Below are 72,089 nucleotides of genomic sequence, written 5' to 3'. Positions count from 1 at the left end.
GTGGAGAAGATCTTGAGGTCATTGACAAACGACTTCGAGAATGTGGTGTGCGTGATTGAGGAGTCCAAGGACCGATCAAAGCTCACGGTTGAAGAGCTTGCAGGATCTCTTGAAAATGTCAATTACTCCAAACGAAGATGTCATTTGAAGATGAGAAAGCTCAGAAAACTCAAGGTAGAGGACGATATCGAGGAGGTATAAGAAGCAGTCCTGGTGGTAGAAGCCGAGGACAAGAAGAGAAAGAACAATCCGATCAATAAAATTGGCACGGAAGAGGACGAGGTCCATGGAGAAGAGGTCAATCAAGCAACTCAAATGTTGAGTGCTTCAAGTGTGGCAAGTATTGTCACTATGCAAAGGAGTGCTACTCGGGCAAGTGTTTCAGTTGTGGTAAGTCTGGACATTTTGCCAAAAATTGTAGATCTGAAAGTGGAAAGGAAGAGACGATCAACCATACAAAAGATGTTGTAGAAGAAGCGACATTGTTGATGATGGCGCATAGCTCAGGAGCCGAGCATAAGCAAGTGGAGAACTCGGCAAGAAGACCGCGTAGCATGGAGAATTCAGCAAGAAGGCTCAGTATCGTTGTTAACACGACAAGACAGTCGAGTAGCACGGATAGGTTAGCAAGACAATCGAGTAGGTTGCATAGGCTGGTGAGACATGTAGATAGCCCGAACAGTGTGGTGGAGCGTACAGATACCCTAGACAACATGGTGGAGCGTACAGATACCCTAGACAACATGGTGGAGCATGAGGCCAACTCGGTTAACTTGGTGGAATCGGATAAGTTGGTTGAACAAGTGGATTACTCAGATAGCTCGCTGGAGCATGTAATCCAAAGGTTAGATATTGCAAAAAGAGATTTGCAACATAGAAATGAAAATGAGGTTAGAGACAATTCAATTCTACAAGCAAGCATAGAGAGAAAGAAGTAGGCTTTGCAAAAGCGTTGCTTGGAACTTAAACAAGATGTTTCAAGTTTGCAAGAACAGTCACAAGTAGAGATGAATCTAAGAGTTGAATTGGAGGTGCAAGATGAGGGGTGGCGACTTGCAATAGATGAGGAGATAAATGCGATCGAATGCAACAATACATGGGAATTGTCTTATCCCTTTATAGGAGGTCAGCCTATTAACAAGAATATGGTTAAGAACAAGTTGTCTACTAAGATAGCAAGGAACCCAGTGAATAACAAGTCAGCCAAAGAGAAAAACAAGTTAGTCAAAGAGAGGAACAGGATGACCAAAGAGAAGATCAAGTTGACTATGGAGAGAGTAGAGAACAAGCAGACTATAGTGAAAGAGGAGTCGTCCATGAAGAAAATGAAGAACTTGACTATTCATGAAAGGGAAAAGCACAATGTGAGAAGAGTTATTGCACGTGGACAGCGGGGATGAAGAATAAAGGAACGAAGATTAAGAATAAAAGAAGCATTTAAGTTTATGGGGGAGTTTTGTTGGGTTTTTAATAAACTTAAATGTATTAACCATTATGGGTAACTAGCCGTTGTAAGAAACTAGTTTTTGTGAGTGGTTAATGCCCTAACTGTTGGAGTCTAGGTAGTTAATGAGTTAGCCGTTTATAGTTGTTTTTAGTACAACGGTCAGAAAATGTGAGTCTATAAATTGTATTGTGTATTGTATGAATAAACAACAACACAAGAGGTGAATAAAGTTTTTTTCACAAGAACTAGTATAGAGTTGTTGTCTACAAAGTGCTAACATTGTCTAATGGTAAGTTTCGCTTGTTTTAACTAGTTACAATTTATGACAAACCTTTCATAATAATTCAATACTCAACAAACAAGTCACGTTAAGGGAATGAAATTTGCTATGGTTCCTGATAGGTTTGGTACCCTTGGTGAGTTGTCGACAATTACCTCGAGTTTATAATAAACATTTGATTTTATATTGGATACTATCAGAAACTAACTATAATAAACATTTGATTTTATATTGGATACTATCAGAAACTAACTAACCGCATTGCAAATGCAGTATCCATAAGAAAAGAATGGATACTGGAGTAATGTCTTGTGATGGTTATTATTATTGTTGTTGTTATTTTTATTTGCAAGAGATGTTTTGAACACTTTCCTGAACAAATGCCATCATTGACTACATACTCCACTTGTTGTGTTCAGCTCAGTGAACTTGATGTTGCCCCAGTATTTTAATTAATTGATAGTTTGTGTTTAACATTGTAGGTTAATGCAGTAAAATGTGGAAGGATTCAAGTAGATGGTGAGATGGTATCAATTTCATACGTAGTTAAACCATCTCAAAAGATAAGCCATTTCTTACACAGGTTGGGTTTTAAACTTTATGCTTTCATTCTATAAATTTAGTAAACCTTGCAACTGATGCCACCGAGCTTTCAGGCATGAACCACCTGTGATGGCTTGTGATGTTCTTATTCTTCAAAAAGAACCAGATGTGCTAACTATTTGTAAGCCAGCATCTGTTCCTGTAAGTATGCATTAACAAATGGGTTAGTGAAGTGCCTATGTTGTAAAACTGTGATAACTCATGTGAAGTAAAATAATTATGCAGAGAATAAGTTCTGTCATGAATTAATTTTTCGTGAAGTTCAAGGTGTTAGGTGAAGAAACATTAAGGATTTTATATATATTTCTAACACCTATTTATATAGAGCTATTTGTGATTGAAGCGTAGATCATAATTCTAATGGTATGTTAAACGCAATGAAAAAGAACTGATTCCTTTATATCATTTAAATTATTTCCTCTGGTTCTAACAAAGGAAGTCAGGAATTATAGTGAATTCTTAATTAGATACCCATGTAATGGTGATATACTTATTGATGGTAGTTTGCTCTAAATTTCGTATATGCAAAAGCTGTGAATTTTAGCTGTTACGTAGGTACATCCATGCGGTCAATATCGTAAGAACACTGTTGTTGGCATTCTTCAAGCTGAGCATGGGCTGACACCTCTATTTCGTATCCAAAAATGCATTTTGGAGAAGAGATAAATGTCATTTGTTGATATGGTTTAACATTTCCAATTGGCATAAATGTAGCTTCTTTCTTGCCCTTAATATTTTTTCACACCTTATCCAGCCACGGTGTCTCCTTTCTCCATTTTGTACTTGCATTTTCCCTTTATTTTTCAAACTTTATCCATTTGTATTTGCAATTTTACCTTGACATGATCATCTCAGCTGTTCATCGTCTGGATCGCCTTGTCTCAGGACTTCTTATTTTGGCGAGAAATGCTGCAAAAGCTGACATCTTTAGGCAACAGGTGACTGTAGGAAGTGATGTTGTTTTGCTATTAACAATATTTTCTTATAGAATATTTAGTTTCTAATACTAAATAAAAGGTTAAACTATTTGATTTTAATATTTACATGACATCCGATGGACAACTATGTTCCTTTAGATAAGTCTTTGAGCCCAGGCAGTCAAATTTACATTATAATTAGAATCGTAGGGGACTCTCTAAATCGTAAATTGTAGTATCATAATACGTATTGTAGATCCTACTCCTACATAGATATGAGATATGTACTCTATAGACAAAATAAATAATTAAAAAATATTTAGTCACAAGGTCGCACTTTAAAATATTGAATTGAACTTAAGCTCATCATAAGCCATAAAAAAGAAAGCATGTCAATTAAGTCATAACTCATGACAGACAAAAAAACAACCTAAATACCTAATTAGGTAAGTCTAAGTAGCCTAAACAACATACAAAATCATCAAATACCAACTACCAAGTCCAAGACAAAGAATACCTAGATAGCTATAGCATAAACAATAGCTATCTAGTATGAATCTTTCAAATTAAAATAAAAGTTGAAGGGATCTTCATTAGGTGCATCTCCTTCTTGAAGCACATCAATAAAAACATCCTCCTCCTTTAGAGGTGGGATGGCAAGAACATTGTCCTCTTGCCCATTTCTTTGGGCTTGACCTTCAACCAAGTGTTCATTATTTCTATTTGAATTTGGGGCATAATTCAAAAGAGTAGAAAAACCAAACGAAAGGTATTCTTTAGCATTATCTCTCCTTAAGATTTTGGTCACTTGGTCAAATTCTTAATTTCATCTAGGAAAGGCTCAAAATATATTTGAAAGTTCAGACCTATATTTCATTAAGTAAATCCTAGTACAATGAGAATATTTATCAATAAAAGTGACCAAATAACGAAACCCAAAGGATGTGACTTGACTTGAACCCCAAATGTTAGAATGAATTATAGACAAGACATTATTGCATCTTGTTTCTGTTCTGTTTAGAAAATGATGAGTCCATCTTCATGCTCAAAACCGTAAGAAGGAATGGAGGAGAATCCATGGATGCTAGGAAGGAGGCTAGAGGAATCCAGTAAGAGGAGCTCTAGCATAAGTTGATTCACAAAAGGAGAGGTGTGTGGAGTCATCTTAACAAAGTTTCTCTACTATATTCATAAATGATTTTTACAAGGTCCTAAGCTCTATTTATCGGAGAAAAGGAGAGCTAGGTGGTCTAGAAAAATGTAGGGAGAAAGGATCTAGAATGTGGTAATTGGAGCCATAAAGAGAGCATGAGGAAGGTGTGACCTTCCAACTAAGCAAGTCACATGGAGCTTGCCCCTAGGAGCATAAGGAGTAGCTTGGTGGACAAGCTTAGCTCGTGAAGGATCTAAAATCTTTTGAAAGTTTGCGCACTTCTCCAAGGCCCAACAAAGAGGATTTTACTATTTTGTTTATTCACTAAAGCAATACATCAACTTCTTTATTTATAGAGATCTCAAACCTTAAAGTAATAATTACAAGAGATCTATAGAATCTTTTAAGAGCTTATAATAACTTCTAATAATACATTTAATATACTACCAACAACTTTTAATATTGCATTTAATATTCAACTTACAACACTCCCCCTCAAGGTGGTGAATGGATATCTATCATTCCCAGCTTGCATGTGAGATTATGAAATCGCTCCATGGGAAGACCATTCGTGAACAGATCAGCTAACTAAGGTCTAGATGGGATGTGGGAAGTAGTGATAAGACCACTATCCAGTTTCTCTTTAATAAAGTGTCGATCTATCTCTATATGTTTAGTCCTATCATGCTGAACTGGGTTATGAGCAATGCTAATGGCTGACTTATTATCACAATAAAGGATCATAGGTTCTTCACATGCCACTTTAAGATCATTTAGGATAATTCTCATCCATAGCAATTCACACAATCCTTGTACCATAGCTCGGAATTCAGCTTCTGCACTAGACCTTGCAACAACATTTTGTTTCTTACTTCTCCAAGTCACCAAATTTCCACCCAAGAACATGCAGTATCCTGAAGTGGATTTTCTATCTATGATAGACACTGCATAATCTGCATCAATATACACTTCCATTAATAATTTTTCATTTCTCTTAAACAGTAATCCCCTTCCTGGACTTTTCTTCAAATATTTGATATGTAAATGTGGATTGAACGAAGAAGCTACTCTTCCATATGTGGTGGAGGTAGGAGTGGGCACAAGGTAAGTTGCCAAGGGAAAGTGTCAAGGATTCATCTTGGAATTAAAAGGTCTACAAATACAACAAGAATTTTTCGTGTTCCAATTGGGAAGGGCTGGCATCTTTTTGGGGTTAGAATGGTTAGCAAGTCTCAGAGAAGTGAGGGTTGATTTTGGGCAGTTAAAATTGACAATAGGCAAGGGCGAAACAGAGCTGGTTCTATCAAGTGAACCCACCATATCTAAATTTGATTCTTCCTTGAAGAAAATGATGCAAGAATTAAAGCAAGAAGAATTATTTTCAAGCCCCAAAAGGACTGCCACCTCACCGCCATTATGACCATGCTATTCATCTCCAAGAGAGAGTTTCTATTCCTAATATCAAACCGTACAAATACTCTCACTAGAAGAAGAATGAGATAGAGAGATTAATCCAAGAGATGTTGCAAGCTGGAATTATTAGGCCTAGCATCAGTCCCTATTCAAGTCCAATTATTTTAGTCAAGAAAAAAGATGGAGGATGGAAGTTCTGTGTGGACTATCATGCCCTCAACAAAAATCACCATACCCAACAAGTTTCCTATTCTAGTAATAGAAGAATTGTTGGATGAATTGGCAGGGGCAACTATATTTTCAAAGTTGGATTTAAAATTCACGTATCATCATATCCAAATGAGAGAAAAAGACATTGAGAATATTGCCTTTCGAACTCATGATGGTCATTTTGAGTTTTTAGTCATGCCATTTGGGCTGACTAATGCACCCGCCACTTTTCAGTCATTAATGAATGAGATTCTTAAGCCCTTTCATACAAAAGTTTGCGTTAGTCTTCTTCGACGACATTTTGGTATATAGTCCAACTATAGACATGCTTGTTCAACTGTTGACGGAAGTGTTAGAAGTGGACTTTAAGCTTAATATAACATGGTATCAAAGCCATTGTTTAAAAAAAAACCTATTCTAATATAAATACCTTGATGTGAGGGAGGTGTATTGGAAGTCCCACATTGGTCAGGAATAAGGTGATTTCAAAATATATGTGGTAGCAAATCTCACCTTACAAGCCAGATTTGAGGGGTTGAGTTAGGCTTAAAATTCATTTCTTAACATGGTTTTAGAGCCATGGGTTATTGTGCCACCTGCTATAAGGAAGTTTGTTGTTTGTTGGGCATGTTGTTCCACCTGCTATCGGGTCGCTATTGGACCACCCATTAATATCTATTTCTACGCTCGAGATGTATATACCTCGGCATGAGGGGGGTGTATTGGAAGTCCCACATTGGCTAGGGATAAGGTGATTTCAAAGTTTATAAGTGGGTGCAAACCTTACCTACAAGCCGGTTTTGTGGGGTTGAATTAGGCTTAAAGTTCACTTAAGAGGAAGTGTTGAAAGTGTTGCAGGAAAATCAATTGAAACTCAATAGAAAAAAATGCAGTTTCAGGCAACTGAGTCTGGAGTATTTGGGACACACAATTTCTAAAATGGGGTGGCTGCTGATCCAAAAAAAGTAGAAGCCTGTTCCTAAGGATGCTAAAGCTTTGAGAAGATTTTTAGGAATAACAGGGTGTTATAGAAGATTTGTGCAAGGGTATGGCAGGATTACTAAGCCTCTTACACAATTATTAACAAAGGAAGGATTTAATTGGTCAGATGAGGCTCAACAGTCTTTGGAAGCTTTTAAAAGTGTTGTTTCTCAATTGTCCATGCTAGCAGTTCTAGACTTCACAAAGCCATTCACCTTACAAACTGATGCATCTAGTAGAGGACCAGGGGCTGTGTTGTTACAAAACTCCTTCCTTTTGGGGTAAAGCTTTATCAGAAAGAGCCCAAAAGAAATCGGTGTATGAGCAGGATTAATGGCAATAGTACATGCAATTCAAAAATGGAAGCACTATCTTATGGTAGACATTTTATTATACTAATAGACCAAAAGAGCTTAAAATTCCTCAATGAGCAGCATATGTTGACTGAAGAACAATTTAAATGGGTTTCCAAGCTCCTGGGGTATGACTTTGAGATTCAATTCAGACCAAAAAAGGAAAACCAAGTGGCAGATGCCTTATCACGTCGTGAATATTTTATGGCTGTATCCTTGTTCCAAAAAGACGAATGGGAGACATGGGAAACCGAAGTCCAACAAGATGAGAAGTTGAACTCTTCAGGCGTGACTTATTGGTCAACGATGACACTCATGAAGGCTATGAATTGAAGAAGGGTATGTTATTTTATCAAGGAAAATTGGTTTTACCCAAGAAGTTTTCCCGCATCCCTTTTATCAGTAAGGAGTTGCATGAGTCTCATTTAGGAGGTCACAATTAGGACAGTTGTGTGACAATGGTCATTTAGGAGGACATATGTCTTTTGTATCTTAGTTTTGGAAGGAAAGGTTGTGGAGAGAGAGGTCTCTCGAATTACCTGAGTTGTATTAGAATTTTGTTCTCATTCCCTACTTCATTGGTAAGGAACTAGACAATATTGGAATAAAGAGTGTCTTTCTGTACAATTCGTTATTCAGGGTCTATCAGAAATATACAAAAGGTAGAGAATGAATTTGAGAGCTTATTACCCTCTCTTGGGTTCTCAAATTTATAATGATATTGGAAGTTTAGATATAATGAATGAAAGGAAGAGAAAATAAGGTCTCATCTTGAAACTAGATACATCACAAAGTACACTGCAACTTCTCTATAAAGTCTATTTAAGATGACCTATTCTAACGTACACTAAAGTTCAATTTCTTCTTTTGTGATATCAATATCTTGACATGCTTGTAACACATAATTTATTTTGTTTTGTGTGAAATTTTTTATACATTATCACTATAGAGTTTAATTGTTACAGATAGAAGCTGGTTTAGTCCACAAACAATATATAGCAAAAGTAGTTGGAGAATTTCCTGAGGATGAGGTATCTTTTATATGATATGGATAAGATGTGTTACATATACTGTACATGGTATTTATTACTTTCTGCATGCTATTTTGATGGACCTTGAAGGTCTTGGCATTGGAATTACTAAATGCTATTGCTATATTATAATATTGTAAATCTTATTATGTTATTTCCGAACGCATTCCCTTTCTTGCATATTGATTAGGTTCTCATCTTATTTTTTCCTTTTCTCACATCATAATAATGGTTAAGGATCTAATTAAGAATAAATAATATCTAATTCTTAATTGAAAGAATGATTGTCAAATTGGAAAGTTATGTTTTGCTAAAATATCCAATAAATGAAACATTATGTTGAAGAAAAGCCCTACAACTTTTTCATATATGCTAAAGATATAATTTCCTTCTTCCTTTGGTTAACATAGTTTGGTATAATTAGAGGGTGAACTTTGTGATTTCTGTCTCATGATCCTAAAAATAGTCTCTATGTATGTGGGAGAAGTCACATTCATCATTCCTAAAACTCCCACCTAGTTAGGGCCTTGTGCACTTGGGCTTCCTAAAGAATTAGATTGACATTTTCAGAACATGATGGGAAGCATTCTCCTTTTAGTCGTTAGTTAACGTTTGGAATATTAGATTCACAGTCAAAAACTCATGGAAAAGTAACTAAAAGCTAGAGTCTAGTTTATCTACATAAGTGTTAACAAAATATGCACATTTTCTACCATGTACTTCATTTGATTTCGAGATATTGGGGGCATGATAGTTTTTGTTCCTGCTTCTTGGGTTTTTGATAGTTTTGCAAATTGCAATTATATAACAATTATAAATAAGGCAACTGATGAAATTGTAGAAGCAGTTGATCTTTTATGTATATCTTTTTCTTAAAGAAGGCAACTGATCACATATGGGATTGTGTATATCCATGGGTCTAAATTGAAAAGCTCTCTTTGAGAGGCATTGATGAGAAGCTTTGGCCATGGGCATGAAAGTTTTAGATGACGATTGTCGCTAAATAAGTGAATGCATGTAGTAACATGCGGTTAGGAAATGGAATGTTTATGTAAGAAGGAAGAAATTAAAAATTAGTTAGTTGGTTAGGAGGGTACAATCTTCTTAAAAGCAAGACTTTATGGAGGTTGGCTTTTGTTTGCTTGGGGTTACGTTTTTCGTTTGTTGAGAGTGTAGACAGGATCCTTGGTGTCTTGTGGGAAGGGAAACATTATCTCTATACAATGTACAAATTGTATGACTAGTTCAAATCAAATAAATGAGGTATATTCAATGTTTTGTGCGTGTGGATTACGTTTCTGTATGCATGTGAACCTTGTTAACCAGGTTTCTTCTATGAAGAAGCCTATCAATTGGTCCAACCTTCCAGATCCAAGGAGGAGGAGTCATGGAAGGCCGAATAGGTGCTTTGGAGAGGTGGGCCAGCAAATAGAAGGTGAATGAAAAAGTAAGAGATAACATTCAAGAAATCAAAGAAACACTATGACCAAGAAATGAGAAAGAAGTTCAGATAAAACTGAGAATTCTATCCGTGGAGGAAGAAGGGGAGAAAGAGTGGAATGTAGTGATGATTCTGAGGAGGAAGAGGAAGAGGTACAAAGGCATTGAATGAAAAGGGTGAAATTACCCACTGTTAGAATGTAATAAGCTATTAAAAATTTGTAGGAAATTAATAGTTACATATTCTAGCAATTAGGATAATTGATTCCTATTTATTAGGTGGAAATTATGTGCTTTATATTCTTCAGTGTCATTTTAATTTAATCTCCATATGGAAGCTCACTTGCTCCTAAAATTACTCTGATCTTTTTACAAATAATTGTGTTAATGTTCAGGATCGGTGTATCGGTTGGAGCAGGACATGAGTATCGAGGATTATACTATCTGTCACAATCGGTTACGTGTATCTCAACTGCATCTCAAGATCTTGAACATCAACACTTAGGTCATCCTAGTCCTACCAAAATGTGTCTAATGCTTCCAAGTTTTTCTCACAGTTCGTTTTTTCAATGAGAGTCTTGTTAGTTAGGAAAACATACTCATAATATCTATGGTACTCAAGTTAATAAAAGTGTTTCGTCACCTCAATGGCCATTACAACCCTTTATACCTAATGCGGTGTGGGAGGATATTAGTCTGGACTTCATAGTCATTCTTCCCAAATCCAATGGATATGATGTCATCCTAGTGGTCGTGGATAGGTTAAGTAAGTGTGGGCATCAATTGTCAATGATTGAGATCCCACTTTCCCGAGTCTCTTCTGGAAAGAGTTGTTTCGGTTGCAAGGTACCCAGCTCGACATGAGCACAACTTACCATCCAAAGTCAAATGGCCAAATTGAAGTTTTAAATAAGACTTTGGAAACATATTTAAGATGTTTTGGTTTTGAACAACTAAAGACGTAGTTTGTGTTTATTCCATGGGCATAATATTGGTATAATACCAACTTCCAAGGACCAGCTATGAGTTTGTACCAGATGTAAACAGACCTTCACCCTCCTTCAACAGATTTGTACAAGTTGAGACAACGACGGAAGCGGTGGCATAAGATTTATTGACTAGGGATGAAGCCCTTAAACAACTCAAGTTTCATTTAACTAGAAGCGGTGGCATAATATTTATTGACTAGGGATGAAGCCCTTAAATAACTCAAGTTTCATTTAACTAGGGCAGAACGACAAATGACTAAATTTGCTAATAGACATAGAAAACCATCACCAATTAATATGGGGGATTGGGTGTTTTTCAAGAATCGCCCTTATAGGAAAGTTTCAATGCCAACAAGGTTACATCCTAAGCTATCAACTAAATACTTTGGGCTCTTTTTCATGTTGAGACAAGTAATGACAGTGGCTTTTTGTCTGCAACTTCTTGAGATAGCACGTATCCATCTCGTTTTCTGTGTTTTGTAGTTGAAGCGGGTTGTGGGAGCACACCATGTGGAGAAGGAGCTCCCAGAGGAGTTACAAGGAAGATCTTCAATTTGTCTTCCCAGAAAAATGCTAGAGAAGAGGATTATTCAATAGCTAGAGCAAGGAGAACCAGTTCAACAGGTTTTGATTCATGGAAAGATGGAGGACCTGAGGCAGCTACATGGGAGGATATAGCCACTATTAAATTCCAATTTCCAGACTTCTACCTTGAGGACAAGGTTGCTTGTACAAGGGAGGTAATGTTAGGAAATGGAATGTTTATGTAGTTCGATAGGAGGGTAGTTTTCCTTAGGAAGAAAATATATAGGTTGGCTTTTGTTTGCTTGGGGTTACGTTTTTGGTTTGTTGAGAGTGTAGACAGGATCCTTAGTGTCCCGTGGGAAGGGAAACATTATCTCTGGACAATATACAAATTGTGTGATCGGTTTGAATAAAATAAACAAGGTATATCAAGTGTTTTGTGAGTGTGGATTACATTTCTATGTGTGTGTGTGAACATCGTTAACTAGGTTTCTTCCATCAAGAAACCTATCGCATCGAGTGTAGCATGTGAAGAAGAAACGGTTTGGGCAAAACAATTGTTTATTGTGAAATTGAGAAAATCGGTGCATATTGCTCTTGGTAAGATTAAAACAGGTTGAAATTGTTAATTCCAATTTTATCCACCATAGGATTGCCTATGCTTGAAATATTTTTGAAAAGTATGAAATAGACTTGGTTTGAGTTTAGAATTGTTAAGTTATTTTTGTTAATCTGAAAACATAAGCAACAATTGTGTACCAACTCCATAATTTTCGTTATGTTTAGTTCCTTCGTGGGAGTGGTTTTTTGTTTCTGAGCATGAGTTTGGTTTGTCCCTCGTGTTTTTGTAATTACTTTTCTCTTCCTTTATATGTAGCTTTTCATATGGTGACATATGATTGTTGCACTTTGTAGTGGCAACCTAGGTGGGATGTTGAGATTCATAGTGATCCCTTACATTTGAATTTAAAAAATAAAAGCAATTCCAAATGCGTCATGGTTAACTAAAACTTCAGTCTGAGATGTCTTGTCATTTTTGTATGGACTGAACTTTAATTTGCCTAATATATAGATTTTAGATATAGATTATTAATTTTTAAATTCTGAGTTAAAATTTCATAATTTTCTAATTTGACCAAGTTTGTACTTTTCAGCTAATTGTTGATGCCAATATTGACTATAATGCACGTGAAGGAAGGAGCACAGCGGAGGTGAGGCCTGGGGGGATCCTACATTATTTTTTGTTATTGAATGTCTGGATGCATTTAGATTGTTTTTTGTTTTCATTTTCAGTTGATATGTTTTCACTAATAATTATAAAAATGTCACTTTGTTTGTGATCAACATGTTTCATATTTGAACGAATTTGCAAAGGGAAAACAACGATTCCTTATAGGGAAAAAGTGCTATATTTATAATTATAATATTAATGCATTGAAGGAAAAACACTTTTATGATGTAGGTATTTTAGTTATTAATAGCTTCTGTGATAAATGCTAAAGCAACATTTCTTTTGTATGGTTAGCCATTTCTTTCTTTTTCTAGAATATAGTCTATTGTTATGAAACTTTTTGGGCATACTTTTAATACCATTTTGTCTATATAACCTTCATCTAGTTGATTAACTTCTATTTAGGACTGATATAGAGGCTTTCCTTCGAGTTCTTAAGTACAACTTTAAGCCAAAAAAAGAGCCATGAAATCAGTCAACATTTGTGACTATTTAACTAATGTTGAGCAACTAACTTTGAAAAATATGCTATTCAACTTTAAATATGGCATTTATAGCTAAAGTTCAGCTGAATAAGTTGCAGCTGCCTTGTAATATCTTTTAAGAGCCTCACTTACCTTTTGGTGGCAAGCCCTAACGTAATGGTAAAATTTCACCTTGCTAATTGGTTGGTCATGGTCTCAAATCTGGAACAAGTCTCTTTGCATATGCAAGGGGAAGGCATTTTACAATGACCTTCTGTCATATCTTTTTTGTAGAAAGGAGCCTTTTCGTGCTGGTACTTTTAGCTTCTTTTTATTAACAGAATTGCTTTTGTCATAGTTCAAATTATATATATCAGAATTAGAGCAATGCGTTACAGAATCGGAGTCCAAGGTAATAGATTGTTGAACTCAACAAGGTTAACATCGTAAGAGATGCAAATAGAACAAACAACATGGATTCCTTTGTCTTTTCTAAATGATCTGATGTGTAAAACTTGGACGCATATGACAGCTAAAACAAAATGTTGGTGATTATATTGGGTATTCTTATTTTATTATGTTTCAATAGTAGCTAACATTGTCCAAGGAAAAGTAGGCATTTGTTCTTGATAAGTGGAAAGACAAGTATCTTATGGAATATCTGAATGAAAATATTTTTTTTAATGAAGGTCAGAGACTCCGCAAAGGGGAAGCCTGCGTCCACAAAATTTACTCGGATTAGTACTAATGGAACTCAAAGTATTGTTTTATGTGAACCTATCACTGGCCGTACTCATCAGGTAGGAAAATGTTGGTTGATTTAGATTTCCTTTTTCTTTTTATCCGAGATTAAGCTGCATATTTAATATCTTCATATCATGCTCTCTATGTCTGTTATTTAGTTTAAACATTGCTATCTTGTGTAAACCTCCCATAGAAATAATAAAAAAAAGTTCTATTATCAATCTATATTGGACATCTACGTGCATACGACCTTATGGTGAAGTGTCCAATTTGATATACAGTTTTTGTCTTTGACGTACTTTTGACATGGTTCAAACATAAAGTTAAAATAGGGACAAATATAATGATTTTCTAAATGCATGAACTTGTAAACTTATTGCATAAGTTTCTATTATGACTATAGAAATATGAAAAAAATATATTTGATCACTACTTTTTAATTTTAAGATATTTTAAGATATTAGATAGATGGATTTGATTCATTTTTGTATTAGGTAACAATATGATTATATTATTATATTTGACTAATCTTATTTATAGATGATTGAGTGTATAAATATTGATTGTTAAATTAAATAATTCATAATGATGTAATATATAAATTTGTGTTCTTGTGTCGTATATCTTGAAGACTACACATGTCGAAATGTCCGAATCCGTGTTTTGTTTCCGTGTTAGTATCCATGCTACATAGTCAATGAGAACATATTGTATAGCAGGCTTCTTACACGCAAATGTATGATTGTCGTTGTTCTGTACAACTTACGAAATACAAGAGATGAGATTAACACGACATATGTAGTTGGAAATATTAATTCAACTATGACCAAAAACATCCTACATTTAGTTTTGTTCAATTTATTATAATTTATATATGGTGCTTAACATACACCTCTGGTGTAGATACGTGTTCATTTGAAGTATTCAGGGCACCCAATAGCCAATGACATGTTGTACATCTCAGAACAAACTGTTGATCGATCTGTCAAAGGGTCGAGTGCTGATAGATCAGCTCGTATATCTGATGTTTCTCTGACATCAGATCTTGATGAAGTCCCCAATGCATGCAGAGAAAATTCCAGTGAAGATTTTAGCATCGACCCTATGTGTACAAATTGTCCAAATTTGGCACCCAAAGGGTAAGAAACCCATTATCTTAGAAAACAATATTTGTTGTCTAAACTCCAAAGTGCAAAGGGCAGACCATAATAATTTGGTTGAGCATAGATTTTCTCGTAGTCAAGCATTTTCAGTAGTATTACATCATATTTGAGCATAATTAGAGAAAAATAGAATATGCCACTACAGATTTTACAATTACTCTGCTTATATCAGGACATGGGGATATTGGAATTTGGTTAAATATTTATTGGAACGAAGTAGGAGCTTTACGTTGCTTATTGTTGTTGATCTAGGCTTTGTGTTTTCATAGCAAAAAGCTCTTTTAGTGAATATGACATTGTAGATTCCATTGTTGATCTAAATAAGTATTATTGTCTTTTTGGTGCAAAATCATGTCTTAATTTTCAATATTTATACTTTTTTTTGCTATTTTGTGATTGTTTTATGAATTAATATATGGAAACATATCATTTTTTTATTTGTTCTATTAGCAAGACTTGAAACTTGTAATTCTGAAGATTCTTTTTTGCCTATCCTTGTTGTAAATCTCAGATAGCTTGACCATTAAGTTTTCTTGTCGAGCTTATAATTGCAGATATGATGGTGATGAAGAAGGTCTATGGCTACATTGTTTTCGTTACACGGGGCCTGGATGGACGTATGAGTGTCCACATCCTGATTGGGCGAAACTTATCTAGACAATTTGATATATTTTTCATCGTAAATTTCAAACAAATATGCAACGACTTTTTGAGTTTTCATCTGAGTATTGTTGGTTACTGAAAAACTGTTTAATCTTTTGCTATTATTCAGGGACACTAGATTGGAATGATCAATTATTGTTACTATTGATTTTTTTTTCGCGTTGGAAAATCATTAGATTATTTTATTTTAAAATGATTAAATGTTTTCTATAGTGCATACATACTTTTACCTTTTTGGACGAGACATTTGTAACTTGTTATACCATAATGCTTTGCATTCAGAAACTTGTGTTTTAGTTCCTGTTAAAATAGTTTTTGTTTGATTAATTGCATGTATTAATACTTTTAAGATCTGTCTGAAGATTAAATTGATGAAACTTTTTGATGCAAGTTGAGATGTTTAAAATTATTGGTTGAACTATTATGATGAAATGAACAACCGACGATGAGTGAACTATCATTGGATAAGGATTTTAGCAGTAGTTAAATCTCTAAGTCCATTTTAGCTCAATTAGTTTGGGTCAAGTATGTTTTAGTCCTTGAATTTTAACTCCAAAATTGAAAATTGTTTATATTTGAAATTTTGATATATTTTGGTTTCTAAACTTTAAAAATGAATAAATATAATTTTTTTAATCTAATTTACGTCAACTTCTCTTGACTTTATGAATGTGTTTCATGTTATTACTCGAGAAAGTTATTTATATTGTTTAACACATTTGCAATTTAATATTTAATAGGAAATGTGTTTGACAAGTTAAAAAAATTAATGTAATTGGGTTAAAAGGATTATATTTATTCATTTTTTAAGTTTAGAGATCAAAATGTATCAAAATTTTAGACTTGTGACTGTTTATAATGAGATGTTTCGACCAGGTGATGAAAGTTTATAATGCTTGTGATACAATACCAACCTCTAATGTCGGTATAAGAACTGCAGCATCACCATAACCTTTACCAAATGAGAGAGGAGACAATCACCATGTAACATGGTGGAACCTTCAAAGCACTTGACTACAAAAAATCTTATTAAATACGACAGTTATTTGTGGTATACAATGGCGTTTATGACTGCCATATTTTGTGCATGTGGCGGATGTAGGTACCACCATATATTCTATTGTCACAAAGTATAATGTGGCGGTCTTATGTGAAACGCTGCAACACCCGCCATTTAATGCAGTACACAAATAATGGCAGTTCAAACTGTCAGATTCGTTATGCAAAGTGTGACAGTTAAAACTATCATAATTTGTTTATTTTTAAAATAATTCTAATACAAAAAAAAACACCTAAAAGTGCCATTATTTTCATTGTACTCAAATGAAATACGACGTTTCAAACTGTTGTAATTTGAATACAAAATTATTTGTATGATTTCATTATTTATTTAACTTGCTTTAAAAAATTAAAAAAAAAACGTAAAATTATCAAAAAACTTTGATCACAAATATTTTCATTCATAATCCATATTAAAAATGTTCATATTTATCCTAGATCATCCAATTTGCATGTTGGAAACAAAAACCAAAAAATAAAAATGTTACATCATTATAATACATTTTCCTAAACATCTACAAGTATGCTCCTAACTAACTAGCCTTCCCTCCTTCGATTGATCTTCTTGCACCACTTCATATAATGATTGACTATTGTCTCTTAACAATGGATCTCTGTATTGCCTTCATTTAATCTCTTCTCTAACCTATAATATTAAAAAATATAGAAGAGAATGAGGAATCAACTTCCTGGATTTTCACTAGAATCATAAACATTTTTTATTTGAAGTTAAACAAAAAGCGATGAATTAACGGCACAGAAAAATTGTGTGCAAAGAGAACTCAAATATGTAACAATTATGATTGGTCCATGCCATTAAACATCGCTATTTTGTTATTACTTCATAAAGTTGCATAAAAACCCTAAAATTTGGACACAAAACGAAAAGCAATTAAATCAATTTAAGAAAATGAACCAAAACAACAAAAAAACCCTAAGATTCAAAGTTATTGATGGGAGAACCTCAAAACCTCATGCATTGTTGGTCGCAATCTATGTTGCGCACGACTTGCAACGACGAGTTTTGGTAGAGTCTTAAGGTCAATCGGTGGAGCTCTGAACTGCGTCGCGAGGAAGACGATTTGTGTGGGCGTCGTGCAGTTGTTGTGATAGAGAAGTGTGATCTTCAATGTGTATTACTCTGGCAACCGCAATGGTTCTGGTGAGCTTCACAAAGATTTGTCGTTGGCTGACGGCGACGTGTTGTGGTGGGAGACGGCAAGGTGCGAGGTTTAGTGAGCTAAAAAATAAGCGCAAGGGTTAAACTTAGGTTAAACATGAGGGGTTCATTAGTTTTTGTTTTAATAAAAGAATAAATATACAAGGGGATTTTATAAAAAAAAGTGAGAAGGAAAGATCAGTGTAGGGGAAAGATGGGCAGGATAAGAACAAAAATAGTATAATATAAAATAATGGCAGTGGTAAATGTCATAATTTGCATACAAAATATGGTAGTTATAAAACTATCGTACTGTAAAGTAAATTATGGCAATTTTTTTGAACTATCATATTAAAACCGTCGTATTTACTTTAATTTTTTGTAGTGCTTCCCGTGGGTCAGCAACTTAGGGTGTGTGTGTGTGTGTTGAGGGGGGGAGGGGGTTTGAGATACATAATAAAGCAATGTGTACAACTCACATTGGCAACCGAAGCTAATGTCACCCCTCGTTTCAGCTATAGGTGAACGACTCCCTTTAGTGTTGACTCTAACACTGGGAGAAACATCAAGCTTTAGTACAGAGGGGAGCTTTTATGAGAGTAGTAAGATCTCTAGCCACTTGTCAAAGGCTTCCATCATCACTTGCTGCTCTTGTCTAATCTCTTACCGCTTTTATCAGATCTTCTCTCGTTCTTCTCTCATCTCCTCCCGTAGTTGCTCTGCCAAGTCAACTTTCATTTTTTGCAAGGCTTTCTCCATAGGAACATTACAGGATGTATGAGAATGGCATTATGATGACCCTCCAAATTAACCTCAAATCCCTACAGTATATCCAACAATACGAGCATGTCCAGGGTGTTTCAGTTCGTCCAAGAGTAGTATTAAGAATATCCTCTCAACCATGAGGATTGAAATCAGCTTAGGTCTGCTGCTCAACTAGAGAATGGTACAACATGGAAACATATATAATTAGAACACTTTATATGGAATAAAAGTTTTAAATTACAATATTGAAAAACATTTATGTACAATATGTTTAGCAACCTGTTGTGATTCTATACAAAAGTCCATGTTTCAGACTTTTTTAGACACGCGTGCTTCCATTTCTCATGCTAGAATGGTGGGGATGGGGTTCAATTGAATCTGCACTACCATCGTCATCACTAGAAGCAAAATGTGCTTTAATATTTTCTCAAATCATCTTCTACTCTAGCTTTTAATAACCACTACGAGAAAGTAAGTGAGGAGTCTCATTATGTGTTTGGATGTCTTGTGCTTTTTTCCAAACACCCTATAAACATTTAAATGAATTTACTAAATATTTAACATTATATATAATAAAATATTAATAAAAAAAATGTAAGTGATGATGCTAACATCCCATTTCTCACTTTCTCGAGTCTATACAAATCGTTGCCAAGTTTCTTCATCAATGCAACTATACTTTGTGCAAGGACCACACACACACACACACACACACACACACCACACACACACACACACACACACACACCACACACACACACACACCACACACACACACACACACACACACACACACACACACACACACACACACACACACACACACACACACACACACACACACACACACACACCACACACACACACACACACACACACACACACACACACACACACACACACACACACACACACACACACACACACACACACACACACACACACACACACACACCACACACACACACACACACACACACACACACAACACACACACACACACACACACACCACACACACACACACACACACACACACACACACACACACACACACACACATTCATGATATCGTCAACATACAAAAACTCTATGACACTCAAGTTAGTAAGAGATTTTTTACTCACACACCAATCCATGATATCATCAACATACAAAAACTCTATGACACTCAGGTTAGTAAGAGATTTTTTACTCACACACCAATCCATGATATAATCAACATACAAAAACTTTATGACACTCAAGTTAGTAAGAGATTTTTTACTCACACACCAATCCATGATATCATCAACAATACAAAAACTCTATGACACTCAAGTTAGTAAGAGATTTTTTAATGAGTATTTGTAAATAAAAGTGATTATGAGATGATTATACATCATGTGATTGACATATATTTATAGTCTTTTTAGGCCTATGAATGTTTTGTGTATATTAATAATTAAATATTATCAATAAATTTTATTTTTACATATATCAAACAATATCATATATCTCATAAATGTTATTTTTTCTTTATTTCAAAATGATTCATATATCATATATTCAGATCTTTAGTTTATTGGACCTGTTAATATATACAATTATATTATAATTATGTACTTATATATGGGCCAGGTACACTAACCAATGCTGTTAATAAAATATTCTTTTTGATAAATTAATAATCAATGCTAACATGATGTTAATAATTCATCTTTTTTTTCTTAATTAATAGTAACATTCTCTAGAAGCGATACCAGATTGAAAAAGTAAAAGCATTAACGAAAATCAAAGTTTAGCGTTGATGTTTAACACTAATTTGTCTTTTCATCTATTAAATATCAAATTAATTTTAGGGTTCATATTACCAAATTCTCAAAGGAAGCTATCAAAATACAATGTCTTGTGTCTAGATTTATCAGATAATAATACTGTGAAAATATAAAAACGAAAGAAGGATTTCAAAATTAAAATGAAGGAAACAAGAAAGAAAGAAAAAAAAAAAAAAAGGCGAGAGACACGCTTTGTTTCTATATTTGTAAAGGATATGCCCTCTAATGTCTAGTTGGCAACACATAATATACATGAGTTGAAATTGTGACCGCAACATATAATTAAGTAAGTAGTAATAATAATTGTAATAATAACAATCATCATCATCCTCGTAAGGTTTTTATAACAGTTTTCCTTTTGATGAATAGAATGTTTAACGACTCCCAATTGGCATGTTACAATCGAAGTGTGGGTTCTTTTTGCCAATGATTGTTCCTTAGCTTCCGTCACAAAGATATAAGTTTTTTTACTTTTAGGTCATCTTTTTATCTGTCTCCTTCACCATAGATTTCATAACCCGTAAAATAATAAATTCCCATAACATGAACATAGATGACGCGTACAAAGGAAAGAGAGAATTTGAGGAGTTGGAGTGAGGTACACACCGAAAGAAGACAACACATTTTACTACAGTGAGAGTGATGGAAGAAGAGGCCAAAGAGACGTTTATGCTAGCTAACATAATTCACCACCTAACAAAAGAAGAACCCTAAACACCAAACTACACGTACTGTTGTTCTTGCGTTCAGATGAGACCTCAGTTTCTTTTCCTTCTCTTTGGACTTGTTCATTGCATGGTTCATCACACGTACACACACAGCACCACTTTTTGTGACATGATTCGGCTCTCAGGGTGTCATTGTGCCCAACTTCACCACGTCAACAATATGGCCATTTAGTTCCTGTAACTTGGTTGGCTCCTCCAATGTCTTTGGCTTTGCGTTTCTATAAACCAAATACAGCACCATCTGAATTATCCCAAACACAAATCCAAGCGTATTTGGGAGCTGCATCATTCAAATGCAGATCTTCTTTTAGGTACGTCAAATCAATTTTTTTAAGGAATAAAATTTAAATTTTCTTGCATTTAAACATTTATCCCGTTTCTAATTAAATATATATAATATATTACAGGGGCCCATGTTTCCGTTTGAATATTTTTATTTTCATGTGAACTCAACTCTATTGGAGTGAGCACACGTTTAATTAATTGCTCTAGTTAAATTGGCTTTTCACTAAATTATAGAGGCATAACAAAAAGTTAGGAGATCTAGCTGCAAATATATATATGACAAAAATAGTGATAAAGGAAAAGCGTTGTTAAGATAGACAAAGATTTAAAGGTCCAACGCTAACGTAGTAGTATTGAATTGTACTTACAGCGATGTAGTAGTCCTTGAGAAGAAGGCCATAGAAGAACCACATGACAGCATTTACGGTCAAAAAGAAGGACAAACTGAAAGGCATGAATTCCACGCTCTTGGTCTTTATCACACGTTTCTGCATGTATCAATTATGAGAATTTGATTTCTCTTCGAAAAAAAATGTTGAAGATGAAGAAGTAATAGTTATGAAAGTAAGTGAAATGTGTATTGAAAAATAAAAGAAGTAATATAGTAATAGACGAAAAGTGAAAAATCTTGGAAAAAGAAGCTCCATTAAATCATTACCATAATGCAGAGAGGAGCAGCAAACACACTTATGTTAAAAACAAGGCAAATCCATCCAATCACAGAAAGACGTTTGGTTCCTGTGGTAAAGTAGAGGGTTGAAAGAAGCATGGCTCCGAACCCAAAAACATTCAACAAGAGAAGAAGCTTGATGGTCGAAAGCTGTAACATTTGACAGAAGGAAAACCAATTTATCATTTATTCTTGAGAAGAAGGAGAAGAAGGAATCGGTATATAAAAGTTATTAGAAGGAATACCCTGGTTTTACTTGGAGCATAAATTAGGAAGATGAGAAGGTACATTGACTCAATCACACAGCCAAAGGAGTTAATGGTAATAAGAAGGAGGCTAGCATCCTTCTTCACCATTGCGTAATAAATCCAGAGCATTGAACTAAACAGTGCAACAACATAAGGCAGTGATTGAAATCCTTCTGCAGTTTTTTTCTTGTAGATTTGGTAAAATGTTGGTCTGCAATCGAATATAATTTATATCTAGTTAGAAGAAAACCTCAACGTCCCGTAATTTTGTAAAGTAGTAAAAATCACTTACAATGGAGCAAGGAACACCATGAAGGAGATGGCGTTGCCTATAAGAACACAACAAAAATACAAATACAAGAAACACCCATTAGCCTGTGGTGAAATTAATCTGCATGGCACATGTAGTTCCGATTTTGTTCACTTCAAAAGCTATATATTAAAAATGAAAAATATTTGTGCACTTCAAAATAGTGAGGGTAAAAGATGGTGAAACATTTGAGGTTTTTGGTAATGGAGAAAAGAAATAAAGTGTACCTAGAAGGCCGAAAACAAAAGCCCAAGTTTCATGGTGAATGGCCATTTTGGTGTGGTGTGTGGAATCTAATATCTCTTCTCTATCACTCACTGAGTGGTGACTGTGAAAGTGAGAAGCCTCAGTTGAGGTTATCTCTTTCTCTCTTTCGATTGCACGAGTCGTTAAGGGAAGAATGGAAAGGTATTTATAGTGGGAAAAGAGAAGCTAGAGAAGTCGCATGCAATATGCAAGTGGCTAATTAAAGAGGAAGGTGGAGTAAGGTGGTATTGTGTGGTAATATTATTGTAGCTTTCCAGTTGTTCCACCACCCAACCACTGTTTACTTTAACCCAAATCAAATCTAAAACACCACTTCTCTTATTACCCTATAATCACCCATTTTGGTTTAAGTCTCTTCCTCATCCTCTTACCTCCACAATATTGGTGTGGGGTTCACACACAATCTTTATTCTTTATGACGTATCACCCACCATGTGACTTTAAGCCTTACAACTCATTCCAGTTTCTGGGGAAGCGGGGTGAAACTTGCCACACAAAAATTATGAATTACTTTACCTAAAATCTAACATGCCTTTCTATTTTAATCCCTCTCCGTATCTGTCTAGCACATTTACAAATGACAAATACATGAGGATGTAAAGTGTTATAGATTCTTTTTTTTTTTGGCAAAAAGTCTACACGTATATACAAATAAGGATAACAAATAAATCTGTCTATAATATACGAATTCGTTCATATTTTTGACAAGTAATCTTCTCATTGATGACATACGAACAAGCATAATATCCAATACTTTTAATTCGATATCGAAACAAGAATGAGTATATACATATATTATCTTAGTATTTGGTTTTATAATCCTTTTTATTCTTTTGCGACATTTTTTTTCTCTTATCTTATAATTGTGTGGCTCATTCTATATCTATGAAATCCACTTAAATCTCTAGGGTATAGTCTCTCTTATAACAATCTTTTGTGTTATGTTCAAATAGTGTACTATCACACTATTACAAAAAAGACTTTTAACGTTTGTTATTTTCAGTTTTATGACGTTTGCCCGCACTCCGATATCGTATCGGGTGACGTTAAAATTGATGTCTGACTTTTAATAGCCGACGTCCCTTGTTGTTCAACCAGATTGTGTCATGTCACCATCTTCTTCTCCCAAATCAGAAATCCTAGAGGAACCAAAACACCATGGCAACACCTTTGAGTCATCATTCATGCACCATTGACGAAGGAGCCGTCGCGCATCAACCACCTACAATCTGCCATTGGAATCAAACCCTCAACATGTGAAAACATATCAACCACCGCATCACACTAAAACAGCAGATCGCGCAGAATCACGTCGTCGTCAACCATCCACAGTGTAGTACATCTCGAACGCACATGCATAGCACCCAACACGAGGCAAAAAACTACAAGAACGCACCACTATGAAACGTAGATCGGGACTGCATCTCCACCACGAGCGTTGCTTCGCATGTCGCCACCTCGCACGTTGCTGCAACACAAAAAGGGAAAACCAATCCATCAAAAATCAAATAAAACTCATGAGAGTTCAACCGCAAACGTGTATTTGAGTTTCATAGGAAAAACTAACCTTCGTTCATCCTCTTAATCATCGTTAACAAAAGCTCTGATTCGCCCAGAAATGAGAGCACGTAAGAAAAATGTGGTTGGCGCAGTCCCTATACTATATTTTATTGCGATGACGTCAGGGCAACCAGAAACTAACGTCCTTTGACGTAGGGGGAAGCATAATTCGACGTTTTTTACGTCGCGGTAGATGAGTCTGGCGTTTTTTGACGTCAGGGTGAGAGAAATTGACGTTCCTTGACGTTAGGTATGTATAAAGTCGTCGTCAAATTCAATAAAGACTTCAATTCCTTAAGGGGCCGACATGAATCTTCTCATTTTAATTACAAAAATGTCACCGATCATTTTTGATATCTACCTTTCAATTGACTAACGTTAAAACGATGGTGTTATAAGTTCTTTTTGTGTTAGTGTCAATTACACTGAATAAAATAGTTTTGATGTCTCACATTTAAAATATTTCTACACCTTTTTAACATTTTTATTTATTATTTCTATTTTTCACAAGAGAATGTTTGATTATCAATTTGAAGTGTTCAATGACATAAACTCTTTATTAACTAGGTAGTCTAAAAGATAATCTTTATTTTCTTTTATCCTTAATTTTTGTTTCATTTAAAGAACTTTTGTTTTACTAAATTAATTTTCATTATCTATCAATAATTCGACTACATTGATATCTAAAAGGCTTTTTCGATCTCCAAGCTACTTTCCATATCATATTTTTAATTATACATTTATTTGTTATATGCAATTTCACTCAATGATGTTTGAAATTGTTTTTAAGATACGCATTAGGTCAATTTTTACATAATTATTTTTTTCTAACTCATTATCATAAGTCTAATTTTTTTTATCACAATTGTATAAAAGCATTTCATTTACTATAATATAATAAATTAATGTCATTGTCATAAATTTTGTTTGTTACCATCAAACATAGATTGAAGTACAAAAGATGAAAGATCTATGCTAAATTCCAATTATTATTAATTTAAATTTTGCTCTTCTTGCGAAATTATTCAGGTGGTGAATTATAACTTTTATAACTAAAGATACATTTAACATATTTTTTTATGTCTAAACTATTTTTTTAGATCTCCAAGCAACTTTCCTTACCATATCTTTAATTATAGATTTGTTTTTCTATATCTTTAATTATAGATTTGTTTTTCTATGTGAAATTTTTTTCAATGATGTATGAAATTATTTTTAAGACACACATTCAATCATTTTTATATAATTATTTTTTAATTTCTAACTCATTATCATACACTACAAGAAAAATGGTCATTATTTACGAAAATTTATCTACAAAATGTGGTTCATACATAATTTCATTTTATCTACGAAAATAAAATACATTATCTATGAAAGTTTCCTAGGTAACGATAAAATACATTATCTACGACATTTTCATAGGTAACCATAACATAAACTTTTCATACGAAATTTAGCATAGAAAATAAATATCAATAAAAAAATATAAAAATTATGTAAAATAATGTTATCTACGAGATAGTTTCGTATGTAATATTATATAATTTATTTATTTTTATTAAAAATATAATGTATTTAGATTATTAAGTTGGATCCCGAAACAATTCAAGGTCGCTCACTCATCCTCTCACACAGATACTCTTTCATCTCGTTTATTCCTCTTATTGTTCAAGTTCATCTCATTCAAAATTAACTCAAGCTCGTTAACCTTGCTCATTGCTCACGTTCATCCTAACAGCTCACCCAACACCTATTCATCTGAGGCCACCCAAAAGTTATTCATCAAAGGCTCTATGCCTGAACATTCACGACTCTCGACATTCATTATGATGAGGTTCGGCTGAGGAACGAATGTGCGAATTTTTTTCTACCTAAGACCATCAAATTCATCTTCTCTGCTTAATCTTCTCAAATTAAATTGTTTTAAATGATCTTCTACTCAAAATTTAATATTCAAAGCAAAACAAATTTCACATAAAAAAAATATCATTTTTCCTTCAACTCATAATCTTGTATCATGTAAAATCCCCTAAATTATCTTACTTTTTTAGATGATTAATGGCAGTTTTAGTCTCCTAGTTACAATACCAAGACTTGGACGAGCAACATTACAATTAAGCCCTTTTTTCCTAAATTTATGCCTTTAAAAATATTATTCCCTAACTAAAATCGACCATAACTTTCTAAATATTAGGCCATCATAACTAAGAGACCAAAGGCTTACACATCCCAAACTTAATGGGCCAAAAGTTAAGGTACAGAAATAGTTATAAGTGGTGTTTGTTATTGTATGGTAAACCATATAACAATTTCATTTTTTGGATAGCCTCAAAGAATGCAAGGAACATAATTGTTCCTGCAGAGAACAAATAAGATAAGTTAGGCACAAGCGTCACCTTACCATGTAGTCCGCTATCTCTTCAGTTGGCCTCTTCCCAGTCGATACATGTCAGCTTGAACCCAGGAGGGGTTACCTGTAGAAGAGTCTCTGAAGCTCAAGTAAGTCAAAGCTCTCAGAGAGTCAAATCAGTGATTAATGAATGCGTCCCTTTAATTGCTGGGGTCCACGTATATTTATAGAGCATTAATGATGTCTGACCATCTCATGGGCTGGCCTTTGACTTAGGCTCTAGCTTGGGCTGTGAGTGGGCCTGGGCCCTAACCCAGGCCCTTAAGGTTTATTGAACGCAGGGGCTTCTATCATACTGAGTTCATTGGAGTGGTCGGCCTAGGCTCTAATCTTACCGGATATGCTGGCGTAGTCGGTCTAGGCCGGCTACTTGTCTTGATGGCTTATGTTGGTGGTATGAGATGCAGATTGTTCCTTTAGATGTTTAGTTTAGGTTAAAACCGGTACAAGTTTAGGCTAACTCGGCCAAGGCTGGAAACTTGGCTGCCTTGATATACACATTGTTTACTTATTTGGTCGAGTTTGGCTAGGTGTGGTACACCAGTCCCCCAGCCTTGTCCGATATGAGTTGTCGGTCAAGGGTGATATGTGTTGGTATGCTAGCGGAACCGGCTAGGTGTGATACACCAGTCCCCCAGCCTTTAAGTGTGGTGAACAGTGTTAAGGCTAAAAAGTGGTAACCGTCAGTGGGTGAAGGGGCGTCAGTGGTCAAATCGAAAAAGTTTTGGCGCCGTCGTTTTGAAGTGTCATATCCTTCGCAATGATGGTGTCGATTGGTCTAGGGTATTATTTTGGCGGGAAGAGTTTCGTCGTTTGGGATCGTGGACTATAAATATGGGTTTGAAAACAGAAGAGGGGTTACTTGTTTCATTTGCGAGAGTTCTGAATTCAGAGATCTTGTGCGCGTAATACTATCCGATTAGTCCTCAATTTCGACCGACATCTTCTCATAAGAAACAAAACCAGGTATGTCTAGTAGTGGTAGCGTGTCTACGTCTAGTAGTAGTGAAAGTACGGAGTCAGATAGAAGTAAGGATAGGCAACTTGGCAGAGAGGGTACGAGTTCTGGAGTTGTTACGAGCGGGATGCCAATGGAGGTTGTGAGGGAGGTTCGAGAGGATCCCCCCCGAAGAGTTGGAGGAGAGCAACTGGCCGGCGAAAGGCGGCTATGGGTGGGCTGCTGCTGACGTTCGTGACCAATCATCTTTATTCAGATCGTCCCGTCTGCTGAACTCTTGGCCAAACTGCACGCCCGTCATCTCCAAGGGTGTCAGTGGGGACATTGTTTCGCTAGAAAGGGTGAGTGCTATTGACCGGGTATGCCATGGGCAGGAGGGGGCTACCGAGAAGTTCTTCTACATGTATATGTGCCACTTTTCTCAGCTTCATGTGCGATTGCCTTTAGACGATTTCACTATGGGTGTGTTGCGGGCGTTGAATGTGGCACCTACCCAACTACATCCGAATAGTTGGGCCTACTTGCAGGCCTTCCGCATTTTGTGCCAGTCCTTATATTTGGAGCCCACTCCCTATGTTTTCTTGTATTTTTACGACACCAGACCTCGGCAGCCGGCTACTTGGCTCTCTTTGATTAGTCGCCCCAGCATCAGCAGATTGGATGCTTTCTCCCAATCTTTCAAGCATTTCAAGGATGGGTACTTCAAGGTCATCATCAAGGAAGGAGGAAAAGCTTATTTTTTGAACGCAGACGGAAGTCCCAAGTTCCCTTTGAGTTGGACAAACAATCCTTCTCAGTATAAGGACATGGGGATGGATGAATTATCGGTTGGTGATAAGGAGGTTGTGGAGACCTTGTTGAAGTTTGTCGATAAGTTGCCCACTAAGGGCCTAGTTAGGGTTTATAATTCGGTGTACCCGATAATAGATATCGAAGGTATCCGTTTATTACTTAAGCTGTGTTAATAATACTAAGTTGTTTTGATCCGAGTTGTGATGTATCATTGTAGGGCATATGACGCAGTCTGGAAAGAAGAATCTGGCGCTCTTTCAAACGTTGAGGAAGGAAATGGCCGCTAAGGCCAAGGCGGCTGGGAAGGCTGATGTTCCCAACTTACACGAATCGGTGGTGGAGGTGCACGTGCACGGTAGGACGAAAAGGAAGGCTGAGCTTTCGCCTCGACCCGAGAAGGGAAAAGATGTGAAGAAGATAAGGGCGGCTCTGCTTGGAACGGCTAGCGGGGCGGGGTCAGCTAGTGGGGAGAAGGGGCCGGAAGCTGGGTTGATCGAGTTGCCGGAGATATCCGTGAGGAAGGATATTTCAATCACCCTCCCGGATACCGTTGTAAATTCTATTGACAACATGGACGCGAAGCACATTGTGAGAACAATGGTCGAATTTGGGAGTAAGGCGTTAGTTTTGAGCCGGCGTGTGGGGTCGCTTTATAGGAAGGAAGTGAAGGAGGGTGGCCGGGAAAAGGTGGAGGAGTTGCAGGGTAAGGTGGATAAACTGGAGGAGGAGAAGACTGCATTGGAGAAGGCAAAGGAGAGTTGGGAAGCAGAGAGGAAAAGGTTGGCAACATGGAGGGTTCGTTGCTTGGACTCTGAAGAAAAGTTGAATAAACGGATAGCGGAATTGGAGGAGGACTACGATGACTTGAAGAACAAGTATGATGGAGCTGTTGGTGAGCTTGATGATCTGAAGAATAGCATCATTCAGGAGCACATCAATGGCTTTGAGAAGGGATTGCGGCAGGCAGCCTTCTTCCATCAGGATGTGGACATTACAGATTCAAAGTTTGATGTGAATAAGGACGTTGTTGACGGCAAGCTGGTCAGGGAGGACGAGAGCAGTGCAGATGAGGGGGCGGAGGAGAAGGCAGTAGAGGAGGATAAAGGAGCGGGCGATGCCGAGGAGGTGGCACCTAATGTAGCAGAATAGGATCTCAGTTTTAATTGATTTGAGAATATTATTTGAGCCTATGTCTGTAATATTTGGTACATTACGTTACATTGGTACATTCTTGCACTTATGTTTAAATGTGATTAAGGTTGTGTATGTTATTGTGTATGTCGGGTTTTGATGATAAGTGGTGTATGTGTGATGCAATCGATTGTATGTTAAGGGTGTTCGACCCAGGCCGTTTACTTATGGTAAAAGTGGAGAATTTAAACGAATTAATCATGAGTTAAGGGTGTTCGACCCAGGCCGTTTACTTGTGGTAAGGGTGGAGAACTTTAACGAATTAATACTGAGTTAAGGGTGTTCAACCCAGGCCGCTTACTTGTGGTAAGGGTGGAGAACTTTAACGAATTAATCATGAGTTAGGGTGTTCGACCTAGGCCGCTTACTTATGGTAAGGGTGGGGAACTTAAACGAATTAATCATGAGTTAAGGGTGTTCGACCCAGGCCGCTTACTTGTGGTAAGGGTGGGGAACTTAAACGAATTAATCATGAGTTAAGGGCGTTTGACCCAGGCCGCTTACTTGTGGTAAGGGTGGGGAACTTTAACGAATTAATCATGAGTTAAGGGTGTTCGACCCAGGCCGCTTACTTGTGGTAAGGGTGGGGAACTTAAACGAATTAATCATGAGTTAAGGGCGTTTGACCCAGGCCGCTTACTTGTGGTAAGGGTGGGGAACTTTAACGAATTAATCATGAGTTAAGGGTGTTCGACCCAGGCTGCTTACTTGTGGTAAGGGTGGGGAACTTTAACGAATTAATCATGAGTTAAGGGTGTTCGACCCAGGTCGCTTACTTATGGTAAATGTGGGGAACTTAAACGAATTAATCATGAGTTAAGGGTGTTCGATCCAGGCCGCTTACTTGTGGTAAGGGTGGAAAACTTTAACGAATTAATCATGAGTTAAGGGTGTTCGACCCAGGCCGCTTACTTGTGGTAAGGGTGAGGAACTTTAACGAATTAAGCATGAGTTAAGGGTGTTCGACCCAGGCCGCTTACTTGGGATAAGGGTGGGGAACTTTAACGAATTAAGCATGAGATAAGGGTGTTCGACGCAGGCCGCTTACTTGGGGTAAGGGTGGGGAACTGTAACGAATTAAGCAAGAGTTAAAAACACATAGAGTCGTAAAGTAGGGAACCCTTCTTTTTATTTATCGAATAGGGGTGCCTTGTTAAAACCTCTTTGGCCAAAACCCTCCTTAGGGAAAAAAGACCAAGTGAGGAAAAAGAGTACACCCGGGATTACAAGTATTGGTTCGATTACAATACACATTCAGCTGAAGTAGAACTTGAGGTGGGATACATTCCATGTGTTGGGAATCTCTTCCCCAGACAATTGTTCTAGGCGATAAGCTCCCCCTTCTGCATCTTCTCGTATGGGGTATGGGCCGTCCCAATTGGCGGAGAACTTGCCATCCTTCTTTCTAGCACTGTTGGCCATTCTCCATACTAGGTCCCCGACGACAAATGATCGTGGGTGTAGATTTGCATTATATTTCCTGGCAGCTCGTTGTTTGGCACCTAGATTGCGTATATGGGCTTTTTCTCTGAGTTTGGGTAGGAGGTCGAGATGTAAGGCCATGTTTTGGTGGTTATGGGTTGGGTCGTACAGTTCTCGGCGCAGGGATGGTTTGCCAATTTCTACTGGTATCATGGCGTCTGCGCCGTAGACTAAGCTGAATGGGGATTCGTTTGTTGATGATTGCGGGGTGCATCTGTAAGCCCATAGTACTTCTATTAACTCTTCAGGCCATCGGCCTTTGGCAGTATCCAACCTCTTGCGCAGCTCTACGAGGATGAATTTATTTGCTACCTCTGCTTGCCCATTGGTTTGTGGATGTTCTACAGAGCTTGTGATGTGCTTGATGCCTAGGCCGGTGTAGAATTTGGCTAACTCCTTGTCAATAAATTGTCGGCCATTGTCTGTGATGATGGTATGTGGTACACCATATCTGCATATAATGTCCTTCCACACGAATTGCTGGACTTACTGGGCCGTGATGGTGGTTAGCGGCTTGGCTTCGATCCATTTGGTAAAATAATCGACGGCTACAATTAGGAATTTTACCTGCCCCTTGCCGGGTGAGAAAGGATCGAGGATGTCCATTACCCATTTAGCGAATGGCCATGGGGATAGTATGTGATATATTTGTTCCTGTTTCTGATGAATAAGGTTGCCATGTTTCTAACATGGCTTGCATTTCCTGACATGATCCTGACAGTCTGCTTCTATAGTGGGCCAGAAGTATCTGGCTCTGAGAACTCTTGTAGCCATGGTGCGTACACCGGAATGATAACCACAAATTCCTTCGTGTAGCTCTTGCATGATATATTGGGCTTGCTCTGCCGTGACACACTTAAGTAGGGGTTGGCCGTACCCGCGTTTGTAGAGGTCATCGCCTATCATGGTGTACCTGGCGGCCTTAGCCAACCAAGTTTTGTCTGCGTCGAGGGGGGTTGCCGGTTTTGAGGTATTGAATGTAGGGGGTGGTCCAATTTTGGCTTTGGGAGGGAGTGACGCTGTTAGTTGGGGTGTGGGTTAAGTTTTGGTAAGTGTGTATGATGGAAGGTATGGACAGTGTTTGTTGTAGTAAGGATCGGTGGCGGCTTTTGAGCTTGGTGCTGGCCAATTTGGAAAGGATGTCGGCCCTGACGTTGTCGGTTCTTGGGATATGTTCGATGCGGACTTGTTCGAAGGCGGATTGAATGACTGCACGGACCAGATGGTAATATTGTAGAAGGATGGGGTTTTTGATCTGAAACTCGTCGTTTAGATGACCTACAGTGAGTTTGGAGTCGGTTTTGCACGTTAACTTTTTGACGCCTACTTCGCGAGCTAGGGAAAGGCCAGCGAGGATGGCTTCATATTCGGCTTGGTTATTGGACGTTTTGAAAGCAAAATGAAGGGATTTTTCGATGAGGATGTCGTTGGGCCCTTCTAAGACGATGTCGGCGCCGGCACCCCTTGGATTTGAGGAACCATCTACATGAAGTGTCCACTGGTTCTCTATGGACGTTTGTTGTAGGTCGTTGACGAAGTCCAAAAGACATTGGGCTTTGATGGGGTCGTGGGGTTCGTAGCGGATGCTGAATTCTGATAGTTCCACGGCCCATGACGACATGCGTCCGGCTAGATCTAGTTTTTGTAATATTTTTTGGATTGGGTAGTCTGTCTTAACAGTTATGGTGTGGTTCTGGAAATATGGGCGGAGACGGCGTGCCGTGTGGACCAAAGATAGGGCCAGTTTTTCTACCATTTGGTATCCGGTTTCGGGGTCTTGCAATGTTCTGCTCACAAAATACACAGGATGTTGTGTGCCTTCTATTTCTTGAACAAGCGCGGCGCTGACGGTGAAGTCGGTGGCTGTGATGTATACTAACAGGGGTTGGCTGGTGTCCGGTTTGTGGAGGATAGGTGGTGAGGTTAAGGTTGTTTTGAGTTTTTGGAAGATTTGTTCACAATCATCAGTCCACGTGAACCGGATGGATTTCCTTAGGAGTTGGATTATGGGTTGGGTTTGTTCAGCGAGTTTGGGTAAGAAGCAAGAGATGGCTGTGAGACGGCCAATGAGACGTTGGACCTCCTTGACAGTAGTGGGACTGTGCATTTCGATGATTACCTTGCATTTTTCAGGGTTAGCCTCTATGCCGCGTTGGGTTAACATGAAACCAAGGAATTTGCCCCGGTCAACGCCGAATACGCATTTATCGGGATTGAGGCGGAGGTTATATTGGCGCAGCGCGGAGAACACTGCTGACAGGTCTTCAGCGTGTTGGTGATGACTTGGGGACTTGACAACCATGTCGTTGACGTATACTTCGACATAGTGCCCCGTTAGGTGACTGAACACCTTGTCCATTAGTCGTTGGTAAGTTGCCCCGGCGTTTTTGAGGCCAAAGGGCATGACCCTATAGAAGTAGTTGGCATCGTCCGTGATGAAGGCGGTTTTGTGCATATCTGCTGTGGCCATGAGGATTTGGTTATACCCTGAATACGCATCCAAAAAGCTAAGCACCTTGTTTCCTGCCGCACCGTCTACGAGTCGATCAATGTTGGGTAAGGGGTAGGCGTCGCGAGGACAAGCCTTGTTCAAGTCCGTGTAGTCTACGCACATCCGCCATTTGCCATTGGCTTTCTTCACCAAGACAACGTTAGAAAGCCAAGTGGTGTATTGAGCTTCTTCTATAAATCCTGCGCGCAGTAATTTGTCAGCTTTGACCTTGGCTGCTTGTCGACGCTCTTCACCAAGCTTGTGTTTTTTCTGGGATACGTAGTGGGCTTCTTTATATATGGACAGCTTGTGGGATGCCACCTGGGGGTCTACTCCAAGAGGTCGGCGGCCGACCAGGCGAAAAGATCTGTGTTGTTGATGAGGATAGGTGTGATGGTGGCACGCTCGTTAGAGTTTAAACCGGTGCCTAAGTTAATAGAGTGACCATTGGGAAGCTCTAAAGGAGTGGTGTCCTCAACTAGTTCGAGGCGGACATCCCGGCCTATTCTAGGGTCAAGGTCTTCGCCGGATAGGGCTATGCTGGAACCAGGGGTCGTTCGATATGGTTGGTTTGTTGGATTGGGAGTTGAGGTCGCAAGCTTGCCATGTAGCATTCGCGTGCTAAGCGCTAGTCGCAGTGTATGGTCAGGATGTCGCCGGATGGGGCAGGAAATTTCATGGCCAAGTGAGGGGTGGAGACGACTGCACCAAGGGTATTGAGGGAAGGACGGCCCAGGAGGATGTTTTAAGATGTTGGCACATCGACAATAAGGAAGCGGATGGGGATGGTTTTGGTTTGGGTTCCATCCCGGAAGACGATGTGGAGGTCTATGTAGCCCCGGGTGGATACATGTTTGCTGGAAAAGCCATATATTGGCTCGTCATATGGGACCATGGCAGTTTCAGGGAGTTGGAGTTTTTGGTAAGTGGTCCAGTAGAGGATATCAACAGAGCTGCCTTGATCAACAAGGACTTTCTTAACAGCATAATTCTCGATTTCAACAGTGATGACCATGGGGTCATCTTGTTGGTGGTCGAGGCCGTGGAAGTCATCATCTGTGAATACAATAGGAGGCACACGGCGTCTGTGGTGGGAATGGGTGATGTAGTTGATGGATTATATATGGCGGAGGTGTCTTTTTCTGGCAGAAGAGGTGGAGCCTCCGCTTGCGAAGCCACCAGAGATGGTGTTAATGGTGCCTCGTAAGGGGGGGTCGGTAGGGGTGATGTCGGTGCGGGCAGGCTTTGGTTGTTGATTGTTGGGTTGGGTGGGGTGGGTGTTGTGATGAGAGTCATTTGGTGGACGTCTGTGGTCAGGTCGCGGGGGGTGACGGGATCGAGAGGAGGAGGAATGGTCGTCTCTACGGATGAAGCAGCGAAAGTGGCCAGCACGGACCAGTTCTTCTATTTTATCCTGGAGTGCTTTGCATTCTTCTGTAGTGTGGCCATGGTTGCGGTGGTAACGACAATATTTGGTCATGTCGGCGTTGGGGGGTGTGGTTGTCTTTCGTGGTGGAGGGATTAGATCGGCTTGGAGGGCTTCGTCCAGAATGCGGGAACGAGCTACTTTAAGGGGGGCGTATCTGGTGAAGCGAGGTTGGCGGGGTTCGCGTGGGCGGGTATCAGGGCGTGGGTTAGGCTGTGTGGTGGGGTTGGCGGTGGTGGCTGCGTAATCGTTGCAGAATTTGGTGTGAAGTGTTTGCATTTCCTCCATGCGGACGTAGTCGGCTGCACGCAACTTGAGTTCGTGCATGGAGGCAGGTGGGTGGAGATAGACGTTGTTGGCGAAGGGGCTGGGTTGTAGGGTAAGAGTCATGCACTGGAGAATCATCTCCTGGTTGAGGTGCGGTGTACGAAGGGCGACTTTACTAAAGCGATCGATGAACGCTCTGAGTGGTTCGTTAGGTTCTTGTCTGATGCCCAGTAGGGATATGGTGGTTGTTTGATGGGGACGGCTTCCGGCGAAGTGGGTGGAAAACATGTGGGAGAGGATGTCGAAACTGTCGATTGAGTAGGGCGGAAGAGTTGTGAACCATTCTAGGGTAGGGCCTTTGAGGGTGGTGGGGAAAGCTTTGCAAAATACTGCGTCTTGGGATGTGTACAAGGCGACATGGGTGATGTAGACTTTGAGGTGCTCGTCAGGGTCGGTTTCGCCAGTATAGCGATCCAGGGTAAAAGGTTCCCACTGGGCTGGGAGAGGTGTGTTAGCGATAAAGTCCGTGAATGGGTGACGGCGTCTAGGCTGGTGAGGAGGGAGCATGTGAGGTGGAACGGGATGGTTGATCATAGCGAGGAAGGTGGAGGTGATGTTGTGAGGGGGAATGTGGGTTGTGGGAAGATATTGTGGGTTATAGGGTGGAATATGTGTGGTGTGGAGGGTGGTGGGTATGTTGTAGGGGATCTGGGTGGTAGGAAGGGTGGCGGCGGGGGTTGGGGGTGCGGTAAGCCCCGATTGACCGGATGGAAGGTGATGGGGATGGGTAGAGGTAACGGGTGTCTGTTGGGTGGTGGTGAAGGTGTGGGGGGTAGGATTGTATTCACTTTCTTCCTCTATAGGCTGGAAAGCCGGAGACTTCACGGCTTCAAAGGTTTCTTTGGCTTTTCCCTTCAGGTTGGGATCAGCCTCGATCCTTCGCCTGAGGCGGGAGTTTTCTTGTCTCAACGCCTCCATCTCTTCAGCACTGCGTTTCTTCAGATCTGCGAGTTCCTGTTGCATCTTTGCTTGGCCGTCTAGGATGGCGGCCAAATCAGGGGTGATGCTAGGAGGTCCAGAGGGACCAGCATCCGCTTGCTTGTTCGCTCCAGCTCTGCTGCGGGTGGAAACCATCTTCAGAGAAAAACGGGTACTAAAGGTGTTCGTCTCGGGCCCCACGGTGGGCGCCAATTGTTCCTGCAGAGAACAAATAAGATAAGTTAGGCACAAGCGTCACCTTACCATGTAGTCCGCTATCTCTTCAGTTGGCCTCTTCCCGGTCGATACATGTCAGCTTGAACCCAGGAGAGGTTACCTGCAGAAGAGTCTCCGAAGCTCAAGTAAGTCAAAGCTCTCAAAGAGTCAAATCAGTGATTAATGAATGCGTCCCTTTAATTGTTGGGGTCCACGTATATTTATAGAGCATTAATGATGTCTGACCATCTCATGGGCTGGCCTTTGACTTGGGCTCTAGCTTGGGCTGTGAGTGGGCCTGGGCCCTAACCCAGGCCCTTAAGGTTTATTGAACGCGGGGGCTTCTATCATATGAGTTCATTGGAGTGGTCGGCCTAGGCTCTAATCTTACTGGATATGCTGGCGTAGTCGGTCTAGGCCGGCTACTTGTCTTGATGGCTTATGTTGGTGGTATGAGATGCAGGTTGTTCCTTTATATGTTTAGTTTAGGTTAAAACTGGTACAAGTTTAGGCTAACTCGGCCAAGGCTGGAAACTTGGCTGCCTTGATATACACATTGTTTACTTATTTGGTCGAGTTTGGATAGGTGTGGTACAATAATAATTCCAAGACAATAAAGAAAAGATTCATGAGCATATGTAATTCAATATTTCAATCCACATGGGATTTGTAAGAAAAAAAAAGAATAATTTAGGAGATTTATAAGTCAAAAAAAGTATAATTTATACCAGCTTCCTCAGCCTAGACCTTCTTTGAGTGTGGATCTACAAAATAAACTGAATCAAACATGCAATTAATAAGTTCAGACTAATGTGATTACAATATTGAGATGAAAAACAGTCAGGAAAAGTTCTTGCTTTGCCAGCCGAGTTATACTCACTCGTCGCAACGTTATGTTGAAGCGCCGCCTGCTTGCCCAACTTAGCCTAGTTGACCTTAGAATCCTTCTTTTGGGTTGCTAATTCCTTTTGCACTGGATCACGTGTTGTCATTCTTTCTGCCTAGTTATAGCACAAACACATTTATAATGTGATAGTAGTATTAATATAATGGTTGAAAAATAAATGATTGATACCTTCTCTTGAATAGTGGCCTTGGTCTTCTCCATGCCAGCTTTGGCAGAAGCACTAATGTTTGACTTAAGAGCACCTACTCCACCACTAGCAGCGATGCCAGGTCACGGAACTGGGCAGCCCATGGGCCACGTGACTGAGGGAGTGGTGGGCTCGCATCCCGTTGGGACCAATCGAGGCCCGGGAAGGACAACTATGATATGTTTCTAGGTATTTATTTTCATATTCAGCCAACCTACACCCTTATTTTAATCAGAAAAGGTTTTCTTCTCTTACCACTGCTGCCATAGAACCACGGTCTCTCCACCATCATTGCTCACGAAGGGAACCACCACTGGTCATTGTCGTCGTTTTCCTTTTTTTGAAATGTGCAAACGTAGCAAACTCATGTCGCAACCAATAAAACTATTTCTGAAACAGGATAATAGAAAATAAGCACAAAAGAAAAAAATGAAACTTAGGCACCCAAGAGGATAAAAATCCAAACGCACAAATAAAAAATAAATAAAGAACACCATCAAGAAGAACAAATAAAACTTAACCTTTTGACTTTCAAATACTACTAACCCATGACGATACACTATTCAACACATTAGAAGTACAAAAAATACAAACTTTCATGAAGAAGAAGTAGAACTAACCTTCAACAGGAAGGCTTTTCTTCTGCTCTTCAAAATGCCCTTTGGTGAAAGAATGAAGAACGAAAATAGCTTGACTTCCTGGAGAAGAAGACTGGTAATCTTCTCTTGGCCAACGTCAATCACGCATTAAATGCACAATCACGTTCAAATTTTATCAGCCTTGTAGCGGGAAACTTCAAAGAATAGCATAAAGACCAAAAGCTCTTTATTTAAGACACGTGTCAATAAAGTTTGGCAGGAAAATGTAAAGGAAACTGAATAGAAAGGGTAAAACAGTCAAATGCACAAGTAATTAACGAAGGGTACACAGAAAGCTTATTCGGTACACAAAAAGCTTCTTCAGTACACAGTAATTGACCAAAAAACCTCTAAAATGGACATGTGTTAACGAATAAAGTTGGGTTATTTCAGTAATATCCAGATGTGCTTTTACAAAAAAACCTGTAAAATGGACAGGTGTCAACGAACAAAGTTGGGGTATTTGGATAATTTCCTTGTTTTCATATATTTTAGATATTGTGTTATTCTCTTATTATTTTTATGTTTCTTTTTCTGCGTTTCTTGGACATGCACATAGCTCGAGCTTTATAGCACGACGGTGCCCTTTTCTTTTCAACAGTCGACGGTGAAGGTAGGGAATCAAATTAAATTCAAGGAATCCAGGTATAAAAAACAGTATATGTTGGTGGATATGTTGGCAAAAAAGTATTCTAATTAACTACAATATGAGTAATAAAGTTCAGTTTATAAAAATTACTTATTTCGTTAACTTATTAGTAAATTATGGTTTAGAAGAGTTTATAACAATTTTAGACAAAATTAAGCAGAGGATGAATTTTGTTTAGAGGAAAACAATATATTCTACTTAATATATTAATTTTTCTAATAAAATTAACACCACTGATGAGTTTAGTTTGTTTTTGAAAATTAAGCAGAGGATGATTTTTTTTTTGAGGGAACAAATAAAACTATCTCCTATTAATTAATTTTAAGTGCATCCTTTTGACAAAAAAAAAAAGAGTAAGATTTTCAGTGAAGTAACAGTAATACCAAGCATTAAAGTTAAAAAAAAAATGAAATTAAAAAATGAAACTAGATAGCTTGCTTGCTTTGCTTTGATTGAAATAATTATCACTAAAAGTGAAATTTGGTGTGTTGTTACTCTTAAGGGCTAAGTGTATATAGCTATTATGCCTCCCAAAACATAGTGTCACAATATTTTATTAATTTAATTTGTTTAGTCAATAATTCAAGTTCACTTTGAACTCTTGTTGGTCGCCTTTCATCCACAGTATTTCATGGCAAATGATTTGCATTGCTCTTAATAATAGGTCGTTACTCCTCAAATTATTTGAGAAACTTTTAACTTGATTCCTGAACCTTTAAATCATGTTTAACTAAGTCCCTAGCTAGACTTTTGATAGGACTCTATAAAAGTATAACTACATAGTTTAAAAAAATGCAAATAGTCTAAATTAAGAGCATACATGTTTATAAAAAAATTTAAATAGTAAAGTTCTAAATTATTTGAAAATTTTCAAATGAATTCTTTCTTTAAATAACACTCTAATAATAAAAAGTAATAAATTCAAAATTAAAAATTTTATGTTATTCCTAATCCATTCTAGTATGACAGGTGAGAAATAAAATTTGTTCTTGTGAGATATTGAACCTGTTTTTACTTTAACTGATCATTTTCACATGGACCAGCTACTTATGGTAAAATTTCCTTTTGTTTATCTTCCTACACACTTTTTTTCTTTTCTTTTTTCAATTGTTTGATTTATTCTATCTCCACAAAGTTTACTCATATCTCGGGTATACTTTCACTTGTATAACAACTTTTATTACATATTATTTTCATGGTGTCATTTTATTTAAGTGATGTATTCTCAATATTTAATTGAATCAAATAAGTTATAGGCATTTGACTATTTCTACTCCTTTTTAATATTTTATTTTTAACATAAAAATATTTGACTCTCAATTTTAAATGTTCAATTGTATAAATCCTTAATTGTCTAGGTAACATAAAAAACTTATGTTATCAATTCTTTTTCATCTTTTTTTTTTTTTTGCTTAAAGATCAAATATGTGTGTCTAAATTTGAATTATTATTAGTTTAATTATTTTGTTTACATGATTTCATTCAAGTGGTGTATTATTATATTTATTATTATAAGAGAAAACCTCATTAAAATTTAGAGAAAAGAAATAAAAAGATGTTTGAAACATTTTTAAACATAATTACTTGTTTCCTTTTTATAATTTTTTAAAAAAAAATTTTAACTTCATATTTTTTTTTATATTTTATTTGTCCTTTCTTCTTTTATCAATTAGATATGCAGATGATAATGATGATTGTACTATACCTAGGCGACCATGGGTAATTGCTTTGCCTAAACCGTTTACGCCTAACTCAAATATAAGATGGTTAACTAAACGAGACAACACACATGGCGACCCGGACCGCCTACTCCAAAGAATATCGCATAAGGAAGAACCGTTAACTGCAAACTTAGAAAATTGCAACAAGGTCTCCAAGTGCCAACTCACTAACATGGGGCTTGGGTTTGGCCCAGGCCCATTTGAAACGCAAACATTGGCCCAACGCAATGAAGAAGGCCCAACCCATGAGAAGGGAAAAACATAATTAATAACTTATAAATGCACATGAAACCCAACAATTAAGAGGTACGCTTTCATTAATTCACTGATATGAGATTTGACTTTTGAGAGCCTTTGCTGATTTGATCGTTAAAGTCCTTTCCGCAGGTAACCCCTTAAGGGTCCAAACGCCAACGTTAGGAGAAGACACATCCAAGATAAGGAGCAATCAGTCAAAGAAGTCAATGACTGGGGTAAGGTGTGATTTGTCTTCCCTGATATTCTGTTATTGTTTCCGCAAGAACAATGATCAAAACTTACCTAAAAAATAAAGATGAGATAATACAATCCATATCAGCAATTCCCTCACCCCATTTCTATTGCTACTACTATTGTAGTCAAAAGTGACTGCAAAATGAATTATTGACTTTGTAGTAAAAATAGCATTTAAAAGTGAGTTAATTACATGTTTATTTTCGTTAATAGTCTAACTTTTTTAATACAAATAAAAGTAACAATATATATATATATATATATATATGTATATATATATATATATATATGTATGTATCCAGTATACGGTTTGGCCAGATACATGTTGGTTTAGTAAGACGACATGTCCTCGGACTGGCTAGCCAATCAAGTCAGTCTAATCATCTCAAAAGGAAAATAACTCCAAATTGCGTGACCAATCATGATTAGCATGTAGTTAAGACTATTAAATCATAGCCTAACAAGGTAAGGTCACCCTACTATAAAAGACAAATTTTACGAAATACATACTTATGTTATTCTTCTGACATCTAACTCTAGTATCTCGGACTAGCTTTAGCATAGAGCGTCTTTTGCAAGCACCTTTCCTTTCTTGCATTCGAGAGTTGATGACGAGATATCTCTAAAATGAAGACCTTGAAGCTAAGAGGATCATTTAGAAGACTTTATATATATATATATATATATATATATATATATATATATATCTATATATATATGGTTAAATTTATCCAAGAAAATAATTTTACTATCTCGATAAGTCACCACAAATGTAAATATTGATTTAATTTATTTGACAAGCAATTAAAAGCAAAAAATTAAATTTAAATTAAAAAAACAATAGTCTTATGTTAAAAATCATACATTAATTAGAGATATAACTGAATCATAATATATAAGAGGGATACAAATAACATCTCACAAACGGTATTGCAAATTTAAATAGAGAGAAAATAATTTGATATCAAAGTCTATCTTAATCAATTTATTTAAAGTATTATGTTATTTAGTATCTTATCTCATGGTTGAGATATATATTGATTATATCAATGATCCACATAAAACTAAAATTGTGTCATATTGAAGATAAAACACTACAAAAAAATTCTTAAATAATGAATAATTTTAATTACTAGAAATAATTAGTCATTATAGTGTCCACTTTATATACCAATTTATAAATTAAAAATTATTGGTGATAAAAATAGTTTTTATATTTTGAATAAAAAATTATAATCGATTTCTAAATTGGTAACTAAAATACTTTTTATCATAAATTGGTATCTAAATTGATTACTAATATTAACTATCAAAGAAATTAGTCTCTAAATGGTGTTAATTAGAAAATTGATATGTAAATTGAACTTTAAACATATTTTTTGTCACTAAAATTAGTCATTATTTAAAAATTTTCTTGTTATGAAAAAAATACTTTCCATTAGCTTGATTAATAAGAAATGGTCTTGGGGCCCGAGACCTACCTTTCCCTATACGTATTCATTTTTGTTTAATTTTGGTTTTGTCTCTCACAAAAGGTTATTGAATATAAGTCTGGCCTCAACTACCTTGGGAAGCCAAGTTGAGCCAAATAAAACAAATTTACAAGGCTAAATTTGTCAACCTGAACTGTATAATGCACCCCCAAAATGCATGAACTCAACATCATATACATATTTAGAGACTCAATCCACTTTCTCCCCATTCATAATCCTTTTTTGCATGATTAAAATGAAGTAAACTTTGAGCTTTGAATCAGTGAATTTCGCAATCTCACTAGATATAGAGTTAGCTAGGTAGCTCTGGGGTAGCTTTTTCGATGCATAATCACATTTTGAGCTTCGGATCTTAACTAATTTAGTACAAAGCTAAGACCAAACGAATAATATGAAATTCACAGCTTCGACATCTCCATCCACAAAATATGCTAATTTACTTCAACAAAAAAACCCTTTCCTTGTTGACCGAAGCGAGCAATCACAAATTGCCGTACTCATACTGCAATACTCAAAATAACACTGATATTATTTAGAGTTTTTAGTTTAAACATTTCATACCTAACTCAGCCCCAAAAAAATCATATTGACTTACTAAATATCTATAACATAAAATTTTGTAGGATTCAACATATAACAACGTATAATAGTGTGTGGAAAAGAAATTCCCCTTCCCAGATGCATGAATACAGGGGTTACGTAGGATGTATGATATTTGGGTATGTTGTTCTTTTAAAGGTTGCTCGCAATTTTTGGAAAATGGAGAGGAAAAGTGTGTAGAAAAGGTTTGGGGTGGTATGGCATAGGCGTGCGAGCCACTTCACCACATTTTGGAGTTTGTTTGATTTAGTGTTGTGTACGTAGTGGTTCTAGCGTGGATTCTCAACCATGTATATTCATGTATCCGTCACCAAAGAAGTGGGCAATTTTATTGAAACCAGCACCAATCACTCATCCAATCCATCAACTTCATATGGTTAGTTAACTCGTTACTATAAAAAGAAACGGCGATTGTAAAGAAAATAAAGCCTTAAACACTTGTGTGATATATAAAATTCAATTAATTATGAATAACCACTTGAAAAGTATTTACCCTTAATTTCTATACCATACATGCATGCAATAAAAGAAATCTAGGTATAGAAAACTACACGTCAATATTTTTAGGGATAACGATGATGGTGAGCATAGGTCACTGATGTCAATATTTTTATTCAGGAATGTTCGTGATCCAGGAGTTAGGTAGCTTCTATATTTTTATGCAATCCAAACCAATCCACCTTAATTAAGTGGCGTGGGTTGACTAATTTAAAAGGAGTATATTTTTAAAATTTGAAAACAAAAAGCAGAAAATTGTAAATTTTAACGTTCTTGTTTCTTAATTTAATAATTAATTTCCTTTTCTTTAAATATAAACATACTATTGCGCTTATTATTTATTTTTAATGTATTTCTTTAATTAGGATAAGCAATTTTGCTATGATAATCAGATTTGAATTTGATGTACTTTCAAATATCAACGCCAAGTTGGTGCGAGAGATCAACACTAAGATCCTTCCAAATTGCATTCATTTTTTCTCTTTTAATTTACCAAAAAGTTATGTGATGAGCCAGAAAGGCGCCAACGCAATACAAAAGACACAAATTTTCTATGTCTTAAAAAATGTTATAGGGACCACGTGACACATGCAAATATGAGTTGCCATGGTCCATCAATAAATTAATAACTAAATACATGTTATTATCATGGAAGATTAATTTTATTTAATGATAATTAAAATCGATTTCAGTTGAATTAAATGTTTGTTCACATTTATGTTAGATTATTTATAATTTCACTCGTATGGTATGCTAACTTGTTTACAAAACATGTTTAAAGTTAAACACTATTGTTTAACAATATTTGCTATTAAATAAAAAATAAATAAAAATACTCGAAATATTGATATGATTCAACAACAACACTTCTGACATTAAATTAAGCCACTTTTGAACTAACTTAAAGTATTGTGTATTTGATAACATATTTATCGAATTTCTAAACTATTAGGATAAATAAATAATGATAATTGAATTTAGTCAATAATAGATTTATTAAGCATTTAAATATCTAGGATAAATAATTAATAACCATAAATGATTGTTATTTATTTATAATTAAGAATCAAATCAATTATAGGCTTAAAATATGCAATATTTTCAAGTATTTATATAATTAATCATATCTTTTAATATTAAACTTTTATTTTAGGGATTCAAAAAAATATAAATACATTAAAAAGAAGCACTCATTCATTTTTTTTTTCACTCAATATAATTATACATTAATGTTTTCATAAAATTTTGATATTCTTTTGAACTCTAGAAAATCGTATACAACAATATCTTTACTCAATTTTCTATCATCTTTTGGAAGAATCATAATTTCCACTTCAGAAGTACATTACTTCTTTTCGATAAGAACACAACTACTTATTTAAGAAATATTTAGTTAATACTCTAAAATTTTAATTTTAAAATGTATCTTTCATCATTTAAATGTAAATTTAAAATATATACATACATATATATATATATATATATATATATTTAAAAAATTTAAGTTAAATAATTTAATTACATAATATATAAAAATTATTATAAATTATATATATTCCATTTTTATCAAAATAAATATATTCCGACAGAATTGTTTTAAACACATTCTCTGAGTTGAACTGACCACAAATAACTTTCATATCATTCAAAATAAAGTACAGTAAAATTTAGTATTAATTCATTTTTAAATTATAAGCATCCAAAACTAATGTGTTTGACTTTAACATCTATTTATGAAAAGGAAAATAATATTCTAACAAAGTATTTTTTAATAAAATGTAACAAATTATTTATTTAAATGAAAAGTACTATTTTCTTAATTTATTTTAATTAAAAAATAATAATTTATTTTAATTTTATTTATAAAAAGCTTGTCTTGTCAACAAATATTTTTTTGTCAAAAATTCATTTTCTTTTCATAATTACTTTTAAAATTAATTTATTTGGAGAAGAGTGATCAAAGAAACACATGCAGTGGGGAAGTTTGTTTATTAAATAATTGTGAATAAAGATTTTTACAACAAATTAAATGAATATTACTTGTTCTATTTACAGGGATACGTGTAGCCAGCACGGCGTTTGGATTTCCGTTAATCCTTTCTCTCTCTTCTGTCTGAATCCAAATTATTTCACAATCGCCGGCCACAAAAATAAAACCCAACAGCAACAATAATAAATAATAAATTGTAAATGGTTCCAGAATAGGGGAAAAAAGACTGGAATATTTGGGAGAAACGATAACGAAACAATAATAATAAGTTATATAGAGTAAATTGGATTCTGTTACTCTTGCTTTCTTTTCCCACAGAAGACGAAGATCGAACCAATCTCCTTCCGTTTTGTGTAGAACCAACCATTCATCCAGCGATTCCATGGTGGCGAGAGGCGTGCCGGCGATGACGTTGGCGGCCGTGGCCGCCCTTGACTTAACGAAATCCTCCCACTGGTGGCGGGACATCAACGAGTCTCCGCTCTGGCAGGATCGCATCTTCCACCTCCTCGCCATCCTCTACGGAATCGTCGCGGCTGTCGCTCTGGTATTTTGCGACATCGTTTCCATGTTTCTCTATGCCAGATTTCTCTTTCGAGTTCCGATAGGGTTTTCTCTATGCTTGTTTTATTATTTGCTGATTCTTGTTATTGCAATCTTACAATTTTAGGTTCAATTAGTGCGAATACAATTGAGAGTGCCAGAATATGGTTGGACCACGCAGAAGGTCTTTCACTTTCTCAATTTCTTGGTGAATGGGGGTTTGTATCATTCTAGTCTAACCATTTTTCTTTTCGTTTGTTTTTTGTAATTAAAAGAAATTACTATTTGCTTCTATACGATGCTTGACATTTTCTGGCGCAAAGTTAATGCTCTTTTTGGTTTTGCAGTTCGGTGTTTTGTTTTCGTCTTCCGTCGGGATGTGCAGAAGTTACGGCCAGAGGTAGAAATAATTTGTTTCAGCTTTTTTTTTTTCCTTCAATTCCATCATAAATAAGTTTTTTATTCTCATAGCTAATGCTCAGCCTCGTGTGTGTAGATTGTTCAACATATCTTACTCGACGTCCCTAGTCTTGCTTTCTTTACAACCTATGCTCTGTTAGTACTGTTCTGGGCTGAGATTTATTACCAGGCAAGTCCAACTTGGGGTGATGTACTGCTTTTCTTTTTATTAGCGTGGGATATTGCTATTTCGGTGGGCTGATTATTGGTCTATGATGTTACATATTTTGCAGGCCCGCGCAGTATCTACTGATGGTCTCAGACCAAGTTTCTATACTATTAATGCTGTGGTTTATGTTATTCAGGTGAAAAGTTCTTGCCCATATTGCTCTTGTTACTGTTCCCATTCATTTCAGTAGGCTGTGCTTCTTTTTGAGACCATGGATGTTGCCTGCGGTCTGTTTCCATTTTTAATTGCATTTCTTGACTTTTGTAGAAACTACAATTAATAGTGTGTCAATCAATACAATACTGAAGCTATAAAGGTACAGCTAGAGCTGTATAAGATGCGTTGGCCCTCCTCACCTTATGCTTTGTAGAAATTGTCTTTCGTATAACATTTCTACCTGTACCCATTTCTGATACGAACTCCAAAATCCTCCGTAGTTGTTTCTTTGTTAGATCTGTTTCAAGTTGAACCCATCCATCTGCCCCATGTTTTTCCCCATAAGAGAACTGTTTGATTCCCAGGCTTGTGTTGGATGAAGAAATCTTTGCTTCTAATTACTGCTCACCACCATCCACCTAAAACTTCAAATGACCGTTATGGTGGACTGTTGATTTTTTTTTTTCAGGGTTGGGGTTCAAAATACAGAGAAATTACTGCTCCGATACCAAGTTATATAGTCATTGGTTCAGGGTTGGAGAAGAAGGAAAAGAGAAAGACAAGTCTAAAAGCTATAAACAGAAAATATTATTGACAGATATAATGTGTTCCAATACCTTAGCTTAATACTCTTGTTTATACTAATAATTAAGTCATGTTCTAATGCTAGTACAAGTCCAAAGTCTACTAGTAATATGCATAACAACTTTGTAACGGAAACAATCAAGACGTTATAAGATAATATAAAATATTTTATATTGATTAAGAAAATATTTTAAGTTTGTGTTTTTAACTTCATTTCTGTCTTCAATTTGATGTTTCGTTACTGAGTCAGCATACCTTTATTACTTTTTCAACTTTTCTGGGGCCAATGTTTTGGTGTTCTATGCTATCTATTTGGAATTTAATGTTGACTGGTTTTGAATTTGTAGATTTTTCTCTTTTTATTTATTTTGGTAAATGCTAGAGTATGTCTTTGTCGGTTAAAACTTAGAGCTGTCCCATACACATTTCTGTTACGTTTCTGTTGGGACAAGTGACAGTTGTTAGATGTTGTGATCTATGAATAGGAATCTTCTGTACATATATTATCAGTTCAGATATCAATTATTATTCAGATTTCTCTCAATCTCTCTGTAATGGCATTCTAACAGTAAATTCTTTTTTATGCATTACAGATTACTTTATGGTTGATATTATGGTGGAAACCTATCAGTGTGCTTGTCATCCTGTCTAAGATGTTCTTTGCAGGTTTAACTATATTTTATGATTTATGAGGGGTTAACTATCAGATTTGACGTACTGATCACGATTTTAATCATGTTTTCCTATGCATATATGTAGGGGTTTCTTTGTTTGCAGCCCTCGGCTTTCTTCTCTATGGTGGGAGGTGATTGTCTATTTCAATTTTCAATTGCATCTGTTGTTATTTGTTATTTGTTTAGATTATGCTATGAAATTAATGTGTATGGATTTAAGAATTACTTAGTTTGGAATTCTGCCTTGTCTGAACTTAGAAGAGAAAAACTAAAAAAAAAATCAACTCATATTACTAGATATAGCCAGTGGAATTCTTCAAATATTTACTACCTTTTTGAACGGATGAAATTTTTATAGTGCAAAAACATGGGTTCCGTACACATGTTTTGTTGTTAGGGTTTTGTCTGTATGTTGTCCCCTTCCTTGAAATTTGTATGGTCATAATTCTCAATAGCAGTTAAAATGTAAGTTAATTACCTTTTAGGGTGAAAGTGAAGTTTTAGACAGTTGTAATTGTTTAATGTGCTCCTGTATTATCCATATTCTCTCTCTTCTCTCTTCTGTCCTCTCCTGCCCATCTCAAACTACAATGTTTTCATTTTTATTTGTGTATTTGATTTTTTTAACCATCTTTCTTTCAATCTACTCTCTTTTATTTTCTATCTGTTTATTGAATTTCAGTAGTTGTGTTTTTGAAGTGTCACTGTTAAAAAGTCTTATATTACTATTTAGTTGTTTATCGTAAATCTAAAGTTTAACTATTATGAATTTTCATTGTAATTAGCTTATATATTAAATTTATATTTATTATGAATTTAAATTTCAGTGTAGTGTTTATGTATTAAAAATTTATTTTATTATGATTTTTAATTACATAAAAGTAAATATTTAGGTGGCATAATCAAGCTAAAATACTAGTTTGGATATAATGATTGTTAACCAAAGATCTCCAGTTATTATACAGAAAAAAAGTTAACATTTTCCCATTGACAGTCTTATGATTCGTTTTTTGTGATATGATGTCATGTTAAGAAGATCTAATGTCAACAAATGGCACCAAAGAAGAGGCCTTGGAATGGAATCCAATGCAAGTGTAAAGAACCCTTGAAAACAAGTGCTTTCTGCTTCAAAGCACCAAAAACACTGCACATATCACACTCTCACACTATCTAAGAACCTTTTTCCTTGACAGCTCTGAAGTACTTTCTCATGAAAAGCCCCAAAATGATCATTCCTGAAAAAAGTAGCTAATTTAAAATGCTGAAATTAGTGGTCATAGTTTCAGAGCTTATGTTGTACATTGGCTACAGATTATTTGAGTTGATACTATCAAGTACTTCACCTCAAGGAAATGATAGCTGAATGGGACAAAGGGTGAAGCTTTGAGAGCCTGGTGAACTCCTTAGAAAATGAAAGGGGAATTTACCAGCCTCTTTGTTATATTCTAAATTCACCAGTCTTTAGTATTAGTATTGTTTCATTTCCTCTTCCATCTTTCGTATTTCTTTTCTGACTGCTCTATGACAGACTATTCTTGATGCTGCAACGCTTTCCTGTTGAATCCAAAGGCCGACGGAAGAAGCTGCAAGAGGTGTGTATTCTGTTTTACAAGGAAACTTTTCTATATTTATCTGGTCTGCTCTTCACTGCTCCCCTTCCTTTACCCAGAGTTAATCTACCTGATCCTTCTAATGCAGGTTGGCTATGTGACTACCATATGCTTTTCATGTTTCCTTATCAGATGCGTTATGGTTAGCCCCTTTTCTTTAAAGAAAATACTGATTCCTATTGCATGGTTCGTACATTGAGTATGATCATATTTTGTTTTCAGATGTGCTTTAATGCATTTGATAGAGCTGCTGACCTTGATGTCTTGGACCATCCCATTCTGAATTTTATATATTACCTGGTGAGTTTGTATGTTTGTTTGTATTTCTTCATTGTGATACTTTTTTTTTCGGTATTCCCCACTTCTCATAGTTGTGCTGTTCAACTTGTATCGTTTTTTTTTGCTTATATGGTTAATCTTGGTTTGTGATTAATTCTGAAAGCCCTGACACATGCCCTACTTAAATTTTGTTGGAGACTATTAAATTCCATGCATTGGTTTTATGAACCTATATAAATTCGTCATTTCTTTTTGGAACGTAATTTTGGTTTAGACTTGATTCTCAGTAGAGGCAAGGGAATTGATAAATTGAATAATCAAGTAATCGCTGTTTCAAATCCTCCAATTCATGTTGTTGTTAGGGGTATGTATATCCTGAGAAACTTTTCAACTTCTGGTGGAATTCTTTCTCTTGGAAAACGGGTAAATAATTTTCTGAAGTCAATTTAAAATGAACTGAAATGATTTAGGTGCTCTACCCGCTATAGATATTTTATGATTGCTCTCAAGGGTAAGTAATCAAAAAGGGGGTTTGTTTTACTTGTCCTAGGTCAGTTCCCTTATCCTTGTCACATTTTTGTGCAGTTGGTGGAAATATTGCCTTCTTCTTTGGTCCTTTTCATTTTGAGGAAGCTGCCACCCAAGCGTGGTATCACACAATATCATCCCATTCGCTGAAAAGATAGCATATGGAGAAAACTGAGTCAGGATTTCCTTGGTGGTTCTATGATTTCTTTGAAGTTTCCCGCACACCAAGGATAATTTCTAGAGGACACAGAAGTCAGTCTTTCTTCTGTTGAGTGACAAAGCTAATATCATTGTTTTAATGTTTCTCCTAAGGTTTGTAGGTTTTCAAACGTGACATTTTTATGGATTGTCAAACGTGGTAGATTGTGTTATATAAGTGATATTTGCATTGTCTCTAGGGAAATGTGGTTGCCGTTTCAGTCAGATTCAGCAATTCAACTCAATGAGCAACCTTTTTTGGGAGAAAAGGACACTGATATATTGTATAATAGTTTTCAAGTCTTGTAACTGCTACAAGTTGGTGAAATGTATTCTTCCTTTTCAGTCACCTTCCTGCTAATTCATTCAATTGTTTTACATCCCTACTTCCATTTCTTCGGTGAATTTGGCCAGGGCTGAATTAAATTTCTATTTTCCGTGATACTACTATGCTACTTTCAAATTTCCACGATGTATCTGATTATCCCTCAAATTTTAACCGCTACTAAGCTAAACGGAAATTTCCTTATTTTGGAACGTTCTCTAGCATTCATTTTTTATTCTACATCAACGTAGCTGTTTAAAAAATCCTAAGATTTTAACAGTAGCAATACATTACTGAATTTTCAAGTTGAATTGTACCTTGATAAATCATCATGAAATATCAACACTAAGATTATTAACGTCCCAGAAAACAAAAGTAATCAGAATTTCAAGCATGCACGCAAGAATCTTAGACGATCAGAGTTCATACCTGGGACATTTGCTGGAATTGGAAGATACAATTAATCAAAATCTTGCTTTCGGTTAGAGTTAATTGAATCTCTTGGTTGATGAGCGACTCGGCATTGTGGATTAGCCATTTTAGCCGATGGTATCGTCTCCAAATAGCATTGGTATCAAATATATGCCAGTTGGTATTTGAATGTTTGGTTTGACCTAGTTCATAGTTAACGAAAAGAATGACAGGTTTGAATTATTGGAAGAGAAGCACGTTCATAGTTAACGAAAAGAATGGTAGGTTTGAATTATTGAAAGAGAAGCACACGAGAATATCAGGAACGGCGTTCAGTTTGTACATATAATTATTGATTTGGTCCCTCAATTTGTTGAGTTGGTTTGATTTAATTCTCAAATTTTTGAAAGGTTCAATTTGGTCTCCGTGTTTTTAGAAAGTTCAATTTGGTACTATTATTTTGTAAAATGGTTCAGTTTAATACTCCTGTTATATTTCGTTTAATGTTGTTTGTATATTGATGAGATGTCATTGTAAGCGTAGTTAATTAGATTGGTTTGTTTGTTAGATGTAGTTAATATCATTTCCGTCTCTATGTTGATATTTTCTTGATCAAGTATATTTAGTATGGTACTAAATTGATCCACTTTAAAAAAATTAGGGTATCAAATTAAACATTCAAAAAATTAGGAAATCAAATTGAACAAATTTAAAAAATTAAGGAACTAAATCAATAATTATACCTTTAATACGGTGTATCCACTGGGTTGAGATCTAGAGTTCTAATCAGCCACCCAAAGCATCTTTCGTGCAGAGGGTTCATATGAATGAGTTATAGGTTATGCTTTGTTTTAGCATGGGAAAAAAAATGGGTGAGAAATTTAAACCTAAAATTATTTCATTTGGGTGGTGCCACCACAAAAAAAGTTAAAAATTGACACTACAGGTAGTCTAAAAAAGAATATAAAAAAAACTCATTAGTAAACCACAAATTTGGATGGTTTTTATATTGAAAAAGTGAGTTCAGCATACTTTTATCAAGAACTAGTTTGTTTTGAAGAAAAATCATACTAAGAAAACATAGCGTTCAAGGTTAAAAAAAAAAAAAAACAGACACTTTTTTCTCAATTTACTTGTATCAAATTTTCGACCAGATCTTTTTCATGCTTATGGAAAAGAAAGTGAATGAAATGAAGATCACGAGCTTGAGTACAAAGAATTTATTGGTAGAAAGATTTTGAAGCACTTAAAAGTTAGATTGTCTTATGATTGTATGAGGAGTAATATTAATTCTTTTTATAGTCGGATTGCTTTATCTGTTTATCCCATTCAGATAAAAAAAGAAGTGAGTTTGTCAAAACTTATACAATTTGTTATGATTAAACCCATAGGGATATTTATCTCTTGTTGGAAATCTTTTTATATTTTTTTATTTTTCGAAATCTAACTTTCCTATATAAATTTTTTTCCACACGTTTCCAATGACTCCATATCTCATGCATCCTCATCCGATAATATTTTATCATTTTTTTATCGGTAGATATCAGTTATTAGTATTTTCTTTATTGGAAAATTGAACATACAACATTTCTCAGCTTTTCTTTTCTAAACTTATCAAACTCACCTTATATTTCTCAAATTTCTCAAATGTTAGTGTCTCTCAAATGTTAGTGTAAATGTTCAACTAACATCCTTTCCTTCCATTCTTTTTCATTTTACTGTTAAGTCATCTTATCACTACTATCCAATAATATTATAACTATTATTTTCCTTCCTTGTACTCTTTTTCTCATGATCGTAACTCTTAATTTCATTTTTAGCCAACTCTACTTCAAACTCTAGTTAACCTTTATCTCATTATTTATGTACACCTTCCTTCAATAGTCAAACCACTTACACAACTAGTTCTATGTTATCCCCTTCTCCACTGAATACTCATCCGACGAAAACTTCTTTGACTTTGGTATTCCTCGGACTAGGATAATCCTTCCCTATCTTTTACACAATTTGAACCAAAACATTATCAAACAAGTTGTGAAAGATACATATTGGTATGGTGCCATAAAATAAGAGTTCGGCGTATGTAAAAGCGGATTTGGATTGTCAATCCAGCCAGCAGTCCATCAAAAAAAGGATAGGTTGGATTAGAATTTTCAATTCGTCAACCTGTTGTTGTCCGACATGCTTAGTCCTTCGGTTTTTTTTTTTTTTTCTAAAAGTCTTTTTAATTTTTTTATGTTTAAAAATTTTAAAAAAATAAAAACAAAAATTATTATATAAAGTTATATATAAAAAATTTATAAACAACAAAAAAAAGTGGTTGGCCAACCCGTCTTTAGGCAGGGCGGGTTGTAGTGTCTAACCCGTTTCCTAGTGGCAAGCAGCCCAACCCAACTCGTTTTTGGCGGGTTAAGGGCGGGGTGGGCCAAAACGGGCTAGGCTGTCCCATTTTGCCACCACAAGAAAAAAATAAGACCTAGACTCTTGCTCCTCTACTCGTTGATAGACAAGTAATTGGATATGAATGATTTTTTTCAAATTAAAGGCATAGAAGGTTCTCTAAACATTTACAAAAGTCATTCCTCAACTTTGTGTTTGGATGAAGTATTTCAACAATTCTAAGAAATTGAAATGCATTGCCTTTGAAATTCTTGTAACTGAATTCCCATTATTTTCTAAATAATATATTTGGATAGAGTAATTGGAATATCTTACATTTTAATTTCTTGTTTAGATAAAATAATTGAATTTCTCTTATGAGAAAAAAATTCATTTTAACAATATTTATTTAATATATAAAATTTTTAAATTAAATTTAAAAAACATAATTGTATACTTAAAATATTTAAATTTAGTCAAATTTTGATCGAGCCGACTCGACCAAATTCGACCAAATTCTGGCGGGCGTAAGCTTAGTCCAATTTGGATAAATTTAGGTCGGGGTCGACTTGGCCAACTTCGGCCAAGATTGGTTTGGCTCAATTTGGTTAAATTTTGGTCGGATTTGACTCAATCGAATTTGGCCAAAATTTGACCAGGCCAACTCCTTCGCATTCAACTTTTTTGGCTGGGAATGACTAAATCGCATTTGGCCAGGTCGACTCGGCTAAATTTTGGTCTAGATCGCCTTAGTCAAATTTCGGCTAAGGTCGATTCGACCGATTTCGGTCACATTCGACCATATTTGGGTCAATGCTCACTTAACCAAAATTTCCAAAGTTTAGTTGAGGTCAACTCTGCCAAATTTGGATGAATTTAGGTCGTCTCGACCAAATTTATCTCACGGTCGATTAGGTCCAAATCTAGAGAAAATTTTGATCCAAGAAGATTCGATCGAATTCAACAAGGGTTGAGTTTGCCTTATTCAACCGCATTTTGACCAGGGTCAACTGGACTAAATTTGGCCAAATTTCGGACATGTCCAACTCAGTAGAATTCAACCATATTTTGGCTAGATTCAACTTCGGTCGCATTTAGCCAATTTTTGTATTTATTTATTCGGTCGAGTTGGCCCCAGCCAAAAATTTGGCCAAACTTGGTTGAATTTGGTTGAGTTAGTACTAACCAAAATTTGGCCAAAATTTTAATCCAGGTGGAATTTTGGTCAAGTTCGCACCAACCGAAATTTTACCAAATTCGGCTTAGTTAGTCTTTGGTCAATTATCGGTCAAGTTGACCCTAACCTTTTTTTCACATTGAACAATGAGGAATTCCACAAATTGTGGATTTCAATTTCCTTCTTGTTTGAATTAATTTCAAATTCTACTATTTTATTTATTTGAAGTACCGTCTTAAAATTCCTCAATTTTAATTTCTCTTAATTTCCTCATCCAAACAAGTCATTTTATTCAAAGAAATTTAAATTCTCCAAATAAATGAATTACTCTCTTAAATTGTTTCATCCATACACACCATTGGGGATGTTAACAGGGTGGATAAGGTACGGGTAGTAGCTCTTTCGACCTGTACTCGTATCCATATTTGTGCGGGTAGACCTGTACTCGTATCCATATTTGTGCGGGTATCCCTTATGCGGGTACCCGCATTTTTTTTAATATCTACGGATATCCACGAGTACCTACGGGTATTTACAAAAGAAAATTTTAATCTTTAACAACATATTTTAACCATAAATTCAAATAAAAATACAATGCATAACATTCATAAATTTCAAACAAAATGCAAATAACCAATTTAAATAATGTTGAATGAAAATTTACAAAGAAAGAAAGATTTTTTTAAACCAATTGATAAAAAATAACCCATTCCATTTCAATGTATTAATGTTTTAATCATGTTTTTTTAATTTTTTTATTTAAATTAGAGTATACTCGTATGATACCCGTATTCACCCTATTAACATGCAGGTATAAAAAATACTCGTAGTCGTTACCTACGAATATCCATTTATAATATTTATTTTCTACCCATCGCGAGTTTATCCGCGAATACCCACGAGTACGAATTTTTTTACATCCCTACACATAATAAAAGTTTCAATAATCAACCCAGGTTTGGTTTAAATGAAACTTTTTCTCATTTTTCATTGAACTTATCACCATAAGATTGGTTTTAACATAGTCCTCTCAATGTTAGAAGTATAGATTAAATTCAAGATAGGAGTAAATTAATATTTAATGATTTCAAATATTTTTGAAAATAAATAAATTTTCTCTAAATCAATTGCACTTTTAACTTTATGAAATGTTAATATCAATGTCTTTTTACCTTTCCAAAGCACATAATTAATATATTACTAGAATCTTTTATATTTCATTAGATTTTTTTTTTTGAAAATTTGTTAAAGTAATTTGCAAGAAAAGACTTGTTTTTGTTATTTTTTTAAGATTTTTAATTGGCAAGTAATCCTTTATGGATAATTACTTCGTACAAATGTTTTTTTGCGAAAAGTGTTTTATATAAAATATTTTGAAAAGATATTGGTACCAAAACTATTTTTCATAACAAAATTTATATTTTCTACGACAAAAAAATCAAAATAAAGTTTACAAAAAATATGTGTTTTTTAGTAGTAATATTCGATTCATGTACGATATGTAGGAGATAAGTGAAGAAAAATGTGAATGTACTTGTATAACAAAAGAGCTATGTCTGGTCGTCTAATCACCTTGATTAAGTCGATCTTTTAATTTCTTAATTTTTACAAAAACATCTCAAGAAAACAAGAAAAGGTCATACATGTAAAACTAATAAAGGATCTTTAAGATTTATAATTCTCACGATAAAACATAATAGAGCACTAACCTTGATCCATGAGAGATCCCGTGAATATGCGTTCTTCAAATTTGTAATCTTGTGTGCTTTTCAATCAATCACCGTTTCCCAATCTATCTCTTTACCTTTCTTTCTCTTCTCACGCGTTCTTGATGGGTTACTGTGAAAAGAACCTTATGGCTAGAGACAGAACCCCAATTCCTTTTATAAACCAACGTCCATCAAGTTGGTTTTTATTTTATCTTTATCTTTATCTTTATTTTATTTTATTATCACTTCCCATAATAATAACCAATAAGTCTTTATATTTTATTAAATCACAATTGGGTTGGGCTCATCATAATATTTCAAATGAGTCACTAATAGAATTAATTCGTCAATTAATTCTAACATTCTCCCACTTGACTCATATTATGCCATAACATTATGTGATTTAATACATAAACATAATGCGCATTAAAAGACCTTGCATAAATTGGTTCCATCATTATTCATAATTAAAGATACATAAATAATAAGAGTCATGGCGGTCACACATCATTTGATCGACATTATCCCTTCCATGTACTACTATATCATCCCTTTCTCCTTAATATGACCTTAAAAACGAGAAGTCCATAATGGGTTCAAACATAATGTCATTTTACAAAGCAATAACATAACATAATTTGTTTTCTTCATCATAATTTGCATGCATAAACATAAAGAAGAAAACACAGATTTTAGAAATTTATACATTAGGGAGCTCAAAGTGTCACATAAACATTAAAAACATTAACATTCAACATTTAACATTCACTAGTAGACATAATGCCCATATTTTTTACATGACCAACATACAATTTGGGCGGTAACCCTTTTGTTAAAGGGTCAACAATCATAAGATCTGTGCTAATATGTTCTATTGACACTTTACGTTTCTTAACTTCTTCTTTAACGACAAAGTATTTCAACTCCATATGTTTAGCACCTTTAGAATACTTGTCGTTTTTAGAAAAGAAGACTACTGCGAAATTATCACAATAAATTTTCAACGGCTTCGAAATACTGTCAACTACTCCAAGTCCTGAAATAAAGTTTCGCAACCAATTAGCCTGAACTGTGGCCTCAAAGCATGCCACAAATTCAGCTTCCATGGTGGATGCAACAATGACAGACTGTTTCGCACTTTTTCATGAAATCGCTCCTCTGGCTAAAAGATACACATAACCAAATGTAGACTTTCTTGTATCCACACAGTCGGCAAAGTCTGAATCTGTATAACCTATCACCTCAAGGTGATTAGATTTTCTATAAGTAAGCATGTGATTCTTTGTTCCTTGTAGGTATCTTAAAACTTTCTTTGCAGCTTTCCAATGCTCCAGACCTAGATTACTTTGGTATCTACCAATAATACCAACTGCAAAGCTAATATCTGGCCTCATACAGGTTTGAGCATACATCAAACTCCCAACAACATATGCATAAGAAATATTTTCCATCTGTTTCCGTTCCAAATCATTCTTTGGACATTGCATGAGACTAAACTTGTCTCCTTTCTGTATTGGAATGGGAGATGCTGAACATTTATCCATTCTGAATCTCTCTAAAACTGTATTAATATATGCATTCTGATTCCTTGTGATCTATCATGGAATATTTCTATTCCTATCACATAGTATGCCTCACTCATATCTTTCATTTCAAAGTTATTAGAGAGAAACCTCTTAGTCCCACTTAATAGACCAAGATCAAGCAAGATATCATCAACATACAAAATCAGAATTATAAACTTACTCCCACTGACCTTCAGATATATACACCGATCAACGATGTTTTCTTTAAATCCAAAGGACACAATAGTATCATTGAACTTAAGATACCATTGCCGAGAAGCTTGCTTAAGTCCATATATCGATCTCTTAAGTTTACACACCATGTGCTCCTTTCCTTCTTTAGCAAACCCCACCGGTTGGTCCATATAGACATCCTCTTCTAAATCCCCATTCAGAAAAGCAGTTTTGACATCCATTTGATGCAACTCAAGATCATAATGAGCTACTAATGCCATGATAATTCTAAAAGAATCTTTCTTAGAAACAGATGAAAATGTTTCCTTATAGTCAATGCCGTCTTTCTGAATAAAACCTTTGGCAACAAGACGGGCCTTGTAACGTTCAATATTGCCTTGAGAGTCACGCTTAGTCTTAAAGATCCATTTACATCCAACTCTCTTGCATCTTTCTGGCAATTCTACAAGGTCCCATACGTCATTATGTGCCATTGATTTAAGCTCATCTTTCATGGCATCTAACCACTTATCAGAATTATCACCATTAATGGCTTCTGAAAAAGAAATTGGATCATTATCAATACTTAAGTCATTTTCTGACTCTTGTAGATAAACCACATAGTCATTCGAAATAGCAGACTTTCTATCTCTGTGAGATCTTCTTAATACTATTTCTTGTGGTTGTTCTACTATCGGTGCTTTATTAACCTCAAGATCATTAATTTGTTGTTCTTCTTGATTGTTGTGAGTTTCTACAACATGTAGAACAATAACTCTTGATAAAGAAGTACTAGCTATAAGAACTTGAACTCTAACTTCCTTAATCTCCACATTTCGTGAAGCTTCACTCCCACTGGTTTCACCATTCTCAATGAACCGAGCATTTCTAGTTTCAACGATTCTTGTACTACGGGTAGGACAGTAAAACATATACCCTTTTGATTTTTCTGGATAACCAATGAAAAATCCACTGATTGTTCTTTCATCCAGTTTCTTTTCTTGTAGATTATATATTCTTACTTCTGCCTGACAACCCCAAACATGCAAGTGTCTCAAACTGAGTTTCCTATTCGTCCATAACTCAAAAGGAGTCTTTTGAACAGCTTTACTAGGAACTCTGTTCAACAAATACATGGCAGTCTTTAAAGCATACATCCACAATGATATAGGTAAACATGAATTACTTAACATACTCCTAACCATATCCATTAAGGTTCGATTACGCCTTTCTGATACACCATTTTGTTGTGGTGTGCATGGCATTGTGTATTGAGCACAAATACCATGTTTCTTAAGGAACTTAGCGAACGGACCAGGGTGTTGTCCACTTTCATCATATCTTCCATAATACTCACCACCTCTATCAGACATTACGATTTTCACCTTTCTGTCTAATTGCCTTTGCACTTCATTTATATAAACTTCCAAGGCATTTACTGACTGAGATTTCTCATGCATTAGATAGACATGTCCATAACGCGAAAAATCATCAATAAAGGTGATGAAGTACTTCTCTTTATTGAAAGAATTTACATCAAACGGAACACATATATCGGTGTGTATGATTTCAAGAAGCTGAGTGCTTCTCGTGGCTCCTTTCTTTGTGTGTTTAGTTTGTTTGCCTTTAATACAATCCACACACACACATTCAGATCAGTAAAATCTAAATCCGGAAGGATTTCATTCTTTACTAATCTTTGCATTCTTTCTTTGGAAATATGTCCCAAACGTTTATGCCACAAGTAAGCAGATCGTTCATCCACTAAACTACGTTTAGTGCTAACATTGTGATGCAAAGTCATAAGAGTTTTAGCATATAAATTATCCAAATTCAATTTATATAAACCATCAAAAAGTGTACCAGATCCAATCATAAAAGTACGCTTAAACAAACTGAAACAACCATTCCCAAACTTAAAAGAATATCCAGCAATATCAAGATTAGAAAAAGAAATTAAATTCCTAGTGATACTAGGTACATAAAAAGTATCCATAAGGTCTAAGTGATATCCAATGTCGAGGATTAGACGATAAGTCTCGACCGCTTCCACTGGAACTTTCTCTTTATTGCCCATGAAGACAAACTTCTCATTTGGGTTTATGGTTCGGGTTGTAAGAAATCCCTGCATCACATTAGAAACATGAGTCGTACATGCAGAATCAATCCACCACATATTATGGGGAACTTCAGTTAAGTTTGATTCAAAACATACGTAAGCATTATGCTCACCTTTCTTTTCGAACTAAGCTCTACGCTTTATGCAGTCATTCTGGAAATGTCCAGACTTCCCGTAAAAATGACATTTGTCATTTTTCTTCTGGATTTTGGTTGAGGACTCATCAATCTTTAGTGGTCCTTTACCCTTTCCATGTTTCTTAGCAACTTTCTTTCCAACAGCTACTTGATTCTTCACATACTGAATAGAGTGGCTTCCTAAGTTCTTCAGTCGGGTCTCCTCCTGAACTAGCATACTATGCAATTCATGCACATTCCACTTGTCTTTCATGGTGTTGTAGTTCATCTGGAACGGACCATACTCAGACGGTAATGAGTTCAGAATGAACTGCACGAGAAAACCTTCATCCACTACCATTCCTAAATACTTAAGTCTTGTTGCGATATTTGTCATCTCGATCACATGCTCATGCATGGTACGTGAGCCGTCAAACTTCATGGTGGTTAACGTACTCATCAGTGTCTCAACGAGAGACTTATCAGCAGTTTGGGAGCGCTCTTCCACAAATTTCATAAATTCTTTTGCGTCATCAGTTTTGGAAAGAGCTGACTTTATATTGCTTGTTATGCTCATTCTCATAAACATTAAGCTAAGTCTGTTTGATCTTGCCCAAGCTTTGTAATGGGCTTTCTCTTCATTGCTACTAGCATCCGTGATAGCAGTCGGCTTTTCAACTTGAAAAGCTAGATCAAGATCCAACACACCTAAGTGAAATTGGACTTGCTCACTCCAGTCAGGGAAATTCAACCCATTAAAGACTGGAACAGACAAAGCATGCGAGTGTAAAGATACCGGAACAGAAACTATAATTAACACATGCCTAACATTAATGCTTTGAGTCATAAAACTAAACGTAAAAACATATTCAGATATAAACAATCATTCTATGCATATTAATGTTCTCCTTTGGGAGATCCACTAATACACAAATATAAACCTAATGATGTTAATCATATAATAACATTATTGATAATTAAAATATGCATCAACTAGAATCACCTACTACCTTTGGGTATATAAATAAAACTAGTGACGCATACAAAATTATCTACAATCATGTTCATTAATTATGAGAACAATTAATCAACTTTTGAGCGATCCTTAAATGTCTTATAATTAATGAATTTCAATTAACCCATAAATTTAATTATTCATAAATTAGCATCCATACTATAGGTAATTGAAATAAAAACATTAATAATTTGAAATCACAAAAACTTTAAAATTTTGGTCACTTTGGTGATGAACAAAATTTATCATAATTGATTTCAAATAAATAAATACACATTCAATTGCTATAAACTTTATATAGCATCCTCATTAATTTTAATTTAACAATAACAAACATAAATATTATTGTAAATTAAAATAAAATTATTAATTATTTATATATATATATATATATAAAATAATTAATATTAATTTTATTGGTAATATAATCCAATAAAAATATTAAACTTTAATTTTAACAAACCAAGTAATCACACGGTTCACTCATTATGAAATTGAAAAACCTCCAATTTTCACACGTTCACGGTAGTACTTTTATGCCATTATCACATTATATTCCAATTTTCACACGTTCAGTGCTTCATTTCAAACAGTAACGATTTTTAAGCCTTTCATTCAATGTCATTTACTCCACATTCACGTGCACAGGAACGATTTTTTTATTTACTTATTTTTTTTATTCAGTGCCAAAAAATAAAAACATGTTACAGTAAAACACACAAACAATTCCGATAAATGGCAGCATAACGGGATGGAGTTTGAGTAACGAAAAACAAAATAACCCTTAAAACTTTAATTAGGGTTCATAAAAATTGGAAACAAACATCATAAAAGGAGAATCACAAATCCTACAACCATGCTCTGATACCACATGTAAAACTAATAAAGGATCTTTAAGATTTATAATTCTCACGATAAAACATAATAGAGCACTAACCTTGATTCATGAGAGATCTTGTGAATATGCGTTCTTCAAATTTGTAATCTTGTGTGCTTTTCAATCAATCACCGTTTTCCAATCTATCTTTTTGTTTTTCTTTCTCTTCTCACACGTTCTTGATGGGTTATTGTTAAAAGAACCTTATGGTCAAAGATAAAACCCTAATTCCTTTTATAAACCATCGTTCATCAAGTTGGTTTTTATTTTATCTTTATCTTTATTTTATTTTATTATCACTTTCAATAATAATAACCAATAAGTCTTTATATTTTATTAAATCACAATTGGGTTGGACCCATCATAGAATTAATTCGTCAAAATGAGCACTAATAGAATTAATTCGTCAATTAATTCTAACAATACATCACAAGATCACGAACCTTATGAGATTTCTTACTACTTGTGAGACCATGACCACACCTTTAGTAATTATTATCAAGAACTTAACAAACACAAATACAGAGTTAAAAAAGAAGATCGCTTGGAAAATGTTTAGCTTAAAATATGATACGGGAAAGAAATGCTGACATCCTTTGTGACCCTCTCAATCTAAGATCTTAAAGTCATTATCTTAGTAAAAAAACTACAAAAATAATTTTGTTTCCAACTAATCATGTTTATCTCAATGTTAGGAAAAGTAAAATATTTGGAAGCAAAATTATTTCTATTTCATTATTGTGATTGCTTGATTATATAGTTAATAGTTTTAATACATTAAGACCTATTTCAATTCATTAAATAGAAACATGTGGCTTATCTAACAACTTTAATTAATTAAACCACAATTTGGACATGTTAAAATCACTAAATTTAATTCTCAACTTTAAGAAGTTTTGATAGATTAATTATCATTTTAATTGAATAAAGTAGTGATACATGCACTTAAAGTGAAATTAATATATTAATATATTTAAACAAAGTGTTTAAAGAAGAAATTCATCTGCAAAAGACTCTCTGACACTCAAATCAATAAGAGAGTTTTGAATCTTTGATAAAATCCTATTTTTGTCAGTTTTTCTTTTATAAGAATGTCTTGTTAATCTTATTAAATTTGTTTTTATCTTTAATAATTAGTTTCATTTGGTTGTTTAGAAAAATAGAGTTCTCTTAAAAATGTGGTAAAAGTTTTATTTTAATAGGTTTATGTGTAAATAAAATGTGAACTTTTAAAGTTTCTCTTTTTATTAAACACTTTTGTCAGGATACCCTTTTCTTTTGCTGAATTGAACTTTTACCCCTTTGCTCAACTTTGTTTTTATTGCAAGATGCTCATGGTCAACTAAATCATGGATGGTCAATATGCATAGCTTCTCTTAATTGACATGAGCCCATTTAGAAGTCTGACTAGTTGAGACCCAATTGATCTTTCTCGAGGAGAAACTTAGCGTCGAAGAACCTAGTTCGAGAGAAGAGGGAAAAGCTAATGCGCAATGGAAGCACGAGGGCGAGACCACCAAGAAGAGATTGAAGAGTGTCCCGAAGATACACATGCAGGAAGGAATCTTAGCCAAATCAAGAGCGTGTTGGGTGGTCTTGGGGTTCAATCTGGGTTGTAGTGTTATTTGTCTCTTGTAGTCTAGTTAATTTTTGGGTTGATTTTTTTTATTTATGGTTTTTTACACGGTGAGATGATGGTGTATTGATCAAGGAATTGTGAATATGCATAGATTATTGTTTTCTCTTGGAAACCGGTTGACCCCAAAGTGGGCATAACTTTTTCGAGAGGTCTTCTCGAGTGTAGATGAATTCATGATCGTTCACTAGAATAGTTTTGGATGTGTATATGATTTACTTGACATTGTTATCTCGCTCCATCGTTTTAAGTTTGTTTAAATCACAGTTTTGTGTCTACCATATGATTTTGATTAGCGTTTTAGATTAGGCTATTATAGATTTTCATGCATATTTCTTCTTCTTGCAATAGTTTTGCTTTGTCATTCATTTCTATTTACATAATTAGGATCAAATGTGCGTAAGTGATTTTTGCATACTTAGAAGTAGCTTTGTCCAAATGAACAATACATCTTCATGTTTCGCATTTTGCATTTTTACTTTTATTACATTTCCCCCACTTGCATTGTTTTTAGTATTTTTCCTAGCAAGGCTAGCTATATAATTTAAGCTTAGTATGCACCATTTCCTAATATTTGAACTATGTTTTTTTCTCTATATTACATTAAAGGGAAACTCGGTTTTGTTAGCCTTAATGAGACTAGAGGTAGTCTAATAATCTTAATAAATAAAAGAGAGAGTACAAAAGAATTGTGTGTATTTTCTGGTGAAATACTATATGTATTTATAGGGTTTCTAGGCCCTATGAGCTTTGTTGTAAAAATTGATAATATCAAGAGAATATCAAATAATGTCAACAAATATAACAACTTATCATTTATATGTTAAATTAGTAGAATAATAACAATAATGTAATATTTTACCTGATTAATCATATATTTTGTTGATATGTGGTATTAAAAGATATTATAACATGATCAAATTACTGAGATTTAATCACATATTATGTTATTATATGATAATTGCACTAACAATATTTCTTAGAATATTATTTAAAAACTTTAGGTCAATAATGTTAAATGAGTCTTGTTGGGTCGAGTACATACACTTTGTAAATCTAAATGTTTTTTAGAACATTAAAACTAAAATTAACATTTCAAATAACTTTAAAACATTTTCAAATGATCACTTTGATTTGCCACAACATTTATTAGTTTTGGTAACATTTATATGGTTACATTTATTAAAAATCTTACTATATATAAATATTATATGTTATAGTAACATTTTTTAAAAATATGTCACAAAAAATAATATTCATAATAATATTGTCACATTTTTAGACAAATGTTATTGTAAATAAATTAGTGTATTGTGTAATATCATTTTAAGAAAAAAATGTAAATGTAACTAGGTTTATTTATGTTAAGTTAAAAGTCCTAAGATTTTTTTTTTTTTTTTGTTGATGGAGTCCCAATTGAAACAAGGTTGATTGTTTTAAACATAGTTCCATTAAATGAAACTCCAATTTCCTTCATCAACCAGAATACTTAAATAATTTGTGTGAAGCTAGAATTGGAGGTTAGTTTCATACTTATACCCACTATGGCGCCTATGAATGAGAAGCATTTAGAGGAGTTAGAAGTTTTATATTGGGCTTTGATTGTTTGAGAAGAGGGGTGAACTTTTTTCCTTAACTTTCCTTAACTTGTTGGCAATAGGTAGGCTATAGAGTTTTATATTTATCCTCCTTAACTTGACGAGGGGTAGGACCTCGCCTAATGATGAATTTTGGGTTTTCTAGGCAGATAGGGTTCCATGGATCGTGAAGATCAAGGCCAAGGGAGCACCCGAGCACGAGGTCAGGATGTAAGATGGAGTGCAATGGACAATTGCATGGAAACTGTAGAAGTTGTGAGTAGGATCAGGGATAGCTAGTAGCGTGGTTAAGATTGTGAAAGCGTTGAACGTCGAGGTTGTGTTGGTGAATCTGATTTATGTTAAGGCTGGGGTTAGTTGTTATGATGTGAGTTTAGGATTTCTTGCTCTGGCTTGGTTTTGATTTTGACTGAACATGGTTTTGGAATGAATGACGTGCTTTTTGTGTAGGGGTTTGAGATAGATGTGCAACCATTAGAGGTAGAGGTTGGGTTTGATTTTAGGCTGACACACCATCTTTATCTTTGTATTCAATTTGTTATGATGACTTGTAAAGATGATTTTCTTCAGTCTATTAGTGTGCAATTAGATCCTAAAAATTATTCCTACTAGAGTTATCTTATGAAAAAACTTCCTTTGTGGAAAGTCCATATAGGGTTATATTTCAGATGTTAAGAAAACATTGATTTACATCAAAGACAATGATTATGCTACTATTTTAGAGGTATGAGAAGTTGATAACTCTAAAATTATCACTTGGGTCAATAATTCTATCACACACTTGATTAACGCTCAATTGGAAAAATATGATACTGCAAAGGAGGTTTGGGATCACTTATCCTGATTGTATACACAATCTAATTTTGCCAAACAATATAAACTTGAGATAGATATTCGTACACTAAAGTAAAATGACATGAGCATTCAGGACTTTTATTCTATCTTGACAATCCTATGGGATCAACTTACCTTGATTGAGCCTGCAGAATTGAGTGTTTTTGCACCGTATATTACTTGTAGCAAATCACAACATTTGGTTCAATTTATTATGACCTTGTGTAGTAATTTTGAAAGTTTGCGTGATTCAATTTTGCATCATAGCCTTTTATTGATGATGTTGTTAATGAATTATTAGCAGAGGAAATTAGACTTGTTTCCCATTCGCAGGCCAACATAGCCTTGGAATCTCAAGGTACGTCATCACCAAATATATCTTCTGAGAAATGGATCATTGACTCAAGTGCCAAAAAATCATATATCACATCATTTGCCTTTTTTTGTTTCGTTATCACCTAATTCATCCATGTCAATTGCAACTACTAATGATGATTCACTTCCATTATCTGGTACTGGTACCATTGCCACACCATCTTTGTCTTTTTCTGATGTTTACTGCATACGTGGTCTTGCTATGAATCTTGCTGTTATTGGGAAAATTTATGATTTTGGATACAATGTGTATGTATTTTCATCTGAATGTTTTGTACAAGACTGCACATCTTAGAACGTGATTGGGATAGGATGTAGGCAAAGTGGACTCTATGTCTTGAATCAGTTCAAGGAGTCAATTGTTGCAACCTCTAGTGTGGATTTATCTTCGTTTCATTTGTCTTCTTCTTCATTTTTTTATTTGTGACATTCTCATTTGGATCATGTTTCTGCATCTTGTTTAAATTTTTTAGCATTTACGGGAGTCTTGGGTACTTTAGACAGTCATGATATTTTTTATTGTAATGGTTGTAAACTGGTAAAATTTTCTGTTTTACCTTTTAATAAAAGTATGGGGACCTTCTCCTATATCCACCAATAGAGGTTCTAGATATTATGTCTCTTTCATTGATGATTTTAGTCGTTTCAATTCAATCAATCTTATGAAATGTCAGTCTGATTATCTCACAATTTTAAAAAATTTCAATGCTCTTGTAAAGATCGAAACTTTGCTACTATAAAAACCTTTCGTTGTGACTTGGGAGTGAATAACCTTCTAATGATTTTACCACTTTACTTTCCTAATGAAACTATACATTAGACCTTTCTCACTGACACTCTTCAATAAGATGACATTTCTAAAAGAAAACAATGTCATATTATTGAGACAACAAGATCATTCTTGTTATCTATTGATGTTCCAAGTGTCTTCTGGGGGAAGCTACTCTTACAACAACTCATGTTGTGAATCGAATCCCGACTTTACATAATTATGGTTTATCTCCTTTTGAAAAATTGTATGATTATGCACTTGATTGCTCTGTTTTGTTCTAAAACCACATGTTGAGCCTACTAAATTATTAGTTAAGTCTGCTTTGTGTGTTTTTTTGGGATATGGCCTTGGTTAAAATGGTTATTGTTGCTTTGATCCAGTTAGTCAAAAATTGTATGACGCACGTCATGTTGTGTTTTTAGAACATATTCCATTCTTTTTTATTTGAGCTAGCTCATATTATTTGACTATGTTCGATGTCATTAAAATTGATCATTTTGATATTAATGACACTATACCTACTTTCGTACCAACTCCAGAACATGTCTTAGAACCAATTACAAACACCACACCAAAGGTTGTACTTATTGATTCCCCTACTACACCTGCTTAGTCATCTCCTAAGGTTGTGGTTCCTCGTCACATGTCGACCTAGTCATAATCGTAAGTCTACTCAACTACCAGATTTTGTTTATTCCTCTTATTCTAGTTCATTTGGTACTTTCATTGCCCTTATTCATCGTCTTCATGAGCCTTCATCCAATACAAAGGTTTTTTATGATCCACTTTGACACAATGTTATAACTGAGGAACTTACTACTCTACATCGAACTTATACATGAGATTTAGTTCCATTACCATCAGGAAAACGTCTTATTGGATCTCGTTGATTATACAAAATCAAGAAAAAATTAGATGGCTCGGTTGAAAGTTATAAAACTAGACTTGATTCTAAAGGATATACCCAAAAGTATGGCATGGATTATGAGGAAACATTTGCTCATGTGGCAAAGAAGACTATTGTACGTACCTTGATTGTTGTCGCTTCTATTTTTGAAAATGGATGTGAAGAATGTTCTTTTGAATAGGGATCTACATGAGAAAGTCTACATGATTCCACCAGCAGGGTGTCTCTCACAAATCTAGTGAAGTTTGCAAACTTCAAAAAGCCCACTATGGTCTTAAACAAGCACCTCATGCTTGGTTTCAGGAGTTTTCTATAGTAATAGTCTCTCTTTTGATTTTGTTGCTAGTCATCATAATTTTTCATTATTTGTCAGGAAAACTAATGCATGACGTATTTTTCTATCTTTATATGTTAACGATATGATTATTACTGATGATGATTTTGATGGAATTTCATCTTTAAAAATTGCATTATCCCATCATTTTGCTACAAATTTAAGTTTATTGTGTAACTTTTTGGGTATTGAGGTTGCTTCTTCTTCCAACGATTATCTTCTGTCTCAGTCCAAGTATATTGCTGACCTATTTGACATTGATCGGTTTATTGAGAATAAGATTGTTGATACTCCTCTTGAGATAAGTGTACGATATTCTCCATCAGATGGTGTTCCTTTGATTGGTTCTACTTTATATCAAATTATTGTTGAAAGTTTGATTTATCTTAGTGTGACTCGACCAAACATTGCACATTTTGTTCATGTTGTTAGTCAGTTTGTTTGAGTTGTCACAATAATTCATTGGGGTGTTGTTTTTCGTATTCTCAGGAATCTATGGGGCACTCAGTTTCAGACTCTTTTTGCTTTCTTCTACTTCATCTTTAGACTTGCGTGCCTATTGTGGTGCGGAATTGAATGATGATCCTAATGAACGAAAATCCATTACTGAGTGGTGTATTTTCTTGGTGATTCACTTATATCATGGAAGAATTAAAAATAAGATGTTATCTTGATTGCCCATAGTAGCTTAGCATCATGTTAAGACTTTGGCAAGTGTACCAAGTCGCGCAAGTAGTAACCGGTAAGATCGAGATATCGTTTCCTAAATAATTGCGTAATTTGTGACTAATTTAAACTAAAGAATGAATCCATATTTTGAGTTTCATGTAAGAAATTAAATTTTGCATAAATGATTAAAATTGAACTTTGGAAGTTAGAGGCACTTAGTGAATGGAAAAGATTAGAAATGATATGAATTCATATTGTCGAGGTTAGAATTCACCAACTACGCTCTCATGCAACTACAATCTTACATCCTCTACATCAATATGCTAATGTCAACCCACAAATCTACTCAAACCCTAATTCCTTAGTTGAATGAGTCTAAATTTCCTTATTAAGAGTCAATCCCCTGAACTCTTAATAAGCAAATATGCATTATGCACTAGGGTTTAAGATAATCAATGGGTCAAGTCTCATTCCTAGATACAAGATCTATTGGGTTTTCTTGTTCCAATTCAAGGTTTCAAAAGATATTTTCACACCCAATGAACCAAATATCATGCAATGGATGGTCAAATCAATGCAAGCATTCAGTGAAGAAACAAGAAGACTAGCAATTAATGAAAGAGACATAGATATAATCAAAGCATTTGTGTTTACACAAGAGTTTTGTGACTATCTAACCCCAACAAAAATGGGTTTAGCTCTCCATTGTCATGAAGAGCTTAAGCTTACAAATGGAAGAAATTGAAGAAAAAGGAGATACAAATAGGGAGATGGAGTCGTTCCCACAAGCCCTAACACACCTCCAAACTCTCCAAAATGAGTTTCTTCGTGCCTTTCACTGCTAAAGATGATTTCCCATCGAGAATCCAGAAGAAATAGGTTTAATTTTGCCACATCAGCATAAGTTTCACTCAACGTTGTCCCCGCACCGCTCATCATACAAAAAATGTGAACCAATCAGTGCTCAACGCTGGCTTATGGCGCTCAGCACCCAAAAATGCGAACCAAATGGGGTTGAGCATTGGCACTGAACATCCAGAAATGCGAATCAACTGGTGCTCAACACTAATTCTAGTGCTTAGTGCTGAAAAAATGCGAGAAGAATGGCACTCAGCGCTGATTCTGTCGCTAAGTGATGATATATTTACCAAGCCACACTTTGTTTTCTGCTTTTGCTTTTTATTTGACAAACTCTCAATGCATTTAGTTGTAGCATTGAGTTTGAGGGTGATGTTAACATAAACCCATGTTTTAGACCCATATACGTGTGACTTCTAGGATTATCTTTTTATGCATATATAACACACCTTTTGTAACATTTTATACACAATCAATACTACACAATCTCCTTTTTCATATATATCAATTTTCTACACTATTGATGCCCAAGTTAAAGAGTGAAAACAATGGTTGTAGTTGTAACAATGATGATCTTAATAGTGATAACAATGGAGACAATAACATGATATTGATAGTAATGATAGTAAATAATGAAAATAAAAACGACTATAATGACGATAACCATACTAATGACAATGGCTAAACAACAACAACAACAACAATAATAATAATAATAATAATAATAATAATAATAATAATAATAATGATAATAATAATAATAATAATAATAAAAGCAATAATAATTACGGGAAAATAATGTTAATAAAACTAAAATGATAACAATATTATTGATGGTAATGTTTATGGTGATATTAGTGAATTTTAGACATGTCAAAGTGAGCCAACCCGGCTCACACGGGTTGGCTCACCACGGGCCGGGTCAAAATATTAGTGAGCCCAACCCGGCTCACTTTTAGGTGAGCCAGATTTTTTGTAACCCGGCTCAACCCACCACGGGTTGGTGGGTTAAGTGGGTTGGCTCACCAACCCACCTACAAAATTGAATTTTTTTTTTCAAGTATTGAAATATTTCTAGTAATCATAACAATATTTACAATCAAATTTGATAAAAGCAAAGATGTCATTTTCTCCAGAGAACCATAGTATTTAGAGCTTGGACTGCCATATACACA

The 72,089-nt window shown here is 35.2% G+C and overlaps 3 protein-coding genes across 9 annotated transcripts in view; 2 read left to right on the top strand and 1 right to left on the bottom strand.

Annotated features, from left to right (window-relative positions):
* Positions 1-15,753, top strand: part of LOC114179271 (RNA pseudouridine synthase 7-like) — a 23,528-nt gene extending 7,775 nt beyond the window's left edge. For all 6 annotated transcript variants that reach the window (XM_028065540.1, XM_028065538.1, XM_028065541.1 and 3 more), the window contains 9 exons: positions 2,210-2,310; positions 2,384-2,471; positions 2,886-2,964; positions 3,186-3,268; positions 8,323-8,388; positions 12,497-12,553; positions 13,727-13,837; positions 14,685-14,920; positions 15,499-15,753. In XM_028065540.1, coding sequence (XP_027921341.1) covers positions 2,210-2,310; positions 2,384-2,471; positions 2,886-2,964; positions 3,186-3,268; positions 8,323-8,388; positions 12,497-12,553; positions 13,727-13,837; positions 14,685-14,920; positions 15,499-15,601 — 924 coding nt within the window. In that variant the 3' untranslated portion in view covers positions 15,602-15,753. The remainder of the gene's footprint in view (positions 1-2,209; positions 2,311-2,383; positions 2,472-2,885; positions 2,965-3,185; positions 3,269-8,322; positions 8,389-12,496; positions 12,554-13,726; positions 13,838-14,684; positions 14,921-15,498) is intronic.
* Positions 15,754-20,915: 5,162 nt separating this feature from the next.
* On the bottom strand, positions 20,916-23,041 carry LOC114177002 (bidirectional sugar transporter SWEET10-like). The gene is made up of 6 exons (XM_028062217.1): positions 22,875-23,041; positions 22,630-22,666; positions 22,335-22,548; positions 22,078-22,239; positions 21,788-21,907; positions 20,916-21,414 (listed from the first exon to the last, which is right to left on the bottom strand). The coding sequence occupies exons 1-6, from the start codon at positions 22,918-22,920 to the stop codon at positions 21,256-21,258; spliced, it is 738 nt and encodes a 245-aa protein (XP_027918018.1). The 5' UTR covers positions 22,921-23,041; the 3' UTR covers positions 20,916-21,255.
* Positions 23,042-46,037: 22,996 nt separating this feature from the next.
* LOC114177792 (protein TOM THREE HOMOLOG 1) lies at positions 46,038-51,425 on the top strand. Of its 2 annotated transcripts, XR_003603205.1 has the most exons (12): positions 46,038-46,410; positions 46,534-46,624; positions 46,754-46,806; positions 46,903-46,995; positions 47,099-47,170; positions 48,369-48,441; positions 48,535-48,580; positions 49,978-50,041; positions 50,148-50,201; positions 50,282-50,359; positions 50,924-51,178; positions 51,265-51,425. XR_003603205.1 is itself a non-coding variant. In XM_028063325.1 (11 exons), the coding sequence occupies exons 1-11, from the start codon at positions 46,246-46,248 to the stop codon at positions 51,014-51,016; spliced, it is 882 nt and encodes a 293-aa protein (XP_027919126.1). In that variant the 5' UTR covers positions 46,038-46,245; the 3' UTR covers positions 51,017-51,425. The 2 variants fall into 2 exon arrangements, 1 of the variants encoding a protein (XP_027919126.1); XM_028063325.1 differs by having other exon boundaries at positions 50,924-51,425.
* The last annotated feature ends 20,664 nt before the right edge of the window (positions 51,426-72,089 follow it).

Source organism: Vigna unguiculata, chromosome 3 (assembly GCF_004118075.2).
Source record: "Vigna unguiculata cultivar IT97K-499-35 chromosome 3, ASM411807v1, whole genome shotgun sequence".
NCBI lineage: Eukaryota > Viridiplantae > Streptophyta > Magnoliopsida > Fabales > Fabaceae > Vigna > Vigna unguiculata.
This window is presented reverse-complemented; position numbering and strand designations above follow the sequence as displayed.

Coding starts and splice junctions, on each gene's coding strand:
- LOC114177002 (XM_028062217.1), bottom strand. CDS start 22,920: ATGGCCATTCACCATGAAACTTGGGCTTTTGTTTTCGGCCTTCTAG. Junction 22,667..22,874: donor TTTTGTTTTCGGCCTTCTAG/GTACACTTTATT, acceptor GTGTTCTTATAG/GCAACGCCATCTCCTTCATG. Junction 21,415..21,787: donor TCAAGGACTACTACATCGCT/GTAAGTACAATT, acceptor TGAATGATGCAG/CTCCCAAATACGCTTGGATT.
- LOC114177792 (XM_028063325.1), top strand. CDS start 46,246: ATGGTGGCGAGAGGCGTGCCGGCGATGACGTTGGCGGCCGTGGCCGCC. Junction 48,581..49,977: donor TTTCTTCTCTATGGTGGGAG/GTGATTGTCTAT, acceptor GCTCTATGACAG/ACTATTCTTGATGCTGCAAC. Junction 50,360..50,923: donor TGAATTTTATATATTACCTG/GTGAGTTTGTAT, acceptor ATTTTTGTGCAG/TTGGTGGAAATATTGCCTTC.